We start from the raw sequence: 72,089 nt of genomic DNA on the forward strand, positions 1-72,089 counted from the left end.
AAATCTAATATATCTGCTTCCTTATCTAATCAAACACGAGGGTATTGTTTACTTCCGAATGTAGTGAATCATGGTATGCCTAAACATTATATAAAATATAAGAGTGGAGCTTTTGAATAATGCCCTGTTATATTATTGCCTTCAGTATATGCATATAATCCCGCGTGCATATCCCTACCTTGATGGATATCTGATGGGTATACTAAAAGCCCTCTAAGGGGTCTTTTCTAATTATATAGTATTGCCCCTTACAAACTTTGCGGATGTATCGAATTACTTTCCCATAATTCCATCTAGGACATACCAGATCCAATATCCTATTTCTCCAAAACTTGGGTTGATGGGAGTACAAACTATACATGGGGCTTCCCCTTATAATCCCAAAGATTGAATATATCTACATATGTATTCAAATATATGGGTATATCTTACCTTTAATGATAGTGATCCATGGTGTCTTCAAGTTCCATAAACTATTATATCTCTGTTAACATTCGAACTAGTGATCCTTATAATGTATTACTCCATACTATAGTATCCTGTAGCAGTCAAGCTCATACTTTACTCATTAATCTCATTTCTTTTGGTATTCTTATCAAAGGATGGGAGTGTGTGTGTGTGTGTGAGAGAGAGAGAGAGAGATTACACATGTATGTGTGTATATATATGTATGTAAATGTGTACATATATGTAGATCATAAATGTTGGGTTTCACCAATTGTCATGCCTCAAAAAAGAATGCTAACATGAGAGTCTCATCTTAACGTTCTTTGTGTTTTTTCTTTATTGGGACACCCCTCCCTAAAGCTCTCTTTGATCTTATCGAGTTGGTGAATAAAGTTGATTTTTTGCTCCATCTTGTTAATTTGGCATCAAAATACAATAATTCTTTTTGCAAATGCATCCTAAAAAAGATAAATCAATTGGAATTTGTTAAATTTAAGAGTTACAAAAGACAATAAATAAGAGAACAAGATTTGTTCAAACATAGTTTTCAAAATTATCCTCACAATTTGTGTATTTATATTCCCACCTAAATGTGAACTACCATATTACTTGAAACAAGTAACATATAGTGAAACGAATATAATGCCACTGCAACATACGTGCTACACAAGATAATAAAATGCAAGCACTTTTTTATAACATCAAAATGTATATTACAAATGCCACACTGTAGTCATCTATCAAGACTTATAAAAAGTCCACAGAAATAAGAAACCAAGATGGTACTATCAACTCATTGAATTTGGAATGCCCTTACCAAATTATCTTTTAAAAATTCAAACTCATAAGTGGACACAATTTCATCCACAATGCAATATATATATTTATAGCCAAATAAGTAACACCATTCTTCAAGTTACAAGGGGGACCCTCATCCCATTGCTTCATGAATACATATAAGACATCATAAAATCTATTGATGCTATAGGACTACATATTAGAAAAAGCTCTCTTAGAAGATTAAATTTGAATTTCATAATGAAATTTAATCTCGCTTCAACAAATCTCACAAATAAATTGTTTGAGCCAAACCACTTTACATTTGGCACATAGCATTTTGTATTTTGTGTTCAACAAGTACCACTTTGCATTCCTAGTATACATGTTTATGCCCCCCACAAATAGCTTTGCCCCTGCACAACATCTGGTGGACTCCTTTGTTTACTTGACAATCCATCTGCTGGACTCCTTTATACAAATACCACTTTGTGTTCCTAGTATACATGGTTACTTGACAATCCAACTGATGTACTCCTTTGTTTACTTGAAAATCAATATGGTGGACTCCTTTATATTGTGTTCAACAAATACCACCTAGTATACATGTTTGTGCCCCCCACAAATAGCTTTGTCCCTGCACAACATCTGGTAGACTCCTTTATTTACTTGACAATCCATTTGGTGTACTCCTTTATTTACTTGACAATCCATCTGGTGGACTAAGTTTATCCCAATGCATGAATAATGGTTTACAACTCTTGTTCATGAGTTGGCCAATTACGTTGAGAAGGAGAAATCTTCTTGAAAAGCTAGATTTTCTTTCCATTGGGCCATATGTTGTGAGAGCAATAAGCAAAGCATGGTCTTAAGTTAGATCATGTCATTCACAAGGCTTTGAGGTCAATATACATTTTGTGCATTTGATTGGTCTTGAATTTGGGTATACATTCTGTGCAATATTATTACAATCTTTCAAGATGCAAATAAATACAATCAATAAGCAAAGCATGGTCTTAAGTTAGATCATGCCATTCACAAGGCTTTGAGGTCAATATACATTTTGTGTCTTGAATTTGGGTATATATTCTGTGCAACATTATTACAATCTTTCAAGATGCAAACAAATACAATATAAATCATTAAGGCAAATGACACAAGCATGGCAAGTAATGTGACAAGTCATGTCAAGTCCATGAAAAGACAAGACACTACAAAGTTAGTATAAATTAAAATGATAGCTAGTATTTTAGATAATGAAGGAGAGCAACTTCCATTCAGCATCAACATTGAGGTAGCGTTATGGACCTAAAGGACTCTAGCTATGGATGTTGGCCTTCCTTTGCTTAAGCTTGTACAATCACTTTCTTACATCTTCATTCACATATTTCCTCTACCTCCTCAATATTGTATCTTTCATCTCATCCCAATCTTTGAAATAATTCATTAGACATTGGTTGTACCCTTATCACGATGCTTTGTGCAAAGTATAAGGGAGGTAGTTCATATGACCCTCCTTCAAGTTGCATCCATTCACTAAGAAAACTCAGTAGAAGCTCTAGAGAATGTTTGAATAAACCTCCCTCATTTGAATCTCTAAAAATCTACAACTCTACTTCAATTCTTAGGTGATGACATCTTCTTGTCTCTTTCTCCAAAGGTGGGGGCACACTTTGTGCATCACACTTTTTTCACTATACACTGAGATTGATTCTATTCTTGACATGCACTTACCATTGTAGTGCTCGAGTTGCATTTCTTCCTTGACATTTCCCCTTCCTTCCTCATGGGTGTAAGTAGCTTGCAAGATGGCCTTCTACTTATCGCCTAGTTCTAAGCTCCTCGCGAGCACATCATTCACTCTAAATTACTCTACACCTCCTAATGTTGCATCTCCCTCCTTGCATTGCCTTGCTTCATTTCTCTTTTCTCACACAGTAGATGCTAGCTTGTTATGGTACGAGAGTCTTCCAAATTTTGAATTAGTCCTCATAGATTAAGGCAAAGTTTCCCCTTATAATGGCTATCTCACCATCACTTGCTTTTCAAGCTTGTTATGCTCTTTGAACTACAACTTTGTGTCCTTCATATGTACTACATACCTACCCCTAAATATGGCAATTACAACCAAAATTACCCTGGCCTAGTAGTCCCATATCTTAGAAAATAGTTAGTACTATAGATTAATGGTTTTGGACTTTTCTTGGGTCCGAATTTGAAAATGGACTTTACACAAGAATAGTGTGTTCACATTTCTAATTTTTGTTTCAGGGTTTTAGCACCTTTTTTCGGAGAGGATGACTTCATGCAAAAAAAATTTACACTGCTTGCCTAGTCTATTGATCATTTAAAACCAAATTCATGACATTTTAAGGCAACATCAACATGGAACTATCAACTAAGTTAGATATAGCAACTGTGAAACGTGGAAGCACAAAAAGGAGATAATCTTAATTTTAATGATCGAAGGGAAGTTGGTGATAGCATAATTCCACAACCATTTGGAGGCATGCATCTACCCCTTCTATAGCTCAATGCTTTCTTAAAAACTTATCCATGATTTCCATCTTTTTCTTCTAAAATTTGAGAATAACCTATATTAGATTCTAAAAATATTGCAAAATTAAAAAACCTAAGAGTATAAACTTTTGCCAAGATCTTATATTACTATATAAGTATACCTCTTACAAAACAATGCATGATCTCGTCATGTTCTCTCTAACTGCTTATGTTATTTCTATTCTACCGCTACTTCTTTCTCAAATTGGCTTTCTCCCATCAATACAAAGTTTATATGCATACCCTTCCTCTAGAGTCCTTACACTTTTAAAAAATTTGTATTAGATGAAACTTTTGCATGTAAGTATTCAAGAAAAGTAATGATGCATCATGCATTGAATCTCTTCATGCAAACATATATAAATTAAAAGTAACTACAAGCATATGGAATCATAAATAGGTGATATGTTGTGAAAGAAATTCACTTGATACTATTACTTCGAGATGTGTACAAAGCTTGCATATAGACTAGATTATGAAACTTTAATCCCTTTGTGTATTCAAATAAGACTTATCTTAACTAATCCACTCAATCCTCATGCCATATTATCATCCAATGTTATGGTCATAGAAGATACATTGTACATGGAGCAACTTTTTCCCCCACCCCAATTCATGGTCCCATTGAGCGGCTGTCCTCATTCAAATCCTAGCTCAGAGAGTGTAGATGCTGGGCAGCTAGCTGTGCCCCACATGGAGCAACTTGAGAATTTAAACAATCAATAGTTTACCAATGTGTCTTTACATAACAACTAGGTCAATTGGAAATAAAAGAATGCTTTCACGTAGAAGATACTTCGTTTCGCACATGGAGCAACTTTTTTCCCCCCAAGCACTAACCCGTGGTCCCATCGAGTGACTGTCCTCCTCCAATTCCTAGCTCAGAGAAGATAGATAAGACAGAAAACTATATGCCTCCCTAAATTTTTGCCCAATGACTTTCTCAGATCAGCTACAGCTTCTCAAGAATGGAAGATTTGAAAACGAGCTCATGGCAGAAGAGATACGGTATAATAAAATAAAGCATTCTCAAAGATTCTCATGCCAGGGAGTTTGGGTATACTGTTAATTACTATTAAAACATGTAACTTGGAAATTCGTGCCTTAAATTTTGACAGTAATCTTTCGATGGCTATTTTGTAATTCTTTCAGTTTCTAAGTTGGGAGTATTAAAAGAAAAGGACGGGCCCACGTTATTGCTGCCACTTGGCATGCTGCGCTGGCCTTAAAAATTTGTTAGCCAAAACTTTGTATCATCATCCTCATTGTGTTAGTAACAAATAAAAAGTTCAAAAATCTGAATCATTCCAGATTTCGATAAATCGGTGGCAGCTTTTCAAAATTGAAGCTACTCTTCAAGAATGCTTAGAAAACTCTTCCAATCGTGACAAAATTGTTGGGGTCAATAGACCCCTAGCCCTCTTATTTCTGATCCTCTGTATCGTACTGCTTAATACGGCACCTCTTTGGTGAACAACTTCTTGACCTGCCACAAAAATGAATCAGCCAAGAATTGTGACATGTGTTTATGTATAAGGACTATATATGCATGTAACAACTTCAAGCAGCACAAATAGTCACTCAAATCACCCACAATTACTCTTCCAGCTCCATGTATGCAGTATAATGACCCTGATCATGAACCTAAGATGTACCTGCTCCAAGGTTAAGAACATGATTACATTCCATGATCCCAGGCGACCAAAGTTGGGGATAAATCCTTTGTAGAATGCAAGTGGACCCTACACAGCACAAAGAAAAGTAGCTTTTCCATCTCAGAACTGCTGAAATATTGGTCATTCTTATACATATAATACCTCTCAAGGTAGATTAGTTCCCACTACAAGATCTTTATCAAATTATTGACAAGTCAAAGTAAAGTTAAACTTTTGAGGAAAATGAATCATCAAATCCAAAAAAAGTAGATGACATCACAACCAGACAAACACAAAAGACCCAAGATTAATTGATTGAGATTTTCTCCAAAAAAAATCTATGGACCTAAAGGAAGAGTATAAAATTCATGCCTTTATATTTTAAAGCCTGAGGAATAATAATCTCTCAAGATAGAAGTTAGATCACCTTTCTCAAAAGAAGAAGAGGGTAAAGGACAAAGGACAAAGAAAAAAGGGAAGCAGGACAAACACCCAAAAAAGGAGAATAAAAACAACGCTTCTCTCAACCTCATATTTTTCAAAAACTCACTCAAATTATTGGAAAATCATTTAAGAAAAACTATAACGTCATTTTCTTACCTCCGTTTACATGTTATATTGAACCCTGTTTAGACTAGCTGTTCAAGAAGAATATCAATGTCGAGATGATTTGAGACCACAAACATAGTCCATCAGGTGTTAAACTCTCTCAGTTACCCAATGCAGGTTAAAAGAAAAAAGAATGAACCTCTCTTACACCTAAACAGAAATCAGGGACAATATTTTTTGCCAACTCACATCATTTCGCAGTGTCTTAACAAAGCAGTCGAGGGTACTTGTGTAGAGCTGTGAGCTCCCCATCATTCTTGACTTCACCTGTTCAACTTAAGGAAAAACAGTCTCACTCAAAACAATACACAAAATCTAACTTATAAGAACGTAGGCTTTTTTTTGGGGGGGGTTTTTTGGGGGGCGGGCAGATTATGAACACACCACGTACCACATCAACAGGAGAACCGACGCAGACTGCAATAAAGCCAGCTCCTAATCCAGAAAGTAAATGTGTGACAATGTTGTCAGAGAAGCCTGGAAGTTTCAGCAATGTCTGCACCAAGGCAGTCAAGATATGCATCATAATACTATACTTAGCTTTGACTTTTTGCTTTCAAGTAGAAATCATCTCTATTTAAACAATGCATAAATTGGATTAGACAGAGGAAAATACTAATTTCGACTGCCTCAAGCATAGTACAAAAACTCGCATTAAGGCAAAAGAACTGAAAACTAATTCCTTCTGGTACACAATACTGAACACATAACATCCAGCTTGTAAGTTCATCCCTAGTTCTTTCAAAAGCTGGAAGTTGCATTGGTGAAGTTCATCCCTTTTCAGCGATAGTTCTTTTAAAATCTAGAAGTTGCATTGGCGAAATCACATCAGCAATAGAAAACATGGTCCTGTTTCCGAGTTGCAAGACAAAAGGGTAATTGAGTTCTACAAGTTGCTGGGATAGTCTAGGAGTGGTAAGGCCTGTTCACTTTCAGGGATGGCATTTGTCTGCGTGGAGGAGCTATCATATTGGAGTTCAACCTTTAAACACCCTCCTCACTCCAATTCTGATGACACAATGGCATATTCACCCAAAGTGAGCCCACACATTCATCATAATCAACTATAGAAAAGGCAAAAGGAGGACATATGTGTGCATGCACATAAACACGCACACACAATCCGCACATCTATAGTGTGTGTGGGCGTGTGCATGTATACGCATTCATGTTCGTGTGCACATGCATCCCAAGTGTGCAAACCCGCTCTTACTTCCATAAACAAGAACCTTGCTCTCTTGACTTGCAAGAGTCCATTCAAGAAGGCTCGGACCAATGTGACACATCTAAAACAAGACATACAAGTAGGGATGGACTAAACTGCTCTCTGCAATATCGCTGAGACTGGCCTTTAAAGAAATGAAGGATGCATGAATACTAATACAAACTGCAGAAGGGGACTGCTGCGAAATGTTTATGAGGGAATAAGGTACACTAAGGCTATATACCTAGATGAATTCAGGAACATTCCCAAACTCATCATCTAAAAACACAACATAGGATAGTCACTCACAAGGTTGAAAACCATAAACTCCATCATGGATAGCAGGGACTAGCTACTATGACATCCCCACTGACGTCATCAGCGCCCAACAGTGGGTGTAGACCATAGTATAAAAATATGCTCTCACACATACAAATCCACACACCCACACATACTTGAGCATCCATTTATACAAAGTCTTCGTACTGAGTATCTATCGGCACTCCGGAGGTGAAGGGCAGACTCAGCCATGATGAAGGCTAGCACTAAAGGAGAAGGCTAATCAAAAGGTAGTCCAAAATCTCTTCATTCAAGCTACAACTGCTTGTGAAGTCTAAACATTTTCATTTTAGTCTCTCCCCAACGCGCATCTAAATCTAAATCTAGCTGATAGGGCAACGCACCATTTAAGATAGAAAGAATTATCACAATACCAGCAGACCGCAACTTGGACGAAAACTTCATGAGGTGAAATTTGCATGTCCGCTAATACGGCAGAAGCATATACCTAGATGAATCCAGGAACATTCCCAAACTCATCCTCTAAAAACACAACATAGTGCAGTTTCAATCTCATGATAGTCACTCACAAGGTTGAAAACCATAAACTCCATCATGCATAGCAGGGACTAGCTACTATGACATCCCGACTGACGTCATCAGCGCCCAACAGTGGGTGTAGACCATAGTATAAAAATATGCTCTCACACATACAAATCCCCCACACATACTTGAGCATCCATTTATACAAAGTCTTCGTACTGAGTTTCTGTCGGCACTCCGGAGGTGAAGGGCAGACTCAGCCATGATGAAGGCTAGCACTAAAGGAGAAGGCTAATCAAAAGGTAGTCCAAAATCTCTTCATTCAAGCTACAACTCCTTGTGAAGTCTAAACATTTTCATTTTAGTCTCTCCCCAACGAGCATCTAAATCTAAATCTAGCTGATAGGGCAACGCACCATTTAAGATAGAAAGAATTATCACAATACCAGCAGGCCGCAACTTGGACGAATTATCACCACACTAAGGCTAGCCTAAGCTTATGAACTCACTCAAACCCACACAAAGAAATCTATCTGACCTTCTGAATCAATGAGACGAGCACTACAAACAAATGTCCTTTATAAGTTTGGAGGGGAAATCCTTAAGCAGTCAGAAGCTACAAATACATGGGGCTTGAGTTTGAGAACAATCACAAGTGGAATGCATGCGTGGACAGAAGAGTTATAGGGTTTGAAAGCCTTATTCATCTTCCAAAACAACTGCAAGAAAACACGTCTATGGATCTAGTAAATGAAAAGTTCCTCTACACAATGCTTGTTATGGATGCCCAGCCTGGAAGCTGGACTCTCCATAGAACATTGCAAAAGAATAAAGACAATTCACAAAAGGTTTCCCATAGGAGAGCTTTGGGGTCGACTTGCAAAGCCCCTACCCTGTCATGCTAGCAAAGGCAAGAATAATTCCTCTAGAAGGGGAAGCTCTGTGTCAGTACATAACATACCTTCACAAGGTAGAGCAAGACAGATGCGGCACATTCCCACATAAAGCCATGGAGGCAACAACAAATAGAGGATAGCACAAAGATGGCCTCAAGTGATGGAGCGATGGGGGCTACATGCTGTGGACATCCCATAGGATGAAGAGAAACTCAAAGAGCTAGTCATCCAGAAAATGCAAAGCAAGAATACATCAGGTAACATTCTCAATGTTAAAAAGGTATATAATCTGCAGAATAACTACATGCTGTGGACATCCCAAAGGATGAAGAGAAACTCCAAGAGCTAGTCATCCAGAAAATGCAAAGCAAGAATACATCAGGTAACATTCTCAATGTTAAAAAGGTATATAATCTGCAGAATAAGAACCAGCCCCTTCGATGTAGAGGTGGCCTAGACCAAGAATTTCAAGGGAGCGTGAATCCGTAAAATTGCTGCTCGATTGGAAGCATATCCTCTCTCATTGGGAATGGAATGGACGAGATTTTTTACAAGGCAACTCTCTCAGAGCAGAGATGGTACATTGGTCTAGAGTTTTTGTCCCTCTGTTGCAAGTGCAAGAACCTCGCCACTCTTATTTCCCCAGTTTAAAAGGCATCCACTTAGTGGCAGATGTCATCCAAGAAAATGGGTTTCCTCTTTCTTTTCCATTGGCTGCTGCAAAATTTGACCTTGGTATGCATTACAGATCCATTTGGCAAAAAATTACAGCTATGCTTCAGCCTTTTCAGCCCATTCCACCATTGGAGCTTCAAGAACGTCTTGATGATTGGGTATTACTTCTCCAGATCGTTCTTGAAACCTTTACGGCTGTCACATATTACCGTTTCTTCATTACATAAAGTCCTTTTATCTCCACCATGAGTTTCTCACAAGCTCAATCAGCTTTGGTGAATGAACCACATGACAAAGTGGTGGCGCAAAAGATTGAGATACATTTGGCATTCTAAAATGCCACTCAAACAACAAGTTTTCTTGTGGCGAGTAATATTGGGAGTTTTTCCTACTCGCACGCAGACATATTGCTCCTGCTGTTTGTCGCAGATGCTTAGCTCCATGAGTCTGTGCCACATCTTCTCTGGCATTGCTCCTCCACTCAGGATTTTCTCACTTTCCTTAGACAGCGGTTACATGCCAGATTTCCATATGCTGTCTTTGGAAAGTTTTTCTAGATCTTTGGGATACACCCAGCTTCAACAGAGTTTGATTTGTTTTTGGTTTGGGTTCGATATTGATCACTCTAGACTCTATGGAAGGCTAGAAATCATAGTCTTTGGCGATCCCATGTTTTTTGTTTTTTGTTTCTTTAGGGCTCTCTACAGCAATCCTTCTCTGATTGCTTAAAGACAGTGCATAGATCATGACGTATATCTGTCTTATATTAAGGTTTTCTCTTGATGTATTTCTCATCAGCCTATTCTAGGATGATGATCTTAAAGCAACTCAATTTTCAACCCCCCAAAAAATGTGTGTGTGTGTGTGTGTGTGTGTGTGTGTGCGCGCACGTGCACACACACACACACACATTTTTTGGGGGGGGTGAAAATTGAGTTGCACACACACACACACACACGTGTGCATGTTATTGCAAAGGAAAACAACAGAAGCCAAACTCTAGTTCCTGTTCACAAAATGCTTAGCACTACTAAAATGAAATTTTCCGAAATGAAGTTTTTATGGAAAAGAAATGTACTCCCCCCCCCCCCCTCTCTCTCTCTCTCTCTCTCTCTCTCTCTCTCTGTAAAAATACAACAAACAGCATAGTTTTAAGCTCATCCTGTGAGAAAGCTGACTTTGTAGTTGAATATGCACCTGCTTAACTTGATCATAACTTGCCAACTCTGCAGCATTTATGATAGCATTACGGGCAATGTTGGGACCAAGTCCTGTCCAAAGTGCAGCAACACCCTCCTGCACCAAAAAAGAATCAATGGTCTTTCAAAAGAAATAACTTTTAACAATCTCAACAGACCAACAAGCCTAATTCATATAGCTGCACTTAGATGAATAGAACCCACATTTGAGTAATTTTCTTGAAATCTTTCTAAAGAATATATGGAAGAAAATGACTTCACAAATCACAAAACAAAAGAGTATTGCATGGGTATGTGATATAAAAATCCATTACCTAATTGTGAAGAATAGGGGCAACTAAAAGAAATCCAATTATGAAGCAAAAAGACTATTGCATCTAGAAGATATAGAGCTTCCTAAGAAGAGCAACAAAAGAATTCTTGTCAACAAAAGACCAAGTTGGGGTCTATGAAAAAAAGACATATCAGTCACACTCGACAAACAAGTAGGCTCTAGACCAAGACACTCTATGGTGGATCACTTGCTCAACATAAGAGATGTAGCATAAGAGCTTAAGGCAAGAATAATGCATGATACTGCTGCGTTGTAGAGTTCAATCAGGCCTTTGACATGCAAAAGAGAACCAAGCTAAATGGTCACAACAACTTGGGGAAGCTACTCTCGGAATATACAAAAAGGTGAAATATCTTGATTAGTAAGACTCTCCTATTCGGTACATATTTTGACCATCTCATCTAGATCTAAGCTATCCAATTGTCACCACATGTCATAATGGATAGCTATGGGAGGATACTGGCATGATAGAAAGAGCCATCAACCTCACCTCCCCAACAAAGTTCTTGGTGAGTTAGATGAGTCGATAATAACACATAGTGGATTCACTATCACAATTGCAAGCTATAGTTTTATCTTGTTACTATATGCAGATGACCATTGTTGAAGCTTCAATAAGTTTGTCGTGTTCATATGGTGCAAAAGCACCATCAATGCGAAGGAAAATATCGGCATGATAGAAAGAGCCATCAACCTCACCTCCCCAACACTGTTCTTGGTGAGCTAGATGAGTGGATAGTAACGCATAGTGGATTCACTATCACAAGTGCAAGCTATAGTTTTAGCTTGTTACTATATGCAGATGACCATTGTTGAAGCTTCAATAAGTTTGTCGTGTTCATATGGCGCAAAAGCACCATCAATACGAAGGACATTACTCGTTTGTTCATCAAGTGCTGGTATCCGATATGTGGGATTATTCCACAACATCTAGAAGCAGCTGAATTTCTCCAACACCTTTCATGCGCAATAAGATGGTCCATTGGAAATTTATAATCAGCTTGCCTTCCAACACACTAAAATGAATACTAACATGCTATGTCGGAGAGAGACAATCCATCTCAGTGAACAACCTATATGGGAGCAATACTTGCCATCAGTACAAGGTATCCTACATGAATCCCATTCATCCCAAGTGGATAGAACTCCGTATTAAGCTGAATTTGGAAAGAAGTTGAAATCCGTTCTCACCAAGACTTGATACTTCATGAAGAACAAATTTCGAATGCTATAGTCAGTGACAAGAAGATAGCTAAACATTAGGAGGCTTACCAAACCCAAGTGTCCTAATGGAGTTTTAAGACATTCCATTTCAGTTCATGAATGATGTGGCCATAAAGCTTCTTCAAGTACCCAAATGCATCCATTGTTCCACGTGTCATGGCGTAAGCCATATGTAGGATCGCCATTGATAGAGCTTCTAGAAGTCGACCAGCCAAATCTTGTCGATGACACATGACTGACCAGCAATTGGCAGTGCTTGTATACAATCAAGTTCAGGTACCAAGGCTTCCCCAAAAGGCACCAATGATTGATGAGTATTCTACTCAAACTATTCTCTCCACCTTACAGCATATATGGATGCCTTTAGTCTTCCCATGTTAGAAATAATCAACGTTAACCTCAAGTTCAAAACAAGAAGTCTCAATTCACTAATTTTTTCGTACACGTGAAAAAATGGGACATCATGGGCATCTAGAGCCATGGCACGACTGGACACCTATTAGTCCCACACACATAAGTAGCGACTAGGGTGCCCTAGGACCTAAGGAGAATGAAACTACTAAGGAGACCTCTACAACTATCATGCAAGAGCATATACACTCAAGGCAACCATGATAGTGAATGGTTGTAAGGTAACAATTAACGAAGCCACTAACCTCCATAAAGAGGTAGGGGCATGTGGCATGTTGAGTTGTTAAGTGTTAAAAAGGTGGACGTAGTGGAGGATTGACTTCAAAGATGGGGATCGTCACCTTCATTCCATGGACTCCCCAACATCGGAGAGACACTCATTTGGAGAGATGAATCATGAGTATACTAAGTTGAAATTGAAATTGTAAATATCGTATGCGGACTTGTATAGTTTCCACTGAGCGTTCATCTCCTACGTTGACTGTTGCAGTGCTATGTGAATGTGAGAGAGAGCTCCTCTTCGTGTTTGTCAATGGATGCATGTCTAGTGTTGACTAGAGGAATATTGCTTGAGAGGGAGGCTTAACACTTGAGGAAGGTCTCCCTTCTAGAACCAAGGTTCTCTCTTTGCTGCGAGAACACTTGCCTAACCCTAGGGGTAAAGATGTATATATCATGTTGATAATACAAGTTCACATACAGTTAGCCGTCACTTCAAATTATTCATTTAAAGGCCATTCCCACTTGATCCACAATGCTCAAGCAGCATTCTTGAGCATTTATAGGGTTAGGATTTGTCCCTATGCCCTAATAGTCCTCTTTAAAATGGTGCAATTTGGTGAGAATGAGAGAGCCAGCAGTTTGTGGAAACGATTGTTCATGAATGCCCACCTCGGTGATTGATCTAATTGAACCCTTTCAGTAGGATATTGCTAAAGGCAAGGCAAGGCTCCAGCCAATGCTAGAGCTCTGGTTCTAGCAAAGAGAAGTGCAGGTTGAATTGCAAGCAACCTGAAATATTTAAGCAGCGACAAATTCATCATGCGAGCTCCATTTGAGAAATGCCTTGGTGGGCACTTTGTCCACATACAAACCAACACGATGGGAGAGGTTGATGCCATACAAGGTATCTTGGGTGAGTTATGAATGTTGCTGCCTGTTACGTTAAAGAGCCTGTAAACAAGGATACTTCATATTTTTGGGTACATACTTGGCTGGGAGAGGCCATAAGGGACTGTACACTGGCTAAGTTTGGGCTACAATGAAGCTTTGGTGTGAGTGTAATAAACCCCTATAGTGGCTGACTGTTGACCAAAACCAGTGAGGCGGTTCACTGTTGACCGAAAACCAGCTAGGTTTGATTGAAACAAGTGAGGAGGTTGACATATGGGTCATTGTGCATGCACCTATGTGTTCAGGCAGTCCTACGAGGCCTAATGCTTAAGGCATTTTAAGCTTGCACGCAGCCTGTCCGGGATGCTAAAAAAAGTTATGCGAAGACTTCCGCATACGTCAATTGATATTAGAGTGCTTGAATTTACCAATCTACATCAATTTGTATCAGAGCATTGGAGTCGTACACCAATTGGTATTAGAACCCAGATCAGAGTTGTTGTCAGTACTTATGTGTAGTTAGAGCAAGGTAGACATCTAACTCCGTGACCACTCAATTGCCATTGAATTGGTTGTGATTGCCTAGTTGCGCTTTTGTTTTGACAATTGCAGATTGAGCTAGCATGGCTCCAAAGAAAGCAACGCAAAAGCAACATAAGCTCCTACATGCTGGAAATTCAAAAAATGTTTGCACACTTGGTGGATGTAAAGATAGAAGGTGACTATATACCTTTGTAAGACTAGAATATATCCAATCATACAAATTTAGATTTTTTTTTCTTTCTGAAGTCCAAAAATCTACACATAAAATAAAAGAGAAAACGAAAGAGAAGAAAAAAGAGGTAACAAAATCTTTGTTGAAAAACAAAAGGAAGACATACTTTTCAAGCAAATCAACACTTAAATCGTCGTTAGTGCCCAAGCATAAGCAACTATACTGGGTTTCTAAAGACCTGCGGAGTCCCTTGGGCAAACCCAGTGCTTACTAGAATACGTCGAATAAACAAAAGAGAAAGAAAACAAGAAAGGAAGAAGGTGACTAAGCAAAAATAAACAAGCAAATCAAGAAACAAAATCTTCCAAAAAACAGGAATAAAATCTCTCTCTCTCTCTCTCTCTCTCTCTCTGCCTACATATTAGATGAATACTCTACCAATAGATTAGATGAATAGCTGCAATAGCAAAAACAGGGTGCAGAATTAGAAAAAAAAGAGGCTGCAGGATTAGAAAAAAAGGCGGCACTTAACAGAAAAGATGTGCATACAGACACTGGTTTAGGAAAGCTAGAGATTGCAAATTAATATTGGCTCATTGGATCTTGATGTGTTGTTGGATTGGTTGCTCAAATTGGAACAATACTTTCATGTCCAAAAACTGGATGACTTGGACAGGATTGAGTTCGCATCATTGAACATGAAAGGGCATGCAACCATGTGGTAGAAACACACAAAGGAGGAGAGAAGATACTCTCTAAAGCCTCCACTACTTCAATAGAGAGATTTCATGGATATGGTAAAGAAGATATTTCTTCCCTTCCACTATGATTTGCAACACAACAGGTCCTATCAAACCTCAAGGAAAGGAGGAGACCAAAGCTTGAAGGATTATATGGAGACCATCTACAAACTGTCCATTAAATTGGATGTGCACGAAGCAGAAAACCTGCAGTCCGACAAGTTCATTAACGTGCTGAAGCAATCCATCCAAAGCAAGCTGGTTCTGCTTGAAATAGCGACTCTTTAGAAGGCATATTAGATGGCCTTGAGAGTAAGGGAGAAGCTTTGGCAGGAAGCAAGGCAGAAAGTACAAAATCACCATCGTGCATATATACATATACATATATATAGATGGCCTTGAGAGTAAGGGAAAGGCTTTGGCAGGAAGCAAGGCAGAAAGTACAAAATCACCATCGTGCATATATATATATATATATATATATGTATATGTATATGTATATGTATCACAGTTACGCTGAAACGCGTTTCAGAGCCCAGCCAGGCCTAAAACACCGTTTCAGAGAAGTCCCGTTTCCTGAAACGCGTTTTCGGGTCTGAAACGTTTCAGGACCCTGAAACGGCTGGCTGAAACGTTTCAGCCAGTCTGAAACGTGTTTCAGAGCCTTGAAACGTGACGTTTCAGACAAGACAGGCTGCTAGGTCTCCAACATCACGCGAAATCCGCCGCCAGCCCCGTTTTTTGTCTTTCTACTTTCGATTTTGGCCTCCTTCCACTCCTTCAGCCTCATAGTACATACTCTCTCCATCCTCAAGGTTTTCCAGCCCTCCTTCAGCCCCATTCACTCCTTTCCTCTCCTTTCTCTCCTGCAGCCTGCTTCAGCCCTCCATCATCATCTACTCCCCTCCTTCAGCCCTCCTTCAGCCCCCTCTTTCAGCCCTCTCTTTCAGCCTTTTGTTCCCTCCTCTTTCAGGCCCCACTTTCAAGTTTCAGCCCTCTCTTTCAACCCTTGGCTCTCTTTGCAGTTTCAGCCCCCCTTTCAAGCAACAAGCTTCCATGGTTTCAAGACACCCTACCCCTGAGTCTCATTCTGAGGTAGAATTCACCCAATCAGATTTTTGGTGGAGTCAAGTCGATCTCCTGGGTGCCTACGACTCCAAGAAAGAAGGCACTCGCAAGTTCATGTGCAAGCTTTGTGGATTGAAAAGAGGTGGGATTCCTGATAGGGTGAAGGCCCATCTTCTTGGCATCAAGGGAGAGGGGATTACAATATGCAATGAAATATCCGAGGAAGAGAAAGCAAGGTTGGCACGAGAGGTCGAGGCATTTCCTTCCGCGAAGAAAGGTAGGACTATTGCATCCACTGGTGGAGGAGCTACTTTAGGTGCTCATATGGCTACTGCAAAAAGAAGTCCTCTTCCCTCTGCTGCTTCTACTACAATTTCATCTTCTGGGAGTGCACATGTTCTTGGAGCTACAGGTTCTACTCCTATTGCATCTCCTCCACCTCTCCCACCTAGACAAAGGCAAAGCACCCTTTATACTGCATGGCATCCACAAAGGAAGGCACAGGTAGATGCAGCCGTGGCCCGTTTCTTTTACTCGAATGGGATCAGTTTCAATGTCGCACGGTCTGCTTATTTCAAGGAGATGGTGACTGAAATTACAGCCTTTGGGCCGACATACACCCCTCCCACTTTTGATGCATTGAGGGGAAATCTTCTAGAGGATGAGGTGAAGGCAGTTAATGAGGCCATTCAGCCTGTTAAGGACAAATGGCATAAGTATGGGGTCACTTTGGTAGCAGATGGCTGGAGTGATGTACTTAGTCGATCACTAGAGGGTATTTTGGCATATTGCAGAGGATCTTCTTTGTACATACACTCCATAGAGTGCAAAGTACAACAAAAAACAGCAAATGTTTTGATGCAGATGTGGGCAGATGCAGTGGAGTATGTGGGCCTGTCTAATGTTGTGCAATTGGTTTCAGATGGTGAAAATACCAATAGGGCTGCAGGTGCATTATTGGAACAAAGGTACCCCCATATTCAATGGAGTTCTTGTGTTGCCCATTGTTTGAATAATTTGTTGAAAGACATTGGCAAATTACCTTGGGTAAAAATTGTAATTGATAATGGAAGAGAGATAGTTGGGTTCATTACACGCCATCATTTTTCTCTCTTTGTATCGCACCTATGCAAGGAAGGAGCTTTTGAAGTATGCAGAGACAAGGTTTGCATACAATTATATGATGCTTCGCGGACTCATTGAAATGAGACCTGCTCTTAAGCAGGTTGTGGCAAGCCCACAGTGGGATGCATAGCCCACTTCAAAGCAAGCTCTTGGGATATTGGTGTACGATTTGTGCATAGGCAGCGATGACTTTTGGGCTGATGCACCACACTTGTATGACTTGTGTAAGCCGATTGTCTTGTTGCTAAAAAAGGTTGATGGAGACATGCCTTTTATTGGCAAGGTATATGAGGGGATGGATCGTATGATAGAAAATATCAGAGTGTTAGAGAAAGATCCCCATAGGTTGAAAGAGCTGGAGAACTTGGCTGTGGCTAGGTGGAATCAGTACTACTCTCCCATTCATGCGGCTGCATTTGTGTTGGACATAGAGTTTCAACACAAGGTAACTGCACAACAAAGTGATGCAGAGGTGGTCCGTGGTTGGAACCTCACTCTTCAGAAGATGGTGCAAATGCCATAGGCTCGCCGGACAATGAAGGACCAGCTCGCCAATTACCGCAATAAGGAGGGCATATTTGGATGGCCAGATGCCCAGCATGATAGGTAATCCTAACTCATTTAAATTCTTAAATTTTACTATTTAATGATTCATAATTTTCAGATTTCATGAGCTTTGCTATATATCTGAATTTTATGATCTTTCAAATTTCAGATTTCGAGTTGGGTCTGCTACATGGTGGGAGGATTATGGAGCTGATTCCCCATAGCGGCAATCGCTTGCCATTCGGATTCTCAACCAGGGTTGTAGCTCCTCCTCTTGTGAGCGCATGTGGAGCAGCTTTGCCCACATCCATACAAAGAAGAGGAACCATGTCAAAGCACACAAGGCGAACGATCTCGTCTTTGCTAATGCAAACTTGCGTTTGCTTAACAGGATGAGACAGAAGTACACTCATGACAAGTTCATTGGTTTTCATAAGCCTGATGACACCCTCACAGATGATGATGAGGAGGGGGAGAACGATGACGACGACGATGAGGAGATGATAGTGGAGGAGGAGGAGGAGGAGGAGGAGGACTCTTGAGCAGCTGAGTTATCTAGATTCTAGAATCTACATTATGGATTTTGATCATATCATCAGTGATGTAGCGATTGGCCTTAAGGCTTAGAGCCTAGGCTTTTGGGAATCTAAATTTTGTACTTTTGACTCTTGAGTCTTGACTCTTGACAATGAGACATAATAATATATGAATCATATATTATATTGCCTTTGGCATTTTGTAACTTGTCAATCTTCAGCTTTTCTCATTGATTTCAGATTTGTCATTTATATTTGTAATATGTATTGCTCACTGCTAAGTTAACTTCTAAGCTCCAAGTTCTAAGTTATAATTTGTAACTTGTTCTGAGTTCTAGCTTCTAACTTCTAAGTGACATTGTGCCATGTGGTAAGTATTATACACTATATTTTAAGTTACAGGTAGGCTGTAGGCTGTAGCATTCTAAATGTGTGTGTTCTCATCTCAAAACTCCCTTTTCTAAACCTCCCTTGCTGATGTGGCGTTTCCCCGTTTCAGCCCTCCCAGAAATCCCGAAACGTTTCCATTTCTGTTTCCGTTCCCCGTTTTCCCGTTTCCATTTCCCCTAACTATGATATGTATATGTATACAGAACCAGCTTGCTTTGGATAGATTGCTTCAGCACGTTAATATATATATATACATATATATATGTGTGTGTGTGTGTGTGTGTGTATGTATGTTATATATACATGTATATATATATATATATGTATACATATGTACATATATATATATGTATACATATGTACATATATATGTATATATGTATACATATGTACATATATATGTATATATATATGTACATATGTATACATATATATATATGTACATATGTATACATATATATATATGTACATATGTATACATATATATATATGTACATATGTATACATATATATATATATGTATATATATGTACATATATGTACATATGTATACATATATATATATACATATGTACATATGTACATATATGTACATATCTGTACATATATATATATATGTACATATATGTACATATATGTACATATATATATATATCTATATATCTATATATATATATATATGTATATATATATATGTACATATATGTACATATATATATATACATATATATATGTATATATATATATGTACATATATGTACATATATATATATATACATATATATATGTATATATATATATATGTACATATATGTACATATATATATATATATACATATGTACATATATGTACATATATATATATATACATATGTACATATATGTACATATATAGATATATATATATATATATATATGTATATACATATATGTACATATATGTACATATATGTACATATGTATATATATATGTACATATGTATATATATATGTATATATATGTACATGTATATAGGTATACATATACATGTATATATATATATATATATATATATGTATATATATGTACATATATACATATGTACATATATGTACATATATACATATATATATATACATATGTACATATATGTACATATATACATATGTACATGTATGTACATATATACATATATATATATACATATGTACATATATGTACATATGTATATATACATGTATATATATATAGATATATATATATAGATATATGTATATATGTACATATATGTACATATGTATATATACATGTATATATATATAGATATATATATATAGATATATGTATATATGTACATATATGTACATATGTATATATATATATATATATACATGTATATATATATAGATATATATATATAGATATATGTATATATGTACATATATGTACATATATGTATATATACATATATACATATATCTACATAGATATGTAGATATGTACATATGTACATATATCTACATATATATGTATATGTATATGTATATGTATATACATATATATGTATATACATATACATCTGTATACATATACATATACATATATTATATGTATATGTATATGTATATGTATATACATATACATATATATATATGTATATACATATATATACATATCACCCTATCACCCTTATGCCAGTCATTTACAAAGTTACTACCAAAACGATTGTCGATCGGCTAAAGAGGTTTTTACATGATGGGTTGCATCCTGCGCAATATGGTTTTGTTCTGCGTAGGCATATCACAGATAACATTGCTAATGCCTATGTTGGAATTGAATATGCCAAATACACGCAGCAGGATGTTTTGCTATTACAAGTTGATATTGTCAAAGCCTTTGACACTGTTAAGTGGGATTTTATTTCATCGACTATGCAGGCATTGGGATTTGGCACAAAAATGCAGCAAGTTATCACTTGGCTATATCAAGATAGTAAAGCTGCCTGCATACTTTCAGGGGATATTTCTATAACCTGGACTCATGTACAACCTGGACTCATGGTTGTTCTGTTAGGCAAGGATGTCCCCTAAGTGCTTTACTTCTTGCCATAGCCACTCATCCAATGCTTCAATATCTAGACCACCTTTTGGACACTGACCAGTTGCACGGCTTGGAGATTCCTGGCAGTCATAGCATGATCGCTCAAGCATATGCTGATGATTCTTTCTTTACCCCAAAAAATACTCGGAGTGATCTGTCCATGATTATACAGGCTCTTTCTACATATGGATTGGCTGCTGGTCTTCGGGTTAATTTTCAGAAATCAAAATTATTGCCGTTGCATGCTCATGAATGGCGCAGTCTTTTGTGGCCTGGGGAAATTGTTCCCACTTCTCAATTAATTCGACATCTTGGCTATCCTCTAGGTTGGGGACTCACCCGTTCTCAACAAACTGATTGGATGCTCACAAAGTTGAGGGCAAAACTTGAATATTGGAAGCTTGCAACTTGGCCATTACATGTTCGTTTGCAAATAACACAATCCATTTTGATAGCATTCATACAATTTTATCTACCTCTCATTATGTTCACTAAGGCAAATCTGGTTTCCTTTATGTGAGCTATCATGGAAATTTTCTGGTGTTCAAAAAATCGCAAGAAAAGTTTCAGATTACTCTATGCATCGTCTCTGTTCTCCAAATATGCACGGGGGTCTTAACATTCTCAATATTCAAATGCATTTACTTGCTCACAGAGGGAAAATGATGTTGCAGTTTATGCAAGGAGATCAGCCTTGGGCTTTCATGATCCGCTCTCTTTTATTACATATTCATACTTCTGCTTTTGGGCATTGGCAACCTACTCAATGGGATTTCCTATTTGGCTCTATCCAAGGCAAGATCAGAGGCTGCCTTTTTGTCTCTCGTCTGCTTCTTGATTGGAAACATATTTTATCCCACTTGGAATGGAATGGCCGGGATTCTTTGTCGGAAAATTCTTTAAGGGCTGAGAATATTTATTGGTCTAAAGTATTCCACCTTTCTTTGGCCATACAAGAACCCAGACATTCTTATTTTCTCTTTCAAAGGCATTTCTTCTGTGGCAGATGTACTTCAGGATGATGGCACTCTTTTATCCTTTTCTATGGCTGCTAGCAAATACGGTTTGGGAGCTCATTATCGTCCTTTATGGCATAGGATTTCAGCAATGCATCAACCGTTCTTGCCGGTACCTCGTTTGGAACTTCAGAATAGGCTTGAGGATTGGATTTTACATTCTTCTTCCTCTTCAGCCCGTCCTTTGAAGCTCTCACATATCACAGTGTCATCTCTGTATAAAGTGTTATTATTTCCGCCTTGGATTTCTGATAGAGCAAATACTGTTTGGCATATGGATCGCCCACTAAAGTGGTGGAGAAAACGACTGCGTCTCCTTTGGCATTATAAAGTCCCTCTTCGGCAACAGCTCTTCCTTTGGCGGGTCCTACTTGGCATTTTTCCATCTGGCCAGTTACTCACACAGACATATTGCTCCAGCTGTTTGCCATAGATGCCTACACTATACTGAATCTGTGCTTCACATATTCTAATTCTGTCCACACTTGTGACTTCATCGCTCTCATCCGACAAAGGCTTCGAGCGAGATTTCATACTGTTACTTTTGGCAGGTTTTTCTGGTTGTTTGGTTTTCATCCAGCTAGATAGGGTTTTGACTTATTTTTTGTATGGGTACGCTACTGGGCACTTTATGGATGGACAGAAATCATAGAGTCTTTGGTGATTCCCTATTTTCATCTTTTGTTTTTTTCAAACAATCTCTGCAGCAATCATTCTATGATTGCATTCAAACTCGTTTGATTGATCAGGATGTATATACAGCTTATACTGAGATTTTCAATTGAGTAGTAGTTACTCCACTTTCGAAGTAACTATGAATGTAATTATTTTACAGCAATAAAAGATTTCTTCCCACAAAAAAAGTGGGGGGGGGGAGGGGGGCGGGGATGTGGATGTGGGGATGTGGATGTGGAATCTATGAACCACCTTCTGACTCACCAAGCTATTGGTGGTTCCATTGTCCACAATAATGAGGCTTATTCTCCCATAAACCCTGCATCGCATTTGGAAGATCATCTTCCTTTGTGCATCCTTACAATGAGTATGTCCCACAGTGTTAATTGCCATTGAGACATCCTTCCTCTCTTTGTAATTTCAGCCTTGGGCTTCTTTTCAGCCGCCCTTGCATCTCTTTGATGTGCCATTGCCTTTCCCTTTTCACACACACACACACACACATATATACACACAACTGGGCTGGATACAAGATGGGCACGAGCTGTATGTACCACATCATTGCATTGTTACATAGGTTTGGAACCATACAAGGATGGGACATTGTTGACTTGAAATCCCATTATTGGCAGATATGGATTAGCGATGGAAACCATGGAAAACAGCCTTCAAGACAAAGATTGAGTCGGTTTTGTAAGCACTCAAGAATGCAGGTGAACATTGTGAAGATGAAGATCACAATCATTCAGACATGAGACAAGCAGATAGATATCTTCTACTTTCAAAGGAAAAGAACTGGAATTGCTCCAACTATCAATACCTGGATCTACAATCTCAATTCGATCAATGCTACCTAACACATCAAGTCCATGGTCCTAAAAGCATTATACATTACTTATCATGTATGAGTTCAGATAACCTACATGGCACCCATGTGTGAATATGCCGAGTCCACATTACGTTAGAGCATCGCATCCATCAATTCTGAAATGACTTTGGGGAGCCCTTAGCATTCCTTTTGATACTTTGAAGGGTCATCGCCATTCGAACAATAATCCATGACTTTCCTTTGGTTCCAGTGATGCATTGTCAAATCCTAGTGCTGTCCAAGCCTTTGTTAGCATTAAGTTCAGCAGAGAATCTATCTTATGTACATTTAATGGGTTCAATGGTGCATGCTTGCAGCTGTCGAACCCTTTTTTTGGCTAATGGGAGGAGCCAATGCCCTTCATTATGCCCGGAATGCTGGAGAAGGCAAAATCCCAAGGACAACCACCCCAGGACAAGCCTGCCAGACAAGCTGGCTTGTCTCCCTGAAGATCTTCAAGGCCCTCCCATCTATAAGGAACAAATCCACGTTTCTTAAACCTTAATACCTGGGTTCCTAACATTAGATAATAACAGCCCATGGGTGCTGCTTCAATAATAGGGATTAGTTGAAGGAAGAAAACCCCTGGGAGTGGCAGAATCATTGCAATGCCCAACCCAACCTTCACATGTATGCACGTGAGGCATAGGTAGCACAGTGCCTAAAGGTGCTCATAGCAAGGCAGAATGGCACCAAGGCCAACCTCACCTTGCCCAAGGCAGTGCACTCGAAAAGGCCAACTTAAACACATAAGGACATCGATCACCCACAATGCTCACTAAAAGGAATTCACTCCACTAATGAGTGTAGTGGGAGAACAACACTTTGCGAATTCAGCTTACAGCATACCGGTAGGTTTGGGTACATTCTTCATTAACTAAACTTATGCAGCAATCATAGTCAAAGAGTGTGTGGGAGATGTGATGTGTGATGTGTTGTCCTAGTTCATGAGCGAGTCAGGTGTGAGTGCCACGCGTCACTTTGGGAGTTATCCCATATGCACTTGGTGCAAGTGTGTGTGTGTAGCCTATATAAGGCTTGTACTTCACCTGTCTCATTTAGTGATGATGAATGAATGAAAGCCTTCATGGATTCTAGATTTGTGTACCACTTCTTCACTCCCTAGCCTCTCTCTCTCTCTCTCACTCACACCATGTTTCTAACATGGTATCAGAGCAGTCAGCCCTGCCCTAATCTGTCCTGCCATGTCATCTCTACCCTAACCCTGATCCTAATTCTGCTCAAGCCTATGCAGCCGCCTCATTCCTGTCTCAGCGGAAGCTTTCCCTCTGCTCATTTCTACCTCCTTTCAGCTGCCTCTACCCGTTTAGCTCTTCTCCTCTCAGATGCCTCAGTTCTGCACTTTTTTCCCGGCTCTCCTTGCAGCCCTTTGCGTTCATTTCTACAGCCAACCGCTTCTATTTCTTGCTAGTTGGTACCTTGCAACCATAGGCACCTGCACACGAGCTGATTTGGAGCCTTTCCATCGCCAATTTAAGGTTTTCCAGGCTGCTACAGCAGAAACCGACCACCTATGTAGTATGGGCATTGGTTGCAGACTTTCGAGGCTTTTGGAGGCTGTTTTGACCTAGTTTGGAGCTGCTCTTGCATTTTCGGGTAATCTTAGGGTTGCTGCTGCAGAACCACCTCTTCCAGAGGCTGCTCCCAGCCTCTTGCTCATCCAAAACAGCCAATTTTTGGACTGGTGACCTGCTGCAACATTTCGGAATAGACAAGAGAGCCACCTTCTACATGGACAGCCTGCTCTTTGCACTTTTGAGCACCCTGCTGAGCCGTTTTGAGGATTTTGGACCTGCTACAGCACTTGGAGTGGTTTCCACCTCCACTAGTGCACATCTATCAGCTCATTTTTGCATTATGGGGCATTTACTTGCAGCTCTTTGATTCAGGTTCATTCAGTTCTGCATTTCAAGGCGTATTCTTGCTGCTTTTACATTAGCATTTGCATTTTGGAACCTCCGAGGTCATCCACCAGCAGTTGAACACATTTATTCAAGCATTTCTTAGGCTGCTGATTATTTCAGGCCTTTGCTACCTCAGATTGATACAATGAAGCCTCATCCTCGTGGTGAAGACTCGTCAGCACCACTTTCAGCTAGGGATGAGGAGCATGACAAAGCACTGGCACTTATTGGTGTGAGGTTGGCCACCAAATTGCTTCATCAACTTGACCTCACTACTTCAGCTAAGGAGACCCTGGACAAGCTCAAGAATATTTATGCCACATCTACTAGACCTGCATATTCAATGTGTTTTTCTGTTGAGTCACTAAAGGTTCTCAGCCTTGAGTTGTCCATCTAAACTGAATGTATTTGGAGTCAATAAGAGCTACTCTGCCTTGGGTTGTCCCCCAAAAATGAATGTATTGTCTTTTACTTGGATTTGATGACAACCACCCAGTTCACAGTAAGGGGGTGTGACCAGTGTTGGTTTGCCCTTGCCTATCGCAAGCTGACTGAGAAGTCACTATCACATGGGAGGTGCTGGATAGTTGGACTTGCTCTTTGCAGTATTGCGGTGGAGGGGGGATCAGTCTACTCCATGCGTGTTGGGTCTCACACTCTTTGCTCTGAAGGGGGGTGTTGGAGATATCATAGCCAAAGAGTGTGGGGGAGATGTGATGCGTGATGTGTTGTACTAGGAGATCTAATACTTTTTCTCGTGTGAGTCATGTGTGAGTGCCACATGCCACTTTGGGAGTTATCCTATATGTACTTGGTGCAAGTGTGTGAGTGTGTAGGCTATATAAGGCTTGTACTTCACTTGTCTCATGTAGTGATGATGAATGAGTGAAAGCCTTCATGGATTCTACATTTGTCTTCACTCCCTAGCCTATCTCTCTCTCTCACTCTCACCGTGTTCCTAACACATCTTTGGCACACACTTGCAAAAAACAGGTCCCACATCACTCTGCTCTGGTCAGCCCACTAGGCTGCAGCCCACTCCCATATTTTGAATTTCTCTTGCAAGCTGCCTTGTCCCCCCCAAAAAAATAAGAAGAAGAAGAATGTGATATGACTACCAGACCCCATTGGTCTCTTTACCTGCTGCATTAACGCCATTGATGCAAATTTTCTGCACTGGGGTCTCCAAAAGCCCCATGGAAAGAGCTTGTAATGATGAATTAAAAAGCTGCTCAATCCAAGATGAATCTGGTATCACCTTACCTCTAGGTCCATTCCTTGTGGTTCTAGCATTTGTTTCCATGCAACTCAATCTTTCAATTTAGTTCCATACTCTCATCTAGCCTTTCCTCTTAAATCACAATTGGAGTATTGATTTCGGAAATATGGATCCTCCATCCTCTTAAGATGAGAAAGGAAGCTTCCGGTGTAGGCAAACCAGCAGGAGACTACATCAAGCAGTATTGAGTCCCCTCATTCGCTAATAAAATGAGGCCAGAATAGGTATCCCCTGCAGCTTAGAGAATGACGGGGTGCTTTTTCTTACCCACAAGAGTGAAAAGAAGTAGGTTATGACCTGTTTGGACAGGTTTATGAGAGGAACCATCCAAGACTTTCTACAACTAGAGCACAGTTCACAAAACACCGTTTCGGGAGCCCAAAACAGAAATGGCGAAACAGAAACTCCATTTCGAAAACATGTTCTTTTAATAAATAAAATTATTTTTTAATTTTTCTGACATGATTCATGATCATGGATGCTACTATAGGTGCTTTTATTTTTCTGATATGTCACATGGTTCATGAATAAGATAATAGCAGATACCATGGATGCTTTGAACTTGTGCAGTTGTGTATTGTAATCCATTTCAGATTGTTGTTAGTTGAATGTTGAATCATCATTCATGAATAACAGATCATAGAATCATAGATGTTGAAGCCTGCTGCATGAGTCATGAATTACTGAATGCTAAATAGCATAATTTTTCACTTTAAGCACTATATTAATAATTGTACTATGTATTAAAAATTTTATTTTTATACATAAATTACCATATTGCCGTTTCTTGTTCTGCCGTTTCAGCTAGGGCCGGAAACTCCGTTTCCATTTCGGTTGGCAATTATGAGCTAGAGTTTCCTTTGGAAGGTAGGGATTAAAGTTGGAAGGGTAAGGCTGGAAGGTAAGGATTGAAGTTGGAAGGGTAAATAAAACAGAGTGAAGGGGTACTATCTGGGCATAATCTTAGACAATACTGCCTTTGCTGAAAACTCAAAACAGTAATCCTCAACAGAATTCTGGTTTTACAATAATCATTATACGACAATTGACTGATTATATATTTGTTGAGACTAAAATAAGAGAAAAGGTGAAAAGCTAACTTATAACAGGCAGCAAAAGAATAAATGTTTCCTGGTACACAAGAACTGTGATGGCAAAGATAGATTTAGTTAGAACAAAACCTGTTTCACAATGGTAGAGTATGCATTCATAGCTCCACTGTAACGTCGAGGTTGCCCAGGTGGAAGCTTCCCTTCAGCTTGAAGCCGAACCTTTACCAAATCTGTAGGACTTGCCACTGTGATTGCCAGTGCACCTATGGAAATGCACCACAAAAAGGAGCAATCAACAAAAAAGTAGCACAGTTCGTCTGCACTGTAGCTATAGACAGCAAGTTAGGCATATCACAAACACTTTTTTTTCAAAGAAGGCATATCACAAACACTTAACAGACATAGGACACAATTAACAATTTATATATAAGACATGGATCCTCATTTAAAACCTTATGCCACCACTAAACTTGACTTCAATCAATCAGTGCCTCTTTAGACTTCCACTTCCTTTCAGCAGTTGACTTCTTTGGACACACAGCCGCAAATTCATCCATTGCCCTTCTTCTAACGTAGGCATATCACAAACGTTCAATAGACATAGGATACAATTAACAATTAATACATCAGACATGATCCTCAATCAAAACCTTATGCCACCACTAAACTTGACTTCAATCAATCAGTGTCTCTTTAGACTTCCACTTTCCTTCAGCCGTTGACTTCTTTGGGCACACAGCTGCAATTCATCCATTTGCACTGCTTCTAGCGTTTTCTAAGGAGCCTCACAGTTACAAGAAAATTTCACCACGCTCAAAGAAATTTTTTACCTGTTGTTAGACCTGCTAAAATTTTCTTGTGAAGTGGCACATCTCCAACGAAGTCTTTTCCAACATAAAGGCTCTTGACCTGGAAACAGACATGAAAGTTGCAATCCAAAAAACTTGTAAGGGACTAAGTATCAAATAATTTTTCTGAAAGTGTCTAGCCATTAGCTATCTGAATTCACGGATATAACAAACACTAATGAACTATCCATTAAGCTCGCAAATTGCAAACAAAATGTGATGCATGCTTCTGCCAAAACAATTACTCGAGCAGTGTGGAGAGGATCAAACAGAACGGAATCTATTTGTCAAATCTGACGAGACTGGGTATCGATACATCCATCGATAAGACACACATTGCTAATCTGAAGCAGCTACTTTCTACTTGATTGTTGTTGCTCCAAAATCCATTGAGAGCTGTACTGAGGCAAAAGATTTGTGCTCTTGTTTCTTAACGATCTCTATTTAATTCTATTCTCTGATAGAAGCAGCTAACAGTACGTCCGAACGAACAGACTTCTCTAGTACCTACAGGAATTTCTGTGAAACAGTCTCCTTCTCCACGCTTGCATGCATTATTTCGCATCATCAAAACCTCAAAACATCCAGCTATGTATGGCAACAAATCGAGATCTACAAGAATAATTTTCATGGAACCGCCTAGCTAATACATCTCCTTGTTCTTCTTTGTTCTTAGGACTTAACTAGGCCGCTCCATGAAGAGTGTCAACGGCAACTCTCAAAAGCCAAAGTCCTCTCCATTTGTGAAATCTTTGCTGGTCCTTGCGGGAGCCGTTGATAAAGTTGATCTCACGTGCGTAAATTTATCTGTAGCATTGCTTAGTCAGGTTTAACAATGAGACAATAGACCGATGTAGTACCGGTTCATAAAGCCCTATCCGTAGGCCACCAAATAGACATTGCCGATGCAAACCCGGGACAATTCCGTTCCAAAGTGACCTGAGACCTTCCTCACGTGCAATAGTTCCCATGGTGCCGAACATCCCTCGGTACTTCAATGATGTCGCTCCATCCCCAGCCATGGCTTTACCTTGTAGTTGCAACCTCACTTTAGCGGTATCGATGGGAATCGTGCAAGTCTGTCAGATACACATTTAGACAAAGTTACAATGTGCTGTTCAACATGTTAAGTAAAACTTCACAAGCGATCCGCAAAAGAAGGTACAACGGATACACAAAGTAAGCAACTAAAACCTCGGAGTATGCTTCAACATCTTTCTTCTCTAGCGCGATTACACTTTAGACGGCAGGCAAAGGTAAAAGTGTTATATGTGCCAATGACAACTATTGTACGTTTTGTAAAATCGTCTCTCTCTTTTAACGTCTTGGCGTCACGCCATCCAGCAGTCCTAGGACCTACCAAAGCACGCACAAAATAAACTGTCCCGTACAAGCAATAGGCATCGCCGTCTCGCCAAAAATCAGCACTCATAAGAAGGCATGCGCAGATGAAAAATGTCCTACGTCATGTCTCATTATAGGAATCGCTAGCACTAGACGTTGAGAGTCCGGATCTAGAGCTACACTGACGAATTTATCGGTAGAGCACGCATTGAAAATTTTATGATTGCAGCGAGCACTTGGGAAGGATCTTTAGACAGCTCAGCCAATTTTCGATTTAATTGTTAGCTCAAGTACAGGTGAGGATGGCCAGAGCTGGTAGTGACGATTTCGGAAACGTAAGAGAGCGACCGGCTTTGAACGGAAGGTCATTCCGTCCTCCGACGGCTAGGAAGGCGAGATTTTGAGGCTGCAATTCCTCGATTTGGAATTCTGTGAGATCCCAAGGCGAAAGAAGGCGATCACGGAAGAAAACGATGCAGAAAAAGGGAGGGAAGGAGGGGAGAGAGGGAGTACCTCGGCCCAGCAAGCGCTGAAGGCGCTACTAGCGAAGGTACCGGCAATAGAGATGTGAGGTTTGGTGCGGGGAGGGGGCTCGGGGGCAGCCATGGCGGTGGAGACGACGACGACGACGACGACGAAGAAGAAGAAGAATCACAAAATGCAATTCGACCAATTCACAAACAGAGAACTTTGTAAAGTAGAAAGCCCTCACTCTATAAAGGCCGCCCTTCCCGCAGTCGCTCTCGTAACATTCGCCAATGGCCGCTTGCCACTTGGCAATTCTCCAATCTTGGCTTGCCACTTGGTACCTACCCCTGCATTATGTAGAAAATAAAAAACTAAACAAAAACTCCTCGCCCCCCCCCACCCCCCAGTTTTTTTTTCCCAAAGAGACAATCCGCGCACTTCTTTCTCACAGCACTTTCAGGTCTCAGGTCGGCGGAGATTTAATCCGTCCCATTGAGACATGTTCAGAATAAGAATCGACTTGGCCACTACTACGGTCACAAAATCACCATTAAAGTAACCAGGGGTTAAATCTTTTGTCACAATCAATCAGCTCAAACAAGGAAATTGCAAATAGTCCTTGCGTTAAAACTCTCGCACACAATTAAACTAACTCGGAGTTAGTTTTCAGAGCCCATCCCTTAGAACCTCCACATGGGGGAATGAATCGGGGTTGGCATTTCCGAGAAGGAAACCCAAAAAGCGGCTCACGACCGCCGTCGGCCGCTCTCCAATGTCCAGGCACTTTCCTTCCCGAAAAGGCCTCCGTCGGCCATTCCCCTATACCTCCCCCTCTAGCAAAATCAACAAGAGAAAATCGGCGTGCTTCTTTCTCATAGCACCTTCCCCTGTCAGCTAAACCAACATTGCTGTCCTTTTGATATCGATGCTGCTCGTGTTTGCTATCTTATTCTGTTGTTCTTTTGCTTACCTACTTATCCGCTACGTATTGTGTTGTTTTCGTTTTTCAGGCAAGCCATGTGATCACCTCATTTGGGTTTCTTTCTTTTTTGGGGGAAAAAGGCCTATGAACACATGTACATATGCTTGCACTCGTCTGTTTTGATACACACAACGCCAGAAGCCTCCCACTCAATGGCACCTTTACCAAGTGAAAGGCAAGCTGCAACTACCCTCTCGTGGTATGGTATCACATTGTGGTGTGCTTTACAACATAACCGATTCCATCATGCTTCACCCTCCCTCTCCCCTCTCTCCCCAAATCTTGAATTCTTAGAGCATTGTCACGCAAGTCAAGAAGTTCAACAAATCAACTCATGCAATGGTATCAAGGCAACAATAATATGTTCACTAAAAGAGAGTGTAATGAGCCTTAGACTCTTTAACCTACAACAAAGGAATGCCATTGGCTAAATACCTCAATGCACTAATCCTCTCTAATCACAAGACATGAACAAACTAGCTCAACAAATTGACTACGGTAATGTTATATACGCAATGATAGTATGTTTATTCAAAAAGAAAATGAGCCTTAGATTCTTCGACCTACAAGACCATGAGGAGCTACAAACCAATGACATTGGCTTAATTCCTTGGTAGCCTAATTCTTCCTAATCATAAGAGGCGAATGGACCAAATCAACACAATAGACCCTACTTTGAACGAGGAGCAAAAATACACCAAGCCAAGCAAAGTACTTTTGCCCAAAGGTCCAATCTCAAAACTAATCTCACAATTTAGGTCCTAGAGACCTCATTACTATCTAGGTAATGTAAGAAATTTTCAATATGAAATTTGGCAAGCCTCAATCACAATATCATCTTAGTTTCCACAAACCTACTATTTCATCTATCTTTCAATGTTGATCTTCTTGAATTGCATTCACTAAACCCACATGAATTTGGCTATCTAACCCAGATATTTAAAAATTAACATAGGTTGATTTCACCATCCACAATTAACCTACACAAACAAGAGAAGCCATCTACTCTAGCCAAAAGCAACTCCAAAAAGATCATCCACACAAACTTCCAATGACCCTATATACACTCAAAGAAAACAACCACCACCAATACCTAGGGATATCATGCTCAATGGCAAACACCTAGGAGGGATCCTCTCCCATGCTTGCGCCTCCCCCCCCCCTCCTCTTTTCTCTCTCGCTCTCACTCCCTAAATGATGAATAAAATATTTGAGTGTAACAACTTTTCTATTGAGTGGGTAAATACATCATCTAGCTTTTGGAAAAAGTGCCCACGTGGAACATCTTTTCAATAATGATTATGAGGATTACAATGGCTATGGAATATGTCGCCTATGTCAACTAATATCGTAAACATACCCTTATATTTAATTAATTAATTTTTGAGGGGGCATGATAGGGGTGAAAAAGAACTATGAGGGAAAGATGTTTTTTTGGCAAAGGGAGGACACGGCACGGGGGGGTGGGTGGGTATTCATGAGGGAGAGAGGAGAATTTTTTAAAAAAAACCTCCATGCCTAACCACCTCACCTCATTTGTCTCGCATTCCTCACCATCACTCTGCTTGTCTCTACACAACTTGACATAGCACCTCAACACCCCTCCCCGGGCCTCTCTCTCTCTCTCTCTCTCTCTCTCTTCTTTGTGCTATATAGCTAATCACCCCCTTCCTTGCTAGTTTGTTAATGTATGGTTGAGATCACTTAGGATAGGCACACCATCCCAACACTATGTGCACAAAAGGAAATAGTGCACGAGCTATGTTGTGGTTATTTGTTAACCTTCCAATTTGGGCCCCGTGGCACCTTTTTTGCCACCTCAGCATCCACGCAGCTTAGCCATGTCATCTATCCAATTAGCATGACAAGTCATCTGTCCAATCAGCATGACAAGTCATCGGTGACATCTCATCATGCCATGTCATCACTGCATCTTCTAAGCACAAAGTGCCACGCAGGCATAGTTATGTAATATGCATATGAACTCACAGAGCCACCTGAGCATCAGTACTTCCTAGGCACATTGCCTTCTAAGCACACAGTGACACATAGGCACAGCCTTGAAATGTGACCACCATTGCCATGTCACACTACCACATCACTGCATCCACATCATCATTTTTTATCACCCTCTGGGGATCAAAATTTGGCCATCCTTCTAGGAGCCATAACTTTTGATCCAATAGGAATCTCGCGGTGATCCTTAAAAGCAAAAATGATCGCCGTCTCATGCTCTACGTGCTGAGCACCTCAGATCTTCCATCTGATATTTCCACAGGTCAACATCATCAAATCCTCTTCATCGAAACTACCTCCTAATCCTTTGCAATGCATCTAGTACATAATGAACGAGCTAAAACTCATTTTGTTGCATTTTTTGCTTTGACACATACTATAGTTATAGACTAGCTCAGCCATAGAGGAGATCCAACTCCACCAAGCCAAGTAAGCCACTGCCCCATTACTCGATTAGCTCCCATCAGCGTTAGTACCTTTGGTTCTATCATCAATGTACACATTCAAACATCTGACACTAGCTCAGTACTCTTGGCATTCGGCAGTTCATCACACAATGTGATATTTGGAAGAGTTCTCCTCGAATTCAGGATTGTTGCATTCTTCTTGCACACACACATGCCACCCATGTACAATCATATTCATTGACTATTTTTAGCATTGGTTCCTGCACACATACACATCATTCTTGTACAGCCTCTTGGCTACTCTCGACAGACAGTTATCATCATTTCATTATAGGCTTGATCCTTGGCACACACGCAATTCTTCTAGCATGAATTTGTTTTGACAGTTTAACGTAAGCCCCCGAGCAGTAGCAGCTCAAGTGTAAGCCCCTCCATGGCAGCCTTTTATAGTGTTCTCATGGGTAGACACTCTCGCCGGTACAAAACCTTCTTTGACCATTCATTTTCACAGGGTATATACTAGTGTATGATGCCGACTCAAGCCTCATTAGCCTTGAGCGATCAGATGTAGATTCTCCACATGTTAGCATGGATCAGCTCGTAGTTTCTGATCATGCACATTTGTTAGTAAGCCCTCAGCATGAGGCACACTTCTCAGTAAGCCCTCAACATGAGGCGCATTTGATAGTAAGCCCTTAGCATGAGGCAACCTCCTCTACATTAGCACAATCTGATTCAGTTATGTACAACCATCACATTCATGCATGAATCCGACTCCATGTATGTCACATCAGACGCATATACTCAACAGGAGCTCATCAGTTATGATCATGCAGGTTTTCAGTAGGTAAGTCCTCAGTATGAGGCACTTGTATTCCTAGCTGCAGCAGAGATACATGCCATAGTGCATTCAGCTCCTTAGGTGATTCCATTCTAGCATCCATCACTAATGCTTTCATCTCTGATACAGAGCATATCACATCTTTGGACATAGTTTCTATGAGCAGCACAAGGCTATCATGGGTAGTAAAGGACTCTAGGAAAACAAACACATGTAAAAGAGTCTCTGGGTGGAGAGAAAGTAGCTCAGGACATAATCGACCTAAGGGACATTCAAGAGCAGGCTCGTGGAAGGGGCAAGAAGGGGAGGGAGGGTGGGTGGACAGGAGACCATGCAAACAAGGCCATGGAGAAGAGGCTATGGGTAGAGAGAAGGTAGGTGCAATAGATACTTGGGCTGAGGGAGGTCCAAGAAGAGGCTCGTGGAGGAGAGCAGGGTCATCTTAGAAGAGCATGGTGCAGGAGAGGATGGTGATTTAAGAGGAGGGAGGTCCAAGAGGAGGCTAGTGGAGGAGAACAGGGTGGTGGTAAGAGGGTCTGGGAGGGAGATGAATCGCATGGCCTCGTTTCTCTACAAGATGTGGCTTCCTCTCCTTCATGTCCTCTTTCCCTCATGCCTTTTCTTCCCCTTTCCCTTTAGTGTCCCTTTAGTACTTTTAAGATTCATGAACTTGTAGAGCACACATTTCTTGTTCTTTTTTGGGTGCTTTTTCACGTGTGATTTTCAAAAAATTTATATGGTCATTCTGATTGTCTTCATCTTATTTGGTATTCAAATTTATCAATTATTAATGTTTAAGTATGTGAGACTCATTACAAGTTTGTTGCTACCCCATTCACAAATGTATCTTGTACTTTATTACACAAATTTTTAAATATTCATGTCACTAAAAATTTGATTATGAGAAGCACAGGTTAAAGTATAAGAATGTAATACATTTATTGTGGAGTTGTCAACAAAGGAAAATGCTTTGTCCTCATGTCACTAAAAAAAGTAATGCTTTGTACTTCCCTCCTACATGATCCTATTCTTAGCACTTCTACATCACAAGTGCTTTCCACATTTGATCCCTATAAACATATGTGTGATAATTTTTGTTAATGAAGGATTGGAATCCTCCCTTGGCTCCTTGCAGAATAACTTTTGGCCTTGCACAATCACATTTGTGTTAAAAAAATTCCTCCATAAAACTTGTAGTCAACTTTGGTGTCTAAATGACATAAAAATGAAATCCCACTTCAACAAATGAACTAACTTACACCTATTATATCCCCACCCAATATCATGATTTTGATAAGATAACTTGACAAATGATTTAATCAAGATGTCAAAGGAAAGTGAGTTTTATGAAAGCTCACATCAGATAAACTTGCAAGCCAAATTTATTTATATATTTGAATTTGTTGCATTGGTTACATATGGAGTTGAGGCATGAAAAGAAATAAATTCAAGTATTAGCTATCAACCCATCGTCATGATTTTGGCAAAATCATTTGTTTAATGTTTCAAGTAAGAATGTCAAAAGGCCTATGAGATACAAGTAGATTGCGATTTTTAGAAAGAGACACATTTTACAACCTTGCAATCTAAATATACATATATTTTGGCATTTTTATGTATTAATAAAATGCAGCTACATTATTTGGGGAGCCCTAATACATCATACTTTTCTTTTTTCAACTCATCACGAATATGTTCCAAATGGTTTTTGAGATCACTTATTGCATTCAACACTTATAAAGCTTATGAATTGTACTACATTGGGTACTTTTCTCATCATGCATGCTTTATATTGAGAAGATATTTTCGAAAAAAAGAACCTCACCTTGCCACACACAACCCCACATCCTCTCTCTCTCTCTCTCTCTCTCTCTCTCTCTCTCTCTCTCTCTCTCTCTCATAGCTAATCACCTGCTTCCCCTTTTGTTAGTTGTTGTCTAGTTGAGATCACTTAGGATAGGCACATAATCCCAAGAACGTGAGTACAAGGGAACTGTGCATGGGTTTTATGTACAGTGGTTTGTTAACCTTACAATTTGGCTCAAAGCTAAGTGGATGAGTGAAATGCAAGCTCAAAGTGTTGAGTGGAAATGGGGGAGGAAAGATTTCCATACGTAGTCGAGAATTGGAGAGAAGGTTGTCATACATACTAGAGGTAGGTGCAGAGGACACCATGCAAGAAAGAGAGAAGACGCCATGGGTAGAGAGAAGCTAGATGGAGGAGACACTTGTGCTAAGGGAGGTCCACAAGGAGGGTGATAGAGGGGGCAAGAGGTGGTGGGTGGGGAGGAGACCATGCAAGCAAACACATGGAGAAGGCTAGTGGAGGAGAGTCTTATTGCACTTAAATTTGCAAGTTATTTTTAAGTAAGTGAGACTCATTAAGTGTTTCTTAATGCCTCATTCACAAATGTATCTTGTGCTTTAATGCTCCAAAAGAATTTGCTTCATGTCACTCAAATTTTGATTAATGAGAAGCAAACGTTAAAGTGGAAGAATTTCTTGTCCATATGTCACTACAAAAAGTAATGCTTTATCCTCATGTCACTACAAAAGTTAGTGCTTTATATTCCCTCCTACATGCTTCTATTTTTTGCGCATCTACATCATAAGTGCTTGCCACATTTGATCCTAGTTACATAAAGCTAATATACAAATTTGGTGTTTAAATGACATTAAAAAGAAATGAACCCACTTCAATAAATGAAATGACTTTTATCAATCATATCCCCACCCAATATCATGATTTTAACAAAATGACTAAACAAATGATTCAATTGAGAATGTCAAAAGGCTATTGATTTTTAGTAAAACTCACATTGGATAACCTTGCAAACCAGGTTTATAGATACTTTTGAGTTTATTTTGAATGATTACATATGGAGTTGGTGCAATAATGTGATTAATTCAAACCATGGTTTTGGAAAAATTGGAAAATAAATGGTTCAATTAAGAAGGTCAAATTGTTGGGGATATGCTCTTCTTAGGGGTCATACATTATGTGGGAATTGCATGGAGATTGAGGACTAAGGTTGCCAAAGGAGATTGACCTCACGTGGTAAATCAAAAGCGATTGGTCCATGCAATTGGGTGACAACTTGTTGGTGATTGTTCATGACTATAGTTAGTTGGCCAATACATGGCATACATGTGTTGATGCATGGCATGGCAGTTCAGGGTGATAGCTCTAAGTGACTATATACTTCCATGAAAGACGTTTGGAGAACTTTTTTAAAGGCTTCCATCTTGGCTGCCGCAATTCATGAGAGACAACTTATGAGAGTCATGCGTATTTTTTAATCCTTGTCATGTTTATAGTGTCCAAACATTAGGGGAATTTTGGACTCAAAAAGGGCCTCTTGGATTAGTCCCTTAAGATTTGTGATTAGAAAACCACCTAATGGGAAGGCTTGGGCATTAAAAGAATGGAGGATTCCATATTGGCCTCTCATTGGTGGAGAGTCCTCCTTGGTTCCCACTAGGCTTCCACTTGCCTCTCTCTTACCCCCACCACCTCTTGAGGCATTTACTCCCCCCTTTCACTTTTGGATGGTCCCCATACCCTCCTAGGCTCTCTTAGTAGGCCCCCAAATCCGCGACTTTTTTTCCCCTCCAAAAAATTAAAATTTTCCAAAAGTTTCCATAACACCCCAAACTCCTCCCAGGAGTCTCCCCAAACTATCCCCATTGACTCCCCACCTTTCTCTGAGCCTCTTCCTCCTCTCTACCTCCTCTCAGCCTCCTCCCAACCTCTTCCTCCTCTCAACCTCCTCTCAGCCTCCTTCCAACCTCTTCCTCCTCTCAACCTCTTCCTCCTCCCAACCTCTTTATCTTTGCTTGCTCCCATTCTTTCTACAATGGGAATATTTCAAGCTTTCCATTCAAATATTGGGGAATTAATGTTCTCAGGACGGAGTGCTGCCTCCTTGACAAAGTCTAGTATTTTTTCCTATAATTCATGTTACCAAGTTCCTCAAAGAGAAGGTGCATATGGAAGCCTACGTCCTATTCCTCTCCCTAACTTTGATATTCCAGAATGGCCTCTTCTTGATCCATTCTCTATAGATGCATTTAGAATGAAGCTGACATCAGATATTCAATCATCAATGAAGTTTACTTTCGATTCAAAATTTGTGGGTGTTAGTTGGTTCATGCCCTCCATTACATTTATTTATTTTTTCAAATCAGTCTTCATTCACAAGACAAAGACAATGTGGGTATGCAAAGGCCTAGAAAATGAATTTCTTGACAATATTCTATACCCAATGTGGGATGTTAGGGAGGGTTTGCAGAAGGGAGACCATTTTCGATGTATACTTAACAAAGAAAGTATAGTAATAAGATATCAAGTAGTGCGGAGTATTTGCTACATGAGATACGCTTATAGACGTTGGAAAAATAACCAAAGGTAGTGGTGGACAACACAAAGGTAGAGGTACATATGCCCAATGGGGATATCCAATATCTTGAGGTCACAGGTAGTTGGAGCTGGAAGCACGTTCGAGAATACATCGTTGTCACATTTGATGATAGTGATTTTTTCTTTACACTAAATGGAAAGATAGTAAGAAGGCGACTCAAAGGAACATCAATTCTTGAGCAATGGAAGCCTCCTTGTAACTTGTCCATTCATACTGGTATTGAATAAATGTAATAGTTTTTGAAGTGTGACGTCATTTGTACTGGCAATGAGTATACTTAATAAAATTAGTAGTTTTTTATGTGTGTTGTAATAGTTTTGAAAATATGATATAGTTTTTGAAGTGTGTTGTAATAGCACTTGAATAAATGTAAAAGTTTTGAAACTGTGTTGTAATAGTTTTTGTTAAGTGTGATGTCATTTGTACTAACATAGGGCCCCCTAAATTCCAAAAAAAAAATCCATTATTTTGGTTGGTGGGGAAGGCGGGAGTGGAATATGATGGCAAATTATTTAAGCCAATATATTACATTGTCCAATATTTTATTACCTAAATTGTAGTCGGACTTTTAAGGCATTTAAAGAGGCTAAAGTCAACTATATAAAGGGCCATTAGGTATGACATAGCCTTTATTGTCCTCACCTCCTAGACAGCCTGCTCTTGCCATCTTCCACAAACCTCCAATGGCCACACCCCGCGAGGCATACCATGAATTCGTCGCTTCTACTCGTCATTCAAGTAGAGAGGCAAAGTTGTATGACATTTTTGATCGTCAGATAGATGTCATCGGCACAGTCCACAAGCATCTAGATCTCTTTAGAGATGTGGTAGATTATGTGAGAGAGAAAATCAAGCCTTACCTGATCCGGCTAGACATAGATAGAGTACAGTGGGTTCCTATGAATCTCCTCATTGACTATCGTCGGGCTGATAGCACTTTCAAGTTTAGGTTGCAAAGAATTTGCAAATCCCTTAGTCCAAAAAGTTTTAGAAGGATTTCCAAGGATGAAGAGTTGGATCTGCAAGCGGGTTCTATAGGAACTCATTTTGTATCCCTGGAAATAGCCTATTGTGTAATTCTTTTGGAAATGGAGGACAAAGATGCACCTCCATTCATCAATGTAGAGCCAATTCTTCTTCTAGCAGCAGAGCAAGATGTGGACGTTGAGAAGAATCCTGATGTGGTTGCAGAAGCTGCTGTTGCTCTAGATTGATCTAGTGCAACTTTGGACAAGGGAAAACACCATCAGAAATAGAGCAGATGACAGAGTTGGTTGTGGTTCTTGAAGTAGGCAGGACATCATCCCCCACAGGACAACCAAAAGAGGAAGAGGAAAAAGAAGAGCAAAAAGAGGAGAAAGAAGGTATGATGGATGAGGTTTTGATGCAAACCCTTCCATATATTTTGATTGAGATAAGTTTGTGACATGTAAAGGGGGTGGAGGTGACAACATCAGTGTGGATTTAGCACTAGGACACTTCATGGGAATGTTCGAGTGCCATAGCCTAGTGTGCTTCCATACTCTGTTCTCCCCTTATGGGAAGGAAGAGATGATAAAGTGCAGGGCACTTTCAAAGCTAGTCTCCCTTGTGCCTTTACCCCCTTCTACACGCGTGTATTTTGGTGAGGCGGGACTTGGCATTATCTACTTTTGGAGAGAAACTAGCAGGAAGAATCATGGTGGTTGCTGCTATGGGTGCTTCGGCAGGTGTTTATGATGCTGGGCAGCTTGTAGAATCTTTAAGTGAACCCACTGTTTTGTCAATTCAGAGGAGAGCAGCAATACTAAAGCTAAGCAAGCAAATATTTTGTAAAAAGTGCATGTATTGGATGCAATATACAAGAAATATTGTATAGACATCAAAATTTAATATATATTTCTCTTGTTTTCCAGATGGGTGGTGTTTTGCATTATAATTGAGTTTCATTTCTTGGATTTTAGTGTATCCTTAATTTAAATATACAGTTGATTTTGAAGAAAAGTGCATTCCCTCATCAAAGGTTTCAAGAATTCTTCAAGTTACTAGGTGTATGAATAGACAAGATGAAGATTGCCTGATGAACTCTAATCAAGATAGCAACAAAAGGTTAAATTAGATGCACAATCTTAAACCCTTCCATATTTAGATTCATCTTGGGACTAGGAATGTTTTGCATCCCAAAGCTAGGAGGAAAATAGAACAATAATATGGTGGCTAATTCAGTTATGTGCATGGTTAGTTGGAATGATTAATGTAAATTAAGAGGATATATGCTCCATGATTGAGATGGAAAGCTCTCACTTATGCCAATGGTTCCACATGGAGATGGCAATAATCCACACGTTTACTTGGTTGGTGTTTGTGTATTATCAAATTTGGATAAAGAACAATCATATGACGGACTCAATCCTAGCATAGGAGATTGAGTTTTGACTTTTATGGAAATTGTGGCTAAGTGGTGCTACACACAATTGAAGATGTAGGCCCTTAAATGTTGTAAAGTATGCTAGGAATGGCCAAAATCGCTTTAGAAGTGTGCCTTAATATTCTAAAGGCATTGGTGATGATTGCAATGAAGTTTGATACAAAATGGTAAGGTTGACAAATGCATTGATAGTTATGAGCAACAATGGATTAAAATGGTTGCAATGGATTAAAATGATGTGAATAACATGACATATGAAACCATTGTTCAAAATGGGTCCCAACTTTGAATGCTAATGATCAAGATATGGGCTTATAAATTGGGACACATTTCAAGCATGAAGAAGCAAATTGATTTGGGCAAAAATTTTGCATCGTTGATCGGAAGGTGGCCATGACATAGGTACTCTTTTTTTGTTTTTACATGTTAGGACCATTGATGGCACAAAGCGATGGAAGGATTTTGCAAGCCATAAGATTTAACCTGAGGAGTGGCGTTGCCCAATTGTTCGAGAAGGAAAAGGCTACCAAATGAGCTACATGAATGCTAATGCAAGCTAGGTTAGCGTCAGATGGAAGCATCACCACTGGTTGTGAGAAGAAGAGTGGCTGGTAGCATAGCCTTAGTTAAGGCACGAGATGAGAGGAACCCAAGAATGCTTGCAGGGTCGAGCTCAATAGTGGAGACTCAAGAGGAAAATAGGGAGAGGAAAGGAAAGAATACAGGATCTAGTGGAGGAAAGTGGAAAAACATGGGGGAGGAGAAGATAGAGAGAAGGCCCAGAGATCTGAGCTCATACAACAAGGAGGTATAGGCATTGCATGCTTGTGAGAGATGTAAGGTGGCCGGTGTCCTTGTGCAACAGGTAATGGAATCCAAGCTTTGCTGTTACATCCGATTTCCTCATGAGTGCCACAACTAGGATATGTACTCTTAAGGGTATAATTAAGTGAGTGATCCAAATAAATGTGAGGTCCTTTGTTCAACATAGGGTCCTTGTAAGCATGAAGCGTATTAATTTCGAAGTAAAAATTATCTTACCATAGTCTCTTTAGTGGACCTCGTCTTAAATACCATCTTAACAAATGAAGTCAACACCTACGGGAGGGTGCTAACATCCGTTATTAGAATTCCCCCTACTGTTAGGGAAATATAACATAGGGACATATGGTTATTAGTGCCAAAGGACAAGGCTTGCCAAATGATAACCGAAAATCCAAGAGATATCCAATCTTCAGGGCATTTTATGGCCTTATCTAGCTAGATCACATTAGTCTCGAGGTGCCAAAGGGGATGGGGGAATCATAAATATAAGCAATCTTTAGAGTCAACCTTATGGAGAGGCATGTTATTGTACTTAAGAAGACAAAGCCAAGGTTAATGATGATGGAGTAAGAGAAAGAGTATCTTAGACAATCATTTCCATAGCAACATCGTGAGAGAATCTGACAAGGGAATAGGGGGGTGTGTGTGTACCCGCCCTAACCCGATTCGGCACACCTAAAAAAATAAGGGGGTTGGGTCCCTACCTTTCCAGGTGTGTGGCCCACTTCTCAAGATTGAACAATAAAATGTAGTAGTAGTGGCAATCCAAATGAGTTCATCACCAAATGGAGGTAATCTTATACCATTTCCCATTTAGGAGAGCCCTAGTATAGGCACTTTTTTTTTTGGTTTTTTTAAATGTATTTCTTGTGTGTGTGTGATGGGTGCATGTGTAAGTGATGGGGGATGCACCCCCCAGTTAAAAAAAAACAAAAAATAGCCCTTGAGAGGCCCATGTGCATGTAGGTGCGACTTTGGGTCAGACAAGGACCTTGTCTGGCCCAAAGTTGCACCTGTGTACACTTGGGCCTCTCAGGGACTATTTTTGTGCTTCGACCCTTGCTATACATGATGCCGCTCTCTCCTTCGGTTTCATGTTCCATGCACATACAATGTGCAAGTAAAGCAATTTATCAATGAGCTGCATCTCCGCCATGTAACACACAGAAATGCACTCTTTGCAATGAAATGTTTAAAATTGATCCCAATTTTTATCGTTTTGATCTCTGTTGGGTGCAGCATCCTGATTGCAGCTCATTACTCCATTGCTCCAATACATCCGTTTGTTACATCTGTGATGTCATTCATTACATCTTTAGCATTCCCAAAGTCTTTTCCTCTTTTTACTTGCTCTTTTCCTCTATGTATTCCTATGCTACTACCTCGAGTTTGGTGTGAGTGCATACAATAAAGACACGGATATGTCACATTTGCACTCAATTCCATTCCAAACATACACTTCAATGTCTTAAGATCTCCTGCCATGCGCCATTCAACTTTAAATGATCCGAACCCTTCAACTTGAAGCAACTCTCCTTTTGTTTGTGCATCTATGACACTTGAAATTGGAGATCTATCAAATACCCATTTCAAGAATGAGTGTGTCTCTTTAGGAAGTTCAAATGCGGCAAGCCACCAAATGTGCTTTTCCGATTGCACACTAAAATCTTCCCTAATTTCCTTATCTTTGGCATGCTTGAGGGCTTTATTCATCAAAGTAATACTAACCCTCTCCAACTTGTGGCCTTTTACAACCTCACACGCATCAAATTTGATAACGAATACTAACTTTCCTTCACAATCTGAAAGATTAAAGATTTACATGATTAGAAAAGATTTCAATAAAAATTTGAGCTCTCTAAACAATATAATTTTAACATACCCCATGCTTTCATGTTGTAAAACTCCACCATTATAGCTTGGAGCCTATGTACATGACCCTATGTACATCCAAAAAAACATTATTATGCTCTGTGTACTCAAAGGTTCGTGGTCCTTGCTTTGTCCCTTTGGTAGTTGGTCCTCCTTTCTTTTTGCTATGTTGGACATTTGTCTTGTTTGTGCCTTCCAACGTCATGCTCTCTGAGATGTGTATAAATCCACCCAACAAATCTTGAATAGCAGAATTTGTTTCTTTCCTTGTATTTTTAACATATACTAGTCTCGGCAATAGAGGGTTCTTAATGCCTTGACCTTGAAGTGCATTTACAAAGACATTATACACAGCTAAGTACCCTTTCCGACTAATGCCAGTAGCATCACATGCATGGACAACTTTCGATGGATCTACAAGATTCTCTAAATTAGTTGCAACCTCTTGTAATATTGCATGTCACAATGCACATTGACGAGGGTCCCTAAGAATAGAAATGAATTCTTTCTTCTTAATTACACTCTTTACGACACAAAGTTTGTCAGAGGAATTTCTTCCAATAACCTCCTCCATAAAATTTCTGCAGAAATCATGATAACATTAGAAAAATAAATGACTCATTTGTAAGTAATGCTTCATAATTACAAAATAGTCCAAATATACATACCTTGTAGCTTTCACCCTGCGTTTCCTTGCTCCACCACCATATGCCAAGCTCTCCATTGGTTGCATGGGCTTGATCCTATGCTTGTAACCTAGAGGGGTTCTTTTTATCCTTTCTAATCTCCTAGTCAAAGTAGCAAGCTCTTGTTGGATACACCAAGCCTTTTTCAACAGTTTGTTCTTCTCATCTATTAATCTTGTGATTGTCTCTTGTGACCTCTCTTTTGCAATTTCTGAATCAGCAATTTTTTTAAATTCTTGGGTTAGTTTTTCTTGGAGGTTATGCACGGTATCTCTAAGTATCTTTGTCTCTCCTTCCATTCTCAAAAAGTGAACCTTCGCAAAGTGTGCTTTAGCATTGGAATGGCCGATGCGTTTACAATATCCTAGTAAGCCTTGAAGACCATCGCCTACGTATTGAATCAAACTTGTCACATTTTCAAAAAAGGTGGAGCACCTATCAAAGGATCCACTGGATAGAGTCCAACAACACTCCATAAGTCGACATGCTTTGTTCCTTGTTGTCGTAATTGATCTAGTGTATCTTTGTCGGCAACCTTGTGGCCATAACATTGACGAGTTGTGGCATACTCTAGTGCAACTTTGATGTGCAAGGTGCTTTTTCATGGCTTGTTGGTGCGATCTTCCAATGGAGCCATGAGAGGGATTTAGAAATAAGGCCTTGGATCAGTTCAAAGAATAGAATAGCATTAATGGAAACAAGTTTGGGACAATGGAAAGATATAATACGATCAATGGAAGCAAGTTTGGGACAAAATGATGAGAAGAAATTGGATTTGGGTGTTGCAAAGTGCTTACGATAGAAGGAGTATGAATGTGGGATTGGAAGATAAATACGATGAGAAAGAGTAGGATTTAGATGTTGAAAAGTGATTTGGGTGCATAGGCATGGTTTGGGGGAAAGTTTTGAAGAGTTTTGGGCCATTTTGGGCACTTTGAAAATTTTCAAATTTTTGGGCTAGGGTGTACCTGCCGCGAGATACTTTTTGGGAATGTGGACCACCTAAAGGTTGTTAAGAGAGTTAACTTTTTGAGAGTGGGGGGGCCCTCCAACTTGGAGAGGGAGGTGCACTTTTGGGGACCACCAAGGACCTAGGAGATGTACTTTTTTGTCCCCATATGGGGCGATGGGACCCTTTGTAGGCCTTATTAGTTCTTAATCCATTTTGCTAATCCACTCCTTATGAGGCCTTTTTTGAGTCCTAAATTCCCCTAATGATTAGCTTTATGTCATGAGTTGTAGGAAGTCATGTAGTAGGATGAAGTCGGGTCTCATTGTTGTAAGCATGGGTATGATACACAAGAAGTCTTGGTTAAGATGTTGAGTACATAAAAGCATCATTTAAGCCATTCCCTACTTAGTCTATTTGCATGTTGAGTTAAAGTTCATTTTTATTAAGTTGTATGAAGCTTCAAATCATTTTGTGTGATTTCTCGTGAATTGCATTTTTGGTTTATATGTGCACTGTATGCACCATAATTTCTATTTTATTCCTAGATGTGGTATTTAAGTAGCATCTAGATCTTGGAGAGAGTTTCTTTTGTGAAAGGGTCCAAGCGATTTTCTTGAAAATCAAGTTGTGAGGATGGACACTTAGAAGAAATATAAGTCAAAAGTTCAAATTCAAAAATAATCGTTAGAATTTCCTTGCTTGGCACTTGTCAACACAGTTGCAATTCATGCAAAAGGGTTTATGAAGCATCATTTCTAGATTTGAGAAGAAACCAAAAGACAATGAGCCCAAGAAAGTAAATATCTAGAAGCAATGCAATGAGAAGGCGATCAGAATCTTGGGTAAGGCTCTATCACAAAGAACACAACAAACAACAAGACTATTGTGGAGAGAAGGTGATCAGAATCTTGAGTAAGGCTCTATCACAAAGAACACAACAAGCAACAAGACTATTGTGGAGTCTTTGTTTGGAACTAAAATGAAGCATTTGAAATCACTCTTGAAGCAAGAGCTTTTTAACTTCCAGATGGAAGAATCCAAAAGCCTTGGTACGCTTTTGAATCATCTAGAGGCCTTGTTGAAACAGTTAATGGCTCCAGGCTCTAAGGTGGATGAGTAAAACTCTAAAGCCATTCTATTCTTGGCTCATGCTCACAAATATCCTTACTTGAGCTCTGATCATCTTTATTTGATTTGGTTCATCTATTATTGATTGAGGATTGTATGAATGCAAGTTTTCCCGTGGGAGAGTGGGCTTATGTGGCTAGGATCCATGAAAACAAAGCTACAGGGAAGAAAGCCAATAGTAAAGGGAATTTAGAAACATTGAAACGTTATTATTGTGAAAAAAAGGGCATGAGGAGAGATTATGTTACAAAAAAGCATACGGCAGCAAGAAGAATTAAGAAAAAGCATGTGTGGTATACAAAGATAATATTTCAATTGAAGAATTTATAAGAATGATGATTATTGATGATGATACAAGCTTGGAAGATGATTGGGATTTTGGGCACATACTAATCTTGAACCTTTTTTTGATTTCTCCCTATGCATGTAATCCTATTCTTGTTGCCATGCCCTTGTGCTTGGTAATCTTTTTTTGGTCTCTTTTCGATGTGCTTGTTGGCTCAATATAGCTCGATGCGGGCAAGTTAAGGGGTCATTTAATGTAATACCTTATGTGTGAAGTACATGGAGATTGATGACCAAGGTTGCAAATAGAGATCTGACCTCACATGGTAGATCAAATGTGATTGGTCCATGCAATCGGGCGACAACTAGGTGACTATATACTCGCATGAAAGATGGTGAACTTCTTTTTAGGTGACTATACACTCACATGAAGAATAGTGGAGATGTACCTTTTAGGCTTTGATCTTGTGCAATACATGAGAGACAACTCATGTAGTCATGTGGTTTTTTTAACCTTGTCATGTCTGTAGTGTCCAAAAGTGTCATTTTAGTCATTCTCTACTTAGTCTATTTGATTCTTAGATTAAAGCTCATTTTCATAGTAAGTTGTGTAAAGCTTCAAATCGTTCAGTGTGATATTTTATATGAACTTCATTGGTCTATAAGTGCACTCTGCATGCATCACAATTTCAATTTCATTCCTACAAAAAATGGTACATAAAAATTGTGATTTTTAGTAAGAGTCACATTTGATGACCTTGCCAACCAAATCTATCTACATTTTGGTATATCTATGTATTGATATATTATCAATCAATACTTGAAAGAATATCTATTTACAATATTTGGGTATTTTTCTCATTATATATTCCCCATATCATTCTCTAGTCCCTCTTATACCCTCTATTTTCACCCTCTTTTCACCTCATTCTCTCAATTCATCCTCCATGTGGATCACTTAGAACTATTGAATGCGGGTCCCAAAAGGGGGCCATCTAAACAAAAGGAAAGGAGTTACTAAGTTGGAACTCAAAGTTACATCTCGATGCACAAGATGGCACTTTATATTATAGTATAGAATTTATGGGTTTCAAGTATGAATGGGAGTACATGGGGATCAAAGTTGCACTATAGAATTTATGGACTTCAAGTATCGATGGGAGGAAGTTGACGTTGCATCTTGAGGAATATGATGACAATTTAGACTTTATGGGCTTTGAGTTTGTGAACAATGGGACAAAAAACAAGTGGATTTTCTATCATGACAAGGTCATACATGATGATTAATAGAAGTGCAAGGGGCCAAAACCAAATGTAAGGAAAGGTTGAGAGTATAATGTCAAAAACGTTTCAACTATTGATTGTTGTGCAAAGAATGGTATTGTCAAATCACAAAGCATGCAAGGATGATTGACTTATGATAGCAATATTGGGATCAAAATTTTAAGAACTAAGTCACCTAGATTTATGAAAATTATATTGATGGCACAATGGAATGACAGAAAGAGGAAAGAGAGATGTGGGACTAGATTCCCCTTTGCACATAACATAATTTGTTGTAGTTCATGGTAAAAGATACACCTAGGACACATGATATTTAAGGGAGCCTTCTATAGCTAGTACATGAAAATTGGTGCATGTTGAGGATGGTGTAAATTGCACCATACCTCTAGGGCATTAGGAGCAAACCCTAACCCTACCCCTAAGGGGTTCACATGTATATCTTCATGTTCATGTTCAATACAACTTAGTGTACAGGTAGCTATATCGTGTGCACTCCTCTCTCTCTCCCTCTCTCACTTCTGCTATCATGGTATCAGAGCCTATGGTGCTCCCACTCCCTTCATGAGTGTCAAGCCCTCCTTCCATGAGGCATATTCCATTGAGAGAGATTTTTGTCAGAGAGAGTGAAAGCCCTTGCTTCATAGAGATTTTCATTAGAGAGAGTGAAAGCCCTTGCTTCATCAAGGAGTAAGCCCTTGCTCTGTCAAGGCATAACCCCTCCTTTTGAGGCATCTTATTCACTTCTTCACCACTTCTTGTAGAGCCATTCTTCATCTTTGGTCTGCTTCAAAAAGTTCAAAAATCTGCTTCCTAGTGCTTGAGCTACAATCGCTTGAGTGATTACGTCCAACCTTGAGGGATATCGATTGTGAGATATTTTGAAAACCATTTTTGAGTGCTTAGTTGTTTAAGATTCAGAGAAGAGAGCTAGCTCTATGAAAGATATCGAATGCAATCGAGGATCACCATACAGCACACATCAACCTGCAGACGTGCTCCACGTAAAGAGCTCCAACATCGATGGACTTTCATCTCATGATAGAATCTTTCTAAGATTCTATCGAATATTAAGATTTTGTTGACCCCACAAAAGCGCATGACATGTGGCATCCTATCACTACTTATCCATTCCATGTCATCATTGATGGCACCGTGACCACTTGGCCACCCAATCTGCCATGTCACCTTATTTGAAACACCACATCATTAGCCAACTGTGCCCTCCATGTCATCTTTGCCATGTCACAGTCCACATGGCACCTAGCCACCAACTCATCATGGCCACGTCAACCAACATGCCACATCACCCATGTTAGAAATATGGAGAGAGAGAGAGAGAGAGAGAGAGAGAGAGAGAGAGAGAGAGAGAGAGAGGCTAGGGAGTGAAGTAGTACATTTGGAGAGAGAGGCTAGGGAGTGAAGAAGTGGTACAAATATGTAGAAACCATGAAGGCTTTCATTCATTCATCAAGTATATCATGACAAGTGAAGTACAAGCCTTAATATAGGCTACACACTCACACACTAGCACCTAGTGCATATGGGATAAGTCCCATGATGACACATGGCACTCACACAAGACTCACACACATAAGCTAGTACTAGATCACCTACTACTTCACACCAACACACTCTTTGGCTATGATATCTCCAACACTCCCCTTCAGAGCAAAGAGTGTGAGACCCAACACGCAAAGAGTAGATCGATCCTCCCTCGACCACAATACTGCAAAGAGCAAGTCCAACTATCCAACACCTCCCATGTGATAGTGACTTCTCAGTTAGCTTGCAACCAACAAGAGCAAACCATCACTCATCACCCCCCCCTTACTTAGAACTGGATGGTCAATACCATCAAACCAAAGTAAAAAAACATACAATCATTTTTGGGGGACAACCCAGGGTAGAGTACCTCTTATTGAATCCAAATACATTCATTTTAGAGGGACAACTCAAGGTTGAGAACCTTTATTTGACTCAACACAAACACATACAACTAAGCATCATCTACCTCCTCAAAGAGGAATATATCATGCAACATAGCAGATGAAGCTTCCTGCTCAAGTCCAATACGCATAGCATAAATATTCTAAAGCTTGTCCAAGTTCTCCTTGGTTGAAATAGTGAGGTCAAGTTTAAGCAATTTGTTGACCAACCTCAGACCAATAAGCGCCAATGCTTTGTCATGCTGCTCATCTATAGGAGAAAGTGGTGCTAATGAGTCTTCACCCCATGAGGACTAGGTTCCATAGTGTCAAACTAAGGTAGCAAAGGAAGCAAGATAACCAGCCAATAAAGGAGCTTGTCTAGGGCTCTGAAATGACTCAGTAGCTTGAGAAATGTGTGAATAAATGTGTCCAGCTTGCTGTTGATGGTGGATGACCTTAGAGATGCCAAAATGCAAACGCTAATGGAAAAGCAACAAGAATACACCTCAAAATGAAGAACTAGATGAAGTCAAATAAAAAACCAGCAAAGTACACACCCTAAAATGTAGAACAGGTCTAGAATCCTCAGAATAGCTCACTAGAGCACTCTGAAGTGCAAAACTGGATGTCACATGGTAGGCGGTTCCTTGAAACAATTCAGAATGAAGTAGCAAGTTTTCACAATGCAAACTGACTCTTGTAGAAGAGCTGGAGGCTAAGAGTAGCACGAAGGTGACTAGAAATGCAACTCCATAAACATGTATTTCTTTGATTGAGTACGCTCAATGACACGAGCGTTGTAAAGACCCTCATGAATCTGTCATGATAACAACGGATGATGCATATTCAGAGATAGCTTGTGTTGCTCGCAAGCGTCCTTTGTCCAAATATGGACGTGGTGGTCATCCCTATAGAGGTGGCAATTCTTCTCGTCTCAAATATCCTGAGAAACATTGTTCTTACTGTGATAAGCATGGTCATGTTATCTCCGCAAATTGTTGGGCTCGGCAATATGATGAGGAACATGGTGTTACCACTAAGCAACCCCGCTTATCCAATAATTCCCCTTGCGAATATTGTGGTAGAAATCATCCATCCTTTCAATGTTACAAGAGGCATTATGATCGCGAACGTACATTTTTGCCGCATGCAAAGATACATGCCACAGTGCATTCATATCTTCAGGTGATTCCATTCCAGCATCCATCACTGATGCTTTCACCTATGACACAGAGCATACCTTGGACACAGTTTCCATGAGCAGTACAGATCAACAAATCAATCTACAAGACAGTCCAGTATTGGCTTAGTCATGCTGCATTTCACCACCCTTGGATCCAGTTATATCACTCTTGATTAGCAGATCATTCCTCAGCATGAGGACATTTATGCATTAGTGCGGTCCTACCCCAGTGTAGTAGACATCATTCGATTTAGCCATAGCGCAACTTGGAGAGGCTCTGTGTTTCATCATGCACTTATGGTTGTCGTATATAGTCCATACTTGATGTAGGTTAGTGGTTGGTGGATCTAGGATTACAGATTAGTCCCTACATTAGCATTCGGCACCTCGTATGCCTCAAGGACATCTTATGCATTTTCAGCAACATTCCAAGCTTATAGGCCTTTACACTGTTAGCTCCTTCTCAATAAGCCTATGATAGATGCTACATCCCATGCCGATGGATGTTTAGCTATGCACAAATGACCTTTAACTCATCATAGTTGAGCATACAGGTTTGACAGGTTGCCATACCTTGTCAGTTTTATGGGCCTATTCTCCATCAGTAGAGTAGCGTATCATACTTGCACCTTCGGTCCCATATTTCTAGCCCTTAGATCTCTCTATCCACACTGACTATGTGGTCTTCTTTGACCCTGCATCATTTGACATAGATCATAGCTCTACTGCAGCATGCCTTGCACATTGCTGCCAGTTCTTTTGGGTTGGTGACACTCTCGTATGTCACAACTTACCGGATCACATCTTCACAACTACATTGACTAGCTTCACATCTGGATGCCTCTTCCATAAAGCAGCTACATAGTCCACAGTGACTCATGACATGTTCAACTTTGACATGTTTAGCAAGCAACCATACATAGAGTTCTCCACGTAGTCATCTTCAGTCTTTGATCTAGGTGGACTTTCCTTTCTACATATTTCCTTCCTCTTCCCTTCGGCCTATTTTCTGGGTTTCATTCCCAAAGGCGAAGGATGACCCATAACTTAAGAGAGGGAAATCCATGTTATGTACAGGATTGTAAGTTGTATCATTGTATAGGCTTTTGCTACATAGTCACTATGCTCACACACACACATACTACTTTGATACTTTTCAGTTTTCTTTTTAGTTTTGGATGCTATCATATGCATCAAACAAAGCACAAAAATATCTTGTACATACACCCTCTACTTACACACTCTACTTACACAGTGCAATTTAAAAGGGGGTGTTAAGGATGGTGTAAATTGCACCATCTAGATAGGGCATTAGGGGAAAACCCTAACCCTAACCCTAATGGGTTCAACATGTATGTACAAGATCTTTTTGTGTTTCATTTTCCTTCTTACCCTCAACACCCCCTCATTTCTAGCTGACCTCACCTTTGTTAACTCTCTGGCCTATTCTTGAAGATTTAGGGTGACTCTGTTCTAGGGAAAATTCCCTCTGGTGATAGTACAAGCTTATGGCGGCTATGATAGTCTTGGCAGAGTACTTAGAGTAGGTTGCAATCAAAATGTGCACTTTTCTCCATTGCTTTGTGAATCCCTTGGCTAATCCATGGAGCTCAATTTGGGCCAAGGGCAATGAGTGTGCAAGATACAACATTGTAGCAAGCAATGTGTGTGTGTGTGTGTGTGTGTGTGAGAGAGAGAGAGAGAGAGAGAGAGAGAGAGAGAGAGAGAACTGCCATGTCAGTTAACAGTTCTTGTGTATCAAAAGAAAGCAGAAATATAGGAGAGAGCATGAGGAGTAGCATATAATTCCCTTGGAGTTGAATGGGCCCTAGTGGTTGTAAAGTGAGGGATACAAGAGAATGCAAGGGTTAGCCCTCCCTTCAAAAGGTGGATATGTATATAAGGCCAAAAGTTTGACTTTGTTCTTCATTGTGTACTCTCACTTTTCTCTCTTGTCTTGAGTCTTCTTGCTCTTTCTTGTGACCTGTCTTGTGATTGCCACTATCTCCCTACCCCCATGTCCCTTTTTTTAAGGCTCTCATCCCCCTTCCTACTCTCCCCTCCCCTATGTAAACACTCACACATGATCTAATAGATGCTTAGGTGACACAAGTGGATGCTTTGCACATATGGAGCTCCCACAAGGAGTTGCTCAGCAGTAGAGTCTTCAATGGCATTCCCCCAAGATCCCCACAAAACTTTTTTTTTGATGGAGTAAGTAGAATAGGTAGTGTAGCTTCCATTTGTGCTCACAAAACTTGAATAGAAACTTCAAAATTCTTAGAGAGCACCAAAAACTAGTCGATGACTGTATTATATTGGGAGTTGCTACTATAAAATTAATGCAATGACTTAGGTGGTCATTGCTATATAAAGTAGACACAGCAATGATTGACTCGTGGGCTGCTAGTTGGCCACCCACCCCACCCACCTCACCTAGCCCCACGTGGTAGGTTAATGAACTCACAATTGTCACTTCAACCCCCCACTTTAATGCTAACGTAGTGATTGGTGACTCGTCATTTTATTACTAACACAACGACTTGTGACCCACTCCTTTAATCAATCAAGAAAAGGAGCTTAAGAAGGAAGTTGCCCACATGAAAAGGAATGCAATAGAAGAGGCTCAAGCACATCAAGCTAAGTTGAAACAATTGTGGCTCATATCAATTTATAAAGTAGCAGTGGAAGGGCTAAATCCTATGGAAGATCTAACCATTGCATCTGCTAGAGTGCATGTGGATTTTTAGTTATGCAGGGAAACAATCTGCTCTGCTAAAGCATTTGTGGACCCCTAGGCAAGTCATAATTTGATCTCTTACGGGTTTTACAACAAACTCTTAACATCTGAGGTAGCTCTTGAGTCCAATCCTGCAATTGTACGTGTTGTGAATAGGTAGAGCATGCCAACTGTGGGCTATGTGAAAATACCAATATTATAAATACCATAGTGTGACAAGTAGATATCATTGCTATAACTACCCATTGCATTATTCACTCATAGCTATAATCATTAACTAATTTATTGGTCATTGCTTTATTCACTCGTTGCATTATTCAATCATCGTCGCACTTCTATATTACTAATGCAACGACCATTGCTTTAAGGCTAATGTAGCCATGACTGACAACACAGCGACTCACTGAGTCATTGCTTTAAGGTTAATGCAGCAACTGCTTCTTGAAGGGTCAGAAAGACATAGAGCCTGGTGGGTAGCCAGGTGGAGCACCTACACTTGAGGTCTGGGAGGTGATAGGTGTTGCACTGAGCTAGAGGATAGCACTGCCAACAATATCCTAACCGGTCCATCTAGTGCCGAACTGTCAGTTCCATCCGGGATCTCAAGCTTAAGCTCATATTCGATATGCATCCCATGCACATGAAGTCCTCAAGCCTGGATGAAATTATGAGCTTTGATGCTAAAGTGGAGGAAAATATGAACTTGAATCCTAGAGCCTCCATGGCTCCCAATTCCAGATCTGTAAGGTCCCAATCGCCCACCCCTTCCACCACAGCCTCGCATTTGAGGGAGTCATTTTCCAATCTCATGGGACGATTCGGTTGGTTGACCTTTGACCTTGACCAAATCAATCCATTTGCTAGGCAAAATAGGGTAGTGGAGGAGCAGCAAGAACTACCACCAATTACAATATCCGGTAATGCACTGAGCAATCTTGTACCCATATCACAAGTGGGGAACCCTCAGGGATGCTTGTATAGTTCTATGAGGGCGAGCCATCCTTCACAAGGACTTCTTATCCTTGGGTACTCGGATATTGGCCCCCTAGTCCCGAGGGATGGAGGAATGATGAGATGGACTTTGGAGATAGTATCTTTCCATAATCAATGCCTCCTCGTCCCAATCTGTTTGCACCTTGGGGGAGCTCCCGAGAGCACTGCCTTTCCCATGGCTCCATCTTATAGGCCGGTTCCAAATGTGAACATACCGATACCAAGGCCCATACCAGTAAGACCAATAGAATCAAACCCATTATGCATGCCAGCGGCTCCAAGGCCCATGAGGCCAAGGTCATCCATTCCAATTCCTATCTGGTCTACAAACTTCTAAAATTTGCCCCAGGGACCCCTGGATGCATCAATTTTACGAGCAAAAACCCATGAGTATGTTTATCCAAGCGTGTTTTTCAAGAGATTTATAAAATTGTATTTCTTTAGGAAACATGGGTTTTACATTGTTATTTTCACTAGAACTAGATCCCTTTATCATAAAATATCACTAGAACTAATTTTCTTATTCATAGACATCCTTTGTACCCTTGTTATTACCTTAAAAAAGTGTTGAAAAATAATTCCTTTACGAAATATACCTCATAGTCACTCTCAATGTAATAATATTATACATATATAATTACTTATTAAACACATTTATATCAATATGACAAGAGCTTTCTAGTGTTTTAATAGCATAAATAATAAGATATTTATGGATATGTTTCTAAAGAAGTTTAAAATACAAGTAATATATAATACTATATATTATAATAAGAAGTTTATATATTATTATACTATATATTATACTATATACTATATACTAAAGAAGTTTAAAGAACTTGGGCTTATATATCACTCTCATAAAATACAAGTAATATTTAATACTATATATGCAATATTTTCCAAAATATAACCCCATAGATGTGCTCAAATGGGTTTTTTTGATCAATTTGAGTGCCTGTATGACTTTCTTTGGTGGACATTGGATGTGAAAGTTATGCCACTTTTAAAAGTGTTGCCCATGGTAGTTTTGCTAGCAAAACTACCTCGGAAGACCTATTTCAAAGGGGTTTCGTTGGCAAAACTACCTTGATAGCTTGCTTCAATAAGGTTTCTTTGGAGAAACCCTTTCATGAAGTTAGTTTGAGAGAGGGCTTTCAATGTCACCCCCTATTAAGTAAAAGTTGTACGAAGGATCATAAGAGAATTTTCATAAAGAAGACTACTCTACATGTAGGTTTCTTCAAAAGCCATCCCATTATGTTACTCACCATTTGCAAAGATTCATGTAAATATTTGTGTATAAAATAGGCATTGCTATAATACTTTGCATATTTCTAAGTGAAACTATGTTTTATTCTGATCTATTTTTGCCATATTTTTATATAGTTCGAAGGTTTTTTTTTCCTTCACTCAAAGATTTCACTCGAAAAATGCTCATCCCTGGGACTCCCCAACTTGGGTACTATGCTAGTTCCTCAAGCACCCGTGCCACAAACAATACTCACAGATGAAGCGATGAGGATTCTAGTGTTTGCACTAGGAAGGGGGACGACACTACAAGTGGTAATGGAAGAGACACTAATCCCTCACATAGTCACTCGGTCATGATCTCTAAGCTCATCAATAAGTTATTAGGTGAAGGAGATCATGTCTCCCATGTCAAAAGGTTTGAACAAATGTGCGAGACATTTGGAGACATTGATGACCTGGATAAAGTAAATGCTTTTGGGCTTACCCTTGATGGCAAGGCAAGCCATGGTACAGAGCACTAGGGGCTGAAGAAAAGATCAATTGGGAGACCTTAAGAAAGGCCTTTATAGTGGGATTCACTCCCATCGGCCCAAAGTGGAGTCCGATCAACCAGTTGTATGAAGTTGAGCAAAAGGATCATGAAACCCTTCAGGAACATATTGCAAGAGTTAAACATCTAAATTTCCATTGTGAACCACATGAGAGAATCAACGACGAGTGGCTGCTACCTCGATTCCTCATCAGATTATGGGATGCTAATTTGCATGATCATCTATTCACCCTAAATTCCACTTCCTTTGAGTTGTGTAGCAAGACTGCCATGCTCCTGGATGACAACATGAAGGATAAGGCACAGCCTGAGAAATCACCTATTGTTCCATTACTAGTGTCCCATTTTGGCAAGACCATTAGCTCTATCGAGGCCAAGGATGCCGCACAAGGGGCCAAGGGAACAAACAAAGATGAGGTTACCACTGATCTACTTGATCGAGTAGCCCAACAGCTCAAGGGTGGGCTGATGGGTAGGGAAGGCCCAGGTAATCCGCACTTGTTCTTGAGGCGAGACAATGTGTGGTCTAGAATATGCATGCACAACCACCTGATGAATGAGTGTCCTCGCCTATGGGCAAGGCCAGTGCTCTACTATGCCCATTGTGCTAGGTGTGGAAATCATGAAACTTCACAATGCTGACACCCTAAGGTGTTGCCCCCACCCATGTACCAACAAAGGCATCCATTGACCTTATCGGTGCCCCCTAATTAATACAATTATGGCTAGTTAGCCTTACAAGGAGCCCCTTTGACCAACCAAGGGACATTATGGGCTCAAAACTTGCCATTGCCTTTGCCAATTCTAGGTCCACAACCCCCACTGCCACGAATTACTCGAGGGACCACAGAGGGGAGAGCAAGTGTCGTAGGTTTAACAACAATAGTACATGAGTCCTCCAACATTGTCTTGGCATGAACTCAATAGAGATGTAGTTTGAGAGGTAGCAAGATAAGTGTATAAGTCCAGTTTCCACACTATCGCACAACACATAAACACATAAATACAAAAAAGACACACACATCAAAACAAGTACACACACAAATGAACTCACATACACAAAAAAGCACAAAAGTAGGACAGTGTACAACCTCTATTTTGGAGGTCTTCATAATGCTAAGCTAGTCTTAGGTAGAACGTGAAGGATCTCTACCTGAGTATCCTTTTTTGTAGGGTCCTCTAAGTACCACCGAATCTCATCGCTCTTAGGCAATGTAGAAATAGTTTGCCAGAGGTATCCCCATGGTCTTGATCTCTATACTGCATATGGAAAGTCGAGCTCTCAGCATGATCAAATACAATAGGTTAAAAAACAGCGAGCTCCTCGATATGATGAGTAGCTAGCAAGCTTAAGAAGAAAACATAGGCTAATGAGTAGCTCATGAACCACTGTAAGTATCATGTCTACCCCTCCAGTAGCTCACGAGCTTGTAGCTTGATCATCAAAGCATAGTAGAGTAGGCCTATGCAACTAGGCCTTTCAATCACTTCCAACAGCATACTCAATGAGCCTAAGATAAGGGAAGTTGCTCATATGATCAAGGAGGTGCATCCTAGAGGTGCATCCCACAACACAGGAGGCGTAGGTGCCATGAGCGGGTGGCTATGAACAACCAACATCACGATGCCAAGTAGAACCATGCAGCTCTAGAAGCTCGAAAGTGGGTTTTCTAAGTAGGTGGAGTCCCCTTACCTAGCATAGTTGAGCTTCTATAGGTTTCTTGATGCTCGCACTAATAGTTCGTCATCAAGTGTCCACTCCAGAGAGCTAGTTGAGTCCATAGTCATCAAAATCTCAGTGAGGTCTTCAAATCGAGTCCCTCAAGATGTATGCAAACAAGATCTCAAAGGAAGGGACTGAGCTTGTGGCATATCCACCTTGGGGGCAAAAAGACCCCCTCAAGTCCTACCTCATAAATGTTCTGGTCCCTGAGGGAGTTCTCCAAAGTGCTATACTTGAGTACCAGGTGATAAACACCATTATAAATATCCCATCAATCTAGTGGGAGTATATCTCTTGTATAGTCCTTCTAGTCATGTCAACTCTTCCATAAAAAAGCTCGGGGGAGTCACTCATCATATGTAACCCTATCACGTGAGTTCAACAAAAGGATATTTTTTATTTCTCAAATTTACAGAAATAAATATACATAAGGGACTATTTAAAATAGTTTTGGAAAAAATTTACAGATTTGTATAGAAAAGGGGTACATTTTATTAATGAAAATTTTACACAGATAAGGGATTTTAGAAATATGCCTTGAACGCACGTGGTATAGAGGGTTTATACATAGTGACCCCCCCGAGTAAAAAAGCCATTTTAAATGTCTAAATATGTTTAAATATGCCACGTGTCTACTTAATTCTTATGTCCATATTAAGCCATGTACATATCTTAAGTCTAATCTAGAGTAATATTATTAAGCAATATATCCTTACATCTCATTTTGCATTTGCCTTAGCATGATCATGGGAAAGAAAACTTGTAAGATGCTCATTTCTTCAATATTTTAAACCCCAAAGAACAAAGTCAGTGCAAGATAGTGATTGCAAAAATGCCTTAAATGTTTCTCTTAAGGAGTTCCTTTGTGGGTGTCAGACTAACAGATTTTTTATCACGTTGTCATCCTTCCAAGATACCATGTCATAAGTAATAATTTTGATTCATCTATGGTTAAATTTTGAATTTGTTGTTAATGCAATACAAGGTAATGTTGCTTTGAATTGTAGAGTATTGAATACACCACCTCCAATTTTGTTGTGTAGAGAGGTGAACCTCTTACATGAAAACTTGTCCCTTTTCCTTCATTTGTGACTAATTTTTAAAGGTCCTCTGCATTGAATTTTAACATTCGGGGAAAAATAGGTTTTCTAGTCAAATATATTCGAGCTACTCATGCTCTCGATTTTGAACTAAAAAGATTTGCAAATTTTTGGCAAATCTAGAAGGTATTTAACTTTGGTGCAAAAGACAAAGTTGGTCGGGACGTCATTGGATGCCCAAAAATGCCAAAACCCGCCATGGCACGAATTTGGCCATTTGAAGGTCGTGGTAGGTTTTGGCATTTTTGGACACCCCATGACATCCCATGAACTTTTCCTTCTGCACCGCAGTCAAATTCCTTCTAGATTTTCTAGAAAATTGTCAAATTCCTTGCGACTACCCCTTCGAAATTGTCAAATTCCTTCATCTTACCCCTTAAAATCCATATTTCTTCATAGGAAAAATGAAATGCATCAATCTTTTACAAGATGATGTCAGGAAAGCTCAAAATTTAGTGTTTTCAACACTCCATCTGATCAATTTGGTGCCATGGTCAAATCCCTTCTACATATGTCAAAAATGGTTATTGGAATGGCCAAACTTGGTAAAAAAGATTTTATTGACTTGTAATTTATATCAAAATGTGATATAACTTTTGTGTGGAAGATGATATATTAAAAAAATATGCAATATAGAAAACAACAAATCATTAAAAGAGCCATAACAAAAGATTCACCATTTGGCCATAGATACATGAAAAAGTTTAGCTTTAAATAAAAGAACATTATTAGAAATTCCATTGATCCTTGCTCATCTCTTTTCTCTAATAAGACCATCAAACTTTTTTGTTGAGACAAGGGGGTGTAATTAAGGTGAACCAAACATGGATGCTTGCTCTCCTTAATCCTTTGTTTGAATGTAATTTGACTTTCCTAAACTAATGCTTCAGCTTTAGTGAATATTGCTTCTCATTGAAAGGGTTTGGAAACTAATGCTTCAGCTTCGGCTTCAATAAACTGTTGCTTCTCCTTAAAATGGTTTGGATACTCACCAAGTCCTTTTGCAGTTGGCTACTTGTCATTTCTATGTGCCTCTTTCATTGATTGATTTTGTTGTTCTAGGATATTGATTAAGTATCCCTTAAATGACGTATTGCTTGATGAGGACGTTGATGCAATAGAGGCTATGTTCTTGAAACATTTGTATGATCACTTTCTATGTGTTCTTCATCCCTTTCTCAAATTGAATTTAACTTGACGTGCAAAAAGTAAGGCTTTCTAGTTAATAGCTTTGTTCCCATGTGGCATTGCACCATAAGGAGATAATGACTCAGTGCAACATTTACAAAATGCAAGGATCTTCCCCTAAGAAAATGAGAAGCCCATATAATAGAGATTACAAGGTTGTGGTGTTGCACACAAATGATATTGTGAGACAAGAAGCTCAATGCTTGCTTGAACTCTATGTGTGCCTGTTTTCATGTGGTTATTATCTACAAAGTCAAAGTTCCAAGAATCTTCCAACAAAAATTCTAAAAGATTCACAGTTTGTTCACATTTGTGAGATGAAGAAAGAAAAAAGTAAAGCAGATGGAAGGAGGTAACGGTACGCTAAGAAAAGAGGAAGAAGGCAAAGGAGGTTGTTTGTAGGAGGTCAAGTGCACATTAACAAAGAGGAAGATAAGAGAGTGTAATAGCCATCCAGTTCTTTGTATTGTTGCAATTCCAAAACAATACCCACAAGTACATCAACTAAGCATGGACACATTGTAGTCTCGCAAGAAATGTCTTCTACAAGATGTTCCTTGATATGTACCTTATTGTATGCAATACTTCCTCCAACTTTTGCATACAATAAATTAGTTTTCCACAATTTTGTGATACCAAGGGAGTCCCTTACTTGCATTACATATGGCAAGAATCAATTCTTACAAAATCTATCCATAACTACCTACGATACTACTCTATAGCAAAAAAGTGAGTGAAAATGGCTGAAGAATACATGCCTAGGATTGAAAGAACATGAAGCAATGAAATCGATGAAGAACACATGATAAATGGTGCTTATTTACATCCACTAAAAGCTGAGAAACTAAACATGCATACCTTTAGAGGTAGCACATAAGAATCTACATAGGAAGAGCTTAAGATGGCAGCACATTACACCCTTCCAAGGAGCAAGATCTCAAGCCTTTCACTCTTGCTATATAAGGTACAAGACCTCAAATTTGGACTAGAGATCAATGAACTTTCAGAGGTGCTCAACACTCTTGGATGAGATATGCCCTTCACGACTCCCACAAAATAGGGGCACATAGATTTAAGGTACTATGGTTTGCCACTCTCTCCCCCAAGATAACATTTAAGTTGTGGAAGCTTCTCTTGTACAAGTACCCTATTCAAGTCAGTAGGCTACCCAAGTGGTGTTATGGATAAATATGACCAAAGTAAAAGGCATAAATATGTGTGTGTGCTTGTATGTGTGGCAATAGTATAATAAAATATGGTGTGCATAAGGCCCAGGGTTGAGGTGGTAGGGCATGACCATGTGCCACCCTTCCACATAAGAGGACCCATAAGGTGTGTTGTACATAATCCATGGTAGTAATAATATAAAATGATAAGGTGGCATGGGTCCTCCATATACCACCCCTCCACCTAGGTGGTCCCATGCCTGCATTTAGTGAGATATGGCCCAAGGACCATGGAAGAAGTAATATAAAATAGGTGGAGATGGATATTATATTGGATTATTCCCTCCATGTAGGATAGGCCCATGTGGGGGGGGGTGTAGAAAGTCCAAGAATGCAAGTTAAATAATGGGAAAGTAGAATGAGGTGGCAAGATTCCTTGTGCCAACCTTTGTCCTCCTAGATGTTCAAACATATTATAAAAATTGGGAAGAGACCAAGGGAGTATCTTAGACTTGGGATATGGGGGTTGATTTATGTGGAAAAATGAGGCAAAGGGTTGTCGCACACAATTGAGAGTGCATAACTGCCTAGCCCACATGGAAGACTCTTCCACACACACCATGCATGTGGGAGGATGCATTTATTGGGAGAGAGCCCCTCTCTTGGCTATAAAAGGAGGGGGCTATTCCTTGATGGGACACGCTCATTCTTGTAAAGCCATCTAGCTAGTACTTTGACTTCTTCCCCCCATCCTTCCTTTCAAATACAGCATGACCCTCCTCCCTTGATGTCTCCATCTCTACAGTCCTCATCCCATTATGTACATGCTCCTCTTTCCACTCTCCCTTTCCCCTTGTGCCATAGTCTCCCTCTTCATTCCCACCCCTCTTAATCCCTTTTCCCCACCCATGTTAACGCTTCTCCCCTCACATTCCCTTTTCCTATATGGTCCTTGAGCATCACCATGCCTAGCATCTAGCCTCTTGTCTCGAATTCTTTTCTAGTTAATAGAACTGGTGTGGCCGTTGGGATCGAAATCTCCATGGCTAGTGGTGTAAACTTCGTTACTCCTATGGCTGGGTGTAGTTCTATATAGCAACTTTCGTGTGCGGTTCTCTACTTCTGTGCCTCCAATCTGCGTGTCTTCTACTCGTAGTTCTCCATCTCTGCGGTTGCAGAACTTCTCAATATCTGTGCCTTCTGCCTGCAGTTCTTGCGCATCTTTTGTGTAGTGCCACACGTCTTTTGGTCGACTGCATCTGCAAAATCTCTTCTGTGCATCTTTTGTGCGGCGCCACGTAAAATTGCTCTTGCGCATCTGCAATAGACCTCGCGTCCCCCCTTGTATCTTCTTCTTCTCCTTCTCTTCTCCTCTCCTCTCTTTTTATTAAGGAGTGGGAATTGAACCCAAGACCTCCCCATTCACAAAAGGAAGACTTACCAATGAGCCAACAAATAGGAAGTGATAAAAGTGTAATGATATTGCTTATATGGTGAAATCTCATGAACTGTAATTCTCTAACCGTAGGAAGTTTCCTCTTGTTATAAAAAGCAAAAGTACTTCATTTCATGTGCTCTATTCATATCTGATACTAGATCATAGATTCTGAACTTTTTCAAGTTCACTGCTTGGATGCATGCCACATGAGGAGGGTGGATATTTATGTCACTTCTCAACGAGTTCAAGGATTTGGAGCTTGGTCCTCCGCTCATTACTGCTACCAATTGGCAGGATCTCTTTCTTGATATTCATGTCGATCTTCAACAACTCATTGTACAATGCATGGTTCAAGGAGACGACAGGTGGGATGATACACCATGGATGATTCAAGGTGAAGAACTAGTGATACACCGGGAGGACTTTGATTTCAATTCTACTCATTGTGCAGTGATCGAGCTACTTGCTGCATCAGAGGTAATTAAAAGGGTGACATTCTTTGAAGGGTGGGATGCTCCCCAAGCTTGGGGGGAGATTTGGCGCATTTGCTTATTAATTCCTATGGATAAGCTCATCTTGAATGATTTCTTCTCGATCTCACTACAAAGGTTTCTAGGGCTTGACTATGGTTGGTAATGTTTCGACCAAGGAATCCCTTTGTACCTAATCAACCTTTTGTGCCTCATTTTGAGCTTCAAGTTGTAATTCTTTTTGGTCTAAAGATAAATTATCAACAAAGAATTTCAAGTTTATTTGGTGTTGAATGTCTTGCTCAAGTATTGAATTCTCCCCACCCTCTCCTTCTACCTATCTTGGACTACCAAGAAACTTGGGATGTCCGGATTTTAGTCTTGGTGTGATGACATCTTGGCTCCTCCAATTTGATGGCGCATACAAACCTTCGACCAAGGCTGCTGGTGTGGGTGTGAAGCTCACTTCACCAGGGGGTGAGGTGTATTGTTATAGCAAGTCTGCACTAGCAAGTACTTACAACCAAGCTGAGTACTCGGCACTCATTTTTGGGCTACAAAAGGCACAAGAACATCGCATCAAGCAACTTGAGGTGCAAGGATATTCTCAACTCGTGTGTAAACAAGTTAGTGGAAGGTGGAAGGTGTGGAGCGAAGGCTTGGTTCCACGACATCAACAAGCATTGGAACTTTTCCAACAATTTGAAGAGGTAAAAATTCAGCATATCCCTTGAGCTCAAAATATAGTTGTTGATTTCTTGGCATGTGAAGCTTGTACTTCAATCACGCATGAAGCGAGTGGAAGCACCGCCCCAAGAAAGCTGCAAGCCACAAATGAGCGTGATCATTTGTAAGGAATGCAAAGGTTGTGGTCATCATGAAACTAAGTGTTGGGTATATTTGATACTAGTTTACCGACTTCGGAAGATCATGAGAAAGGTCCTTAATGAAAGTGCACAAAAGAAGGATGCCAAACTGCACACCCCTTTTGAAGAAATAGCATGGCAACTACAAGAACTAGAAGAAGCTAAAGGTGATGTGCAAGCTCTCCAACTATTGACATTTGTCATGCCATTCTTGTTTGCCTTGATGAACAACCTCATGTAGCGCCATGCCTCTAACCCTCGCTTGTAAAGATGGATGCAATATCATGAGAATTGGTCCTTTTAAGATTGTCTATGAGCTATTCTATGCTAAAGGTTCTTCCCATATAATATTTCACAATACATCAATCACACCCTACCCTGCCTATGTGTGCTTTGTAGATGTATCTTCACCTGATTTTCAGTTCAAGCTACCTCTTTCCATTGTTTGCCAATAGATAAGCCTCATTTCGTCTCTCTCTTTTCCATCTTCCAAGCATGGCTGACATTCTCATGTTCTGTGGTCGGGTGGAAGAAAATCCAAATAAGTATCTTGTGGCCTTCAAGCACCGTTGTGTTTCTCTTAACTTTCTTATTGAAGATAGATGGCTGTTGGTTCTTCCCACATTTCTAGAGGGTTTGGCTCAAGTGTGGTACGAGAAGCAGGTCAAAGACGTTCGCCAAAGTTGGCCGAGGTTTGGCCGAGGTTCACAGCAGCTATGATCGAGTATTTTGGCAAAGAAGAGGAGCCAGAGAATGTGTACCTGCAGGTGGTAAACCTGAAGCAGTCAAAAGGTGAGATGGCGCGTCGATATGTGGATCAAGCAACCATGCTCCTGGACCGTTTAATTGCCATGCAGGAGGACAATGCCGAATTTTGAGCTGGAATGACTTAGCATGTGCTGGGCTACCTCATAACAGGAGCAAGTGATGAATTCTGCCTCAAGCTTAAATGGGAGAATCCAGAAATCATGGTGCTAGCACATGATATTGCTCAAAAGTTTGATAAAGTTCAATCTAACCCCGCTTCAAAGAAGACGATTGTCCCTCCGCAACCCCCTCAATTCTTGCAACAGCAACCTGGGGGGTCCAACTCAGGGGCATACCCCCACCCCCCATCAGGGATGTATTCATCGCCTCCACCTCAAATGTATGGTCCTCCCTTAGATGCTTACCCTCAACAAGGAGTATATCCTCAACCTCCACCTGGAAGATTTCCCCAACCTCGCCCATGAGCCCCCCTCCTTCCTACTCCCCCGGCCCCTCCTACTAAAGAACCCAGAGTCAATGACCTAGCCAAGGCCCTGAATGTGACCTTCGGCTTGAGATGGTGTGCATCAAAAATCAAGCCAATCGCCCTCCAAGAGAATGTGCCAATGTTCTGTGCTACGAGTGCCACCAGAAGGGTCATTATCACACGGAATGTCCCAATATTCCAAGGGTGAATCTTCTAAGTGAATCAAGCACTGAGGATTCTAACGTAGAGAACCTTGACCTCGGGAAAAGAACTCATACCACCTCGGACCCCTCTCCAAAACAGGCCACCCCAGGAAGAAGGTGTCCTTCTCAGAGCCCTTAGATGCTGAGATGGCAGACCCACCAATAGAGAAGACTAAAAGATCTTGCAGGAGTAAGTGGTCACCCTCGAATTTACCCATCGGCTCAAGGCAAGAGGACTATTTGGTCGTTCAGGACCTTGCTCATTGGTCTTTGAGCATCACGCTTCCTCAACTAATAGCATTAAGCCCTAAGGTGAGATGTGAGTTGCAGCAAGGGCTCTCAACAAGGAGGAGCAAAAAAAAGGGAAAGGTACGAGAGGTTTCTTCTATCTCTGAAAAAATTGATCAGCACCCACATATAGTAGATGTCATCATAGATAATTGTCGTGTGAAAAGTGTGTGTCAATGGGGGAGCTGCATGTAATATCATGGTGCCCCATATCATGAAGAAATTGAATTTGAAATGCACAAGGCATTCCTCCATTGGAATCAAGGTAGTAGATGGTCGATGACTCGCCAATTCTAACCAATGCAATCTGAAACTAGTAGAAACTGATGCAATAGATGATTGATAAAGCTTCTCAAGAGTGATGATTAACCTCTTTGAATCAAAAGAAATTGTCCGTAATCTATCGAACCAATCATCTTTCAACTTTGGATTCAAAATGCTTAGAACCTAGAATGGAGCAAAAAACCATTCAAAGAAAGATATGTCATTACGATCGTATAACACTCAACAAAATCATATCAAAATCAATATATAGGAACTCACCCGTGACATCTTCTGAGGACGTCGCTTTGTGATATCATGATTGATTGCCTTTATCTTTTTTCCTCTCTCCACTTAGTCAATGGGAAAATATATTAATGCTACTTACTCCCATATGTCAGACTTGAATCTGTTCTATAGAAAAACATATATATAATATGAAAAGTGTTGGGGACCATTATGCAATAAATTTATTTTGTGCAAAAAAATTGAGATGTCAATTGAACGGTTTTATCGCACACACTAGATGGGCTAGCAACATCCTTGTTAGAGGGTACCATGGTCTTCTTCCAAAATTTCCTTCCTTCACCCAAGCTCTCTCCAAACTCTCTTTCTCCTCCTGTGTAAAGATATTAACAAGAATAGACTCATTACATGCACAAATTTTTTTTGCTAAGAAAAAGTAGTCTTTTAGATCAGTCTTCATAATAGCTCTTCCTACCATAATTCATCATTGAATCAATAGAGCAAAGCAAAAGGAAAATAGTTTTAAATGGAAAAAGTTGATAATTGAATACCATTAACTTTTCAATGACTCACAAGTTCATGCATTGCAATGTGGCAATCCATTTCATCTCATGCTCCACCGTAGGTTGAATAAATGTAGCTAATACACATGGATGCCATGACCTGTCTTGCCTATATTCCTCATATATCAACTCAAGCCAAGCCTTGGTTCTATGATTACCCTCCCAAACAAAGAACATATTCCCTCTGAGTTCTTTAAAGGGGGGTTCCCTTTCAAGCTCTTTTTCAATCTCATCATCAATTTCTCTCCTTAAAGGATCCCATTGAGTTTTCATTGCATTTGTGACATCCAATGTGCTTCTAGGCAATCTAACTGAAAAAATAAACATTCCTTTCTCTCTTATGTACTTTCCTTTAGCAAAGGCACCCTTGAAGTCTCTTAACTGTTGTCTTAGAGGATGTACTCATGTTGACTTGACATCTACACAATGGAGCAACAAGTGGAGGCAAACCAATAAACATGGCCAATTTTTGCAGTGAGTCCTCAACATGTACTTGCTCTATAGATATTGGTATTTGTTGCTCAAGATCATCATCCACATAATCAAGATTTTCAACTACTATCTCCATACCAAGTTCTCCTTCTGTTTCATGATCTTGAATCCCATTTTCATTATTTTCTGCACTTACATCACAATTCTTAGCCAGTGTATTGATATTTGACAAAGAAAGATGCACACTTGCATCTACACCAATGTGCAAAGAAGATTGTCCTCCATCTATACCACCATGTCAACAGAGCTTTACACGTTGAGTCTCTCTTCCACCACTTCTACCCACTCCACTTCTCCCCCCTCTTTGTTGTCTTCTTTGCTCTTACCATAGCTCCCACCTGCACACTTGCCAAAAAATTCACATCATCTATTATAATGTTTACATGACTAAATCAATGACAAAAAATTCACAAACACCAATAGCATTAGATCTATTACACACAAAATAATTTCCAAACATACTCTAATAAAAGCATACCTAAACAATGGTATCTCCCTTCCCTAAATGGATGGTAGCTTTGTTTGAAAAAAATGGCAATGAGCTTCACAATGGCAATGGATGATAGGCAAGATAGCAGGCATCGCTTTGGTGGGTGGCAACCAAAAAATTGACGATGGAGATGGTTCTGCTGATGGAACCATCATGACAATAAATTTTGATGTGAGATAGAAGGCAATGTTTTGGTGGATGGAAACCGAAAAAATGATGGTATATATGGTTCTGTCGACAGAACCATAATGACAGTTATTTCACTTTCGTTGCCATGAATGTCTACAGTGTGCACAATGTATGAGCTTTCATGTTCCTAGTCAATCTCTAGCTAAATGAACTAGAGAAGGAAACGAATGATTCCCCTTGGCAAAAAGTGGCTATGCATATGGTTCTGTCGATGGACCCTCTTGATAGTCACTATTGGGCTTTTGGTTTACAATGCAATAAGGACATGGGGCATAGAACCAACATCAACGCAATTGATGGTTCCATCAGTAGAACCATATCTACAGCCAAGTATCCATCTACAGTAAATTATCCATTGGTAAAAACACTGTACTACACCGATGAAGAACCATACAGCTTTTGCATTCAACCTTATTTATATAACTTCAACCAGTGAAGTACCAAACAAAGCTACAAGCTACATGCCAAGGGACACTTGCCTCTTCAAATCCTCTATGTTTACAAATGTTCTAGTCTTATTAAGTATCTAAGTTCCCAAATGAGACCAACTACATGTATGGGCTCACCAAGCTTGGAGATGGAAGTGTTTTCCCCTTGTCAATAAATGGCTATACAGATGGTTCCATTAACGACGGAACCATCATGATAGTTGAGATTGGGCTTTCGATTCACAATGCTATTTTAATAGAGGGGACATAATATGTTGAATAAATTCGATTGTAGTAGATATGGTTCTGTTGGTAGATTCATCACTACAATCAGATGTAGAGAGGGTGAGAGTGATGAGGAGGTGCTAGATGAGAAAAGCAGTGATGAGGGTTTGTAGAGGGAAAGGGTAGGCAAGAAGCACTACATGATAAGGAAGAATCAATACATGGTGAAGGGGGTAGATGCCCATGTTGAGGTAGGTGACACACTACGGTCCTTTAATGTATGAAAGAAAATCTCTTTGGAGCCGTCCAGAACACAAAAGCTCTCCGGTTGCAATATACCCTTGCTCGCTTGCCACTAAAGTTCCAAGTGCATGGCTCGAGCTCAAATTCTTCATGTGTTTTAGGAAGTGAAAGAGATGATGCCACCAAAGGCCCACCAATATCGTCAAGGATTCAATGACGTGCGATGGAGCCATTTTTTGCTTGGGTGTAGCCATTTTTGGTGAGGTTCATAGAACTTTTCTATATATAGGTATCTTGCATGACCCATAACTTATGCATTCCTCAACGGAAGGTGGAAAACTTTGTCTTCAAGTTGTAGTACACATTCCAAACTTGAGCTTGAGACCAAAAGAATACGGAATAACAATTTGGAATGAGACCATAAAAGCATTACAAGTGCTATGTTGCATGTGAAGCATGTAATATAGGAAATAGCAATTTATTCAAAATCATCAAAATTTTGTTATGTACATACATGCAACCAAGTAATCATTCAAAAATACACTACATGAGCTTCTCCTCAACCCAAGGACACACCTAAATGAGAACATTAGGTATGGGTTAATGAGCCTTTAATGTTGTGCTCTAAAGTGATGCACACCCATTTGAGGGCACGCTCCATAACTTTTTTTTGATCTATTGAAAACCAGAACGGATTGAAAATTTGGAATCCAAACTAGTGGGACTATTGCATGGTGGCTTAAAACATTAATAGTTGTTGATATTGGTAGATAGATTCACCCTAAAATGGAAGAAGTTGAAAATGTGCAATTTGTACATGTGCAAAGGTCTTTTAATAAATCCAACACTATTTAAAATTTTGGATTGTCTCTTTTTCCATGCACTTGCTTACTATATGGCTCACAAGCATGCCAAAGGTCATTGAATTTCATAATACACAGTATTAAACCCAATAGCATGCCCTTTGGTCTATTTGAGTTTTGAAGCATTTTAGGCCACATTGCACTTGTTTGGGATATCCAATTCAGCTGGCGTGTATCATCGGAGGGGGGAAACTCGACGGGATGAATATTTTGCTTCTTCCAAAAATTTCAAAATTTCACCCCTCCCGCCCATCAAATCTTGGAATATTAAGTACTTACAACCTACCCCCGCCCTGCAAATGCCTTGTAACATACATGCACCTTGGCATGACCTTACATAAAATTTAGTTTGGCATTGTCATCTTTCGAGTAAGCTATCTTCTATTCTTTGCTCGCCTCACAAGCTAGCTTCTCTTTGTTCTAGAGGGTCTATTCTGGAATGATCATCGCCATGGCATCAATGGAAACTTGCAGCTTGCCATGGCTTGCAAGAGGAGAGACAGAGGCTGCGATGGGAAAGTTAAAAAGCTTGGTCAAAGCACAAGGAGTAGATTGCGGGTCAAGGAAAGCAATGGCACGGTATCAAAACGACAAATGGAAGATACTTTTGCAATGTTTGCGAAGGAAGAAACAACAAGAAGTAAGAAGACTCCTTGCAAAGTAGTAGCAGGAAGCAGTTGCAGATGCAGCATTCAATCATTGCCATCAAAGCAAAGAACATGAGCTTGGTGTCATGATTGGTGGGAGCATTCGAGGTAGTAACATCAAGGCACTCAGGTGAATACCAGTCTTAATTCTTCACAAGCTTTAACCTGCACCCTAAAGTTTGTAGAATAACAACTCTACCAAGACCTCGGGAGATCCACACCCAAGAGGCGATGCTCTCTAACCTAGGAAATGGCCTACAGAAAGTGAAAGGGGTGCACAACTTAGATAAACTAGTTATAAAGAGGGAAACCCTTGAAACAAAGGAGAAACAGCTTAGGCGCATAATGTTAAAGATGTCGTCAATTAGAAGGACCAATGTGGCTCCAACAGTTGAACATAGAGCAGAAGCAA

The 72,089-nt window shown here is 39.9% G+C and overlaps 1 protein-coding gene across 1 annotated transcript; it reads right to left on the reverse strand.

The window, feature by feature from the left end:
• Positions 1-4,820: 4,820 nt before the first annotated feature.
• Positions 4,821-30,802, reverse strand: PUMP1 (plant uncoupling mitochondrial protein 1). The gene is made up of 9 exons (XM_087391666.1): positions 30,646-30,802; positions 29,649-29,867; positions 28,771-28,849; positions 28,070-28,203; positions 10,842-10,940; positions 6,439-6,543; positions 6,237-6,314; positions 5,439-5,525; positions 4,821-5,269 (listed from the first exon to the last, which is right to left on the reverse strand). The coding sequence occupies exons 1-9, from the start codon at positions 30,736-30,738 to the stop codon at positions 5,234-5,236; spliced, it is 930 nt and encodes a 309-aa protein (XP_087247792.1). The 5' UTR covers positions 30,739-30,802; the 3' UTR covers positions 4,821-5,233.
• Between the last annotated feature and the right edge of the window lie 41,287 nt (positions 30,803-72,089).

This window comes from Dipteris shenzhenensis, chromosome 20, assembly GCF_047967505.1.
Source record: "Dipteris shenzhenensis isolate YYH24624 ecotype China chromosome 20, Dip_SZ_1.0, whole genome shotgun sequence".
Taxonomy (NCBI): domain Eukaryota; kingdom Viridiplantae; phylum Streptophyta; class Polypodiopsida; order Gleicheniales; family Dipteridaceae; genus Dipteris; species Dipteris shenzhenensis.

Bases quoted from the DNA above. Each gene is read 5' to 3' on its own strand.
- PUMP1 (XM_087391666.1), bottom strand. From the start codon at position 30,738: ATGGCTGCCCCCGAGCCCCCTCCCCGCACCAAACCTCACATCTCTATT. The intron at 29,868-30,645 runs GTACTCCCTCTC...TGTATCTGACAG, and splicing joins TCAGCGCTTGCTGGGCCGAG to ACTTGCACGATTCCCATCGA. The intron at 5,526-6,236 runs GTGAGTTGGCAA...TGTGCTGTGTAG, and splicing joins TTAAGACACTGCGAAATGAT to GGTCCACTTGCATTCTACAA.